At 40.9% G+C, this 60,948-nt stretch overlaps 2 protein-coding genes across 3 annotated transcripts in view; both read right to left on the bottom strand.

Annotated features, from left to right (window-relative positions):
• Window positions 1-950: 950 nt before the first annotated feature.
• si:dkey-33c9.6 (active breakpoint cluster region-related protein) lies at window positions 951-35,501 on the bottom strand. 2 transcript variants are annotated; one of them, XM_061709535.1, is made up of 22 exons: window positions 35,365-35,501; window positions 35,174-35,265; window positions 33,644-33,748; window positions 29,032-29,265; window positions 24,581-24,688; window positions 23,465-23,519; window positions 23,335-23,387; window positions 23,094-23,231; window positions 21,133-21,248; window positions 20,800-20,956; window positions 20,603-20,722; window positions 20,435-20,510; window positions 16,869-16,964; window positions 16,555-16,629; window positions 16,357-16,454; window positions 12,905-13,006; window positions 11,585-11,748; window positions 9,730-9,869; window positions 8,259-8,393; window positions 4,188-4,293; window positions 3,925-4,066; window positions 951-2,422 (listed from the first exon to the last, which is right to left on the bottom strand). In XM_061709535.1, the coding sequence occupies exons 1-22, from the start codon at window positions 35,438-35,440 to the stop codon at window positions 2,297-2,299; spliced, it is 2,514 nt and encodes an 837-aa protein (XP_061565519.1). In that variant the 5' UTR covers window positions 35,441-35,501; the 3' UTR covers window positions 951-2,296. The 2 variants fall into 2 exon arrangements, with proteins under 2 accessions (XP_061565519.1, XP_061565520.1); XM_061709536.1 differs by having other exon boundaries at window positions 35,389-35,495.
• A 6,008-nt stretch (window positions 35,502-41,509) lies between these two features.
• ponzr1 (plac8 onzin related protein 1) overlaps window positions 41,510-60,948 on the bottom strand; it is a 25,456-nt gene continuing 6,017 nt past the window's right edge. The window contains exons 2-4 of the mRNA XM_061709569.1: window positions 59,942-60,073; window positions 53,503-53,648; window positions 41,510-42,002 (exon numbers count right to left, since the gene is read on the bottom strand). Of these exons, the coding sequence (XP_061565553.1) occupies window positions 41,865-42,002; window positions 53,503-53,648; window positions 59,942-60,053 (396 nt within the window). The 5' untranslated portion in view covers window positions 60,054-60,073 and the 3' untranslated portion in view covers window positions 41,510-41,864. The remainder of the gene's footprint in view (window positions 42,003-53,502; window positions 53,649-59,941; window positions 60,074-60,948) is intronic.

Genomic DNA, 60,948 nt, shown 5'->3' with positions numbered 1-60,948 from the left:
CTGGGGAAGATATAACACAGCTGTTGAATGTGGATAAAAAAGAATTTAAAAGAATAAAAACATGGTTTGAGGTAAATAAATTATCACTGAATCTTGAAAAAACAAACTTCATGATATTTAGTAACAGAAAGAGAGAAACGGACACTTCAATTAATATAGATGGTATTGAAATTAACAGAGTAAGGGAAACCAAGTTTTTGGGTGTCATGCTGGATGAGAATTTGAATTGGAAATCACATATACATTATACAAAGATAAAAATATCAAAAACAATTGCTCTGTTACACAAAGTAAAGGATTCATTGGACAACAAAGCATTGTACATTTTATATAACACTCTGATTGTTCCATATCTGACCTACTGTGTTGAAGTTTGGGGAAATGCCTGTAAAACATATATTCAATCAATTTTCATTCTGCAAAAAAGAGCCATAAGAATAATCAGTAGAAAAATTTAGAAAAATTTCATGAACTAGTAGACTATAGTTGTGGCAGGGTGGAGGAGCTGCAGCCACTCAGGCTGACGGGACACAGGTGTGGCCCGTCAGCCTCTCCACCCTGCCTGCCTTATAAGGGAGAGACTGAAGCTGAAGCTGAGGGGCTGTGGGAGAAGGTGCTTGTGCACGTGTGTCTGGTAAATAAAGGGTTCTGCACAAAACTCTGTGTCCTCTCTATCCTGTCGGTCGGGCCCCCGTAGCACTCGCCCTGCTACAATAGTATACTGCAAATTATGTTTAAAGCTCATAAAAAAACTTTACCAATCAACATTCAGAAAAGATTTGAAAAAAGAGAAATCAAGTATAACTTAAAAGGAACAGAGATTTTAAAAAACCAAGATTTAGGACTAAATTGACGGAACGTTGTGTTTCTGTGAAAGGAATCAGTTTATGGAACAATCTGAATAAAGAAACCAAAGAATCCAAATCAAACATTTGTATTTGTATTGAATTGTTTTATTTTTTGAATGAAATAAAGAATAACATGAAATGAAATGATATTCAAACTGCCATAGATTTTTATTCACAGAACTTTTAATGTATACGTAACAGTATACGTAACTAGGGTTAACACAAGAACGATACAACTTCAAAAATATGAGGTATTAATCACGCGAGGTGGAAAAAACAGCTGTTTCTGCGAAGAGAAGAAAATCATTGATCAGAGCTGAAGTCGTGAGGTTAGTCTGTGTCTATCAAACCATTCTCCTCCAGATGACTCCAACTTGAGTGAATAAGCGTTTCCATGTGCATTTGCCACTGTGTAATCACTCTCCGTGATCCTGAACTTGCTGTCTCGTGGTCACGGCTTTACTTCTCCCATTAAAAAGGTTTCTCAGCTCTCCCAGGTGTGGACCATTCGTCTGATGTCGCATTAGGTCACAAACGTCTGTGCCTTCCTCAGCTCCGTCCTCTTTGTAGTCTGCAACGGGAACCTGCTTTTGACTTTGCAGTCGTCAAAGCCGGAGCCTTAATCTGGCAGCCACCGTGTTAGAGGAGACGCGTGATTTATGCTGCAGGGGGCAATCGGGTGATCTCACCATTTGTTTCTCCTTTTCTAGGGGAGGGAGGCTCGTTCTGGATGTTGTTATGGCATCCGCACACACCCTCCTGTCTATTAGTACTCCGAGAGCTGGATTCTGGGTCCAGGATTAGCGATCAAAAGACCAACGGGGGGTTTTTTGGGGGTAAAATGAAACACTAGCTCGGTCTGCCCAGGTGGTGCGGCAGAAAAAGAGTCTCCCATATGTGGCGCGGACAGGGTCGACCGCGGGCTGGGTGTGTGTGTGTGCGTATGTGTGTGTGACATTTATGGGGCGTACAATCCGCGGTGAACTCTGTCTAGTTGTATTTGAACTGTGACCGATTGGATTTCAGGCTCGGAGAGGCGACCTGTGACCTCCTGACAACATGTGCTCCCATGATTTCTCCTCAACCGCATTTTCAACTTTACAGTACTTCATGCGTCACCCAGGACAAGAAGAAGTCCGGTAAAGATGATTCTGTTCTACACCCTGCTTGAGAAATGGAATTAATTTGTAGTTAAATGAGGGTTTATGAAAAATATGAGGTCATAGTGCAATTACAAGTGCTGTAACATACATAGACAAGCTGTTGGACCCTAAAAAAAAACAGACAAATCTCAAGGATTTCCTTCAAATGTTGCAAAAACATACAAGTCCACATTTGATTTCTTTTTTTTGTTTTTTTTTTATGAGCACTTTTATTGTCTGAGAGTCCCCACTCAGATGTCGCCTCACTCTCTTCAGGTCTCCTGCCAGCCTGCAGCGGCGGCGGCCTCACATGTGGGTGGTCTGTTCCTCGGCCTCGGCCTCGGCGTCTGCGTCTGCGTGTGCGTCATGAGGCAGGAAGGTCAGCGCTGCAGGGAGGTGGCTGCACTGCAGGTAGCAGAAAACCACCTGGACCTGAGACCAAAACCAGAGACATGTTCACGCTCAAAGTCGCTGTGTAACATTTACCTTTCTGTACCTTTATGCCCTAAGCTGTGCATTTTAGGCATCTATGCTGATAACTGTGGTCTATCTGGTAAAGAAAGAAAAATGGTTGACCTATGTTTACTACAGGCCAAATGGTGTATTGCATTATGCTGGAAAAATGTTGGTTGCCCCTCTTTTACTCTTTGGCTAAATACAGTGGCGTCGATTCAGTCAAAGCTAAGCTTTGGCAAGGTTACGAGTCACAGAACTTAACTACAGTATCAATCAACACGTCCAGCAAATACTCATCACAGAAGTCTGCTATGTAGCTAATCTGTGTGGTCAAGAAAATCTGAACTTTTTCAAATCCAGTCTCACTCACATCTTGCTAACGTAACTACGAACTCTAGACTTTAACAACGTGTTGATCAATTCAGTCAATGCGCCTTTACGCAATATGCATCCGTAAGTGTTGGGAAAGATAACACTAGGGAAATCGATCATGTTGTTCTGATTTGCATTTGTAGTTATTCTATATGTATTAGGTAATAGAATAATCAATACAAAGAGACAGAGTAATTCCATAAATGTATTTAAAAAACAAACATTTACATTTTCCCCTGAAGCCAAAGTGTGGCGGCTGCCGTACCTTTATACCCAATTGACGCCCCTGGCTAAATAACTTAACTTCAGCCCTTGCACTTGAGAAATGGACGTATATTATCAGAAAGAAGGCTTCTGAATTTTATAAAATTTGCTGTTTATTTATTTTCATTTTTTTTCCTTTATTATTATTAATGTAGAACAATTTGTCTGGCTACATAAATCTTTATCTTTAATATCTCCATGGTACATCCACATCAGACAGTACTCTGTTTAATATTTATGTGTTTTTTTTCTTTTTTCCCCACTTCTGAATTAATTAATTAATTAATTAATTATTAATTTGATACAAATGTGTAGACATTTATTTATTTATTTTACATACTGCCATTTGTTTTGATGTTATAAGTGTTGTTGAATGTTACTATACAGGACTTATTTTAGAAAATTAGAATATTGTGATAAAGTTCTTTATTTTCTGTAATGCAATTAAAAAAAACAAAAAAATATTGCTGATCATGGTTTACAGTTTAAGATTAAGATTCCCAGAATATTCTAATTTTTTGAGATAGGATATTTGAGTTTTCTTAAGCTGTAAGCCATGATCAGCAATATTAAAATAATAAAAGGCTTGCAATATTTCAGTTGATTTGTAATGAATCCAGAATGTATGACATTTTTGTTTTTGTAATTGCATTACAGAAAATCACAATATTCTAATTTTTCTGAGACAGTCCTGTATTACAAAAATCAATAAATATATGTTCAAAAATAAAAGTAACTACATTTGATTTCATATTAACACATTTGTGTGTGTGCCTTTTTATGATTGTTTGAATTGATTCCTTGACTAAAACCCTCAGGAATAAGGCGCTACTTTACTCCACCTGCACCACCACCTCCTGAGAGATGTCCACAGAGGGGCCGTCGTGTCCGTGTTCTGCCACCGGGGGGCGTAAGAGGCTCGGGCCGAACACTGTGGCCAGGTTCAGCAGTGACATCTTGTTAACCTCTTGCCTCCCTGCGACTCTGGAGAAAGTTGATTAAAAACAAGCACGAGAGGCAGATGAGTGGAAGCTGGAACACTGGTCCTGATAAGTTTGTGAGTGAATGACAGCAGAACAGAGTTGTGTGTTGTGGAGATCCAGACCGTTGGAGGTGATGGAGGAGGTAGAGGACGGTGTGGCGGTTAGTGTCAGGACACGACTGCAGCAGAGACAACATGGAGACGAGCCGGGAGTCCGAGTCCTGGATGTCTACAAGGAGATACACCAACATTCAGGAAGGGTCAGGGAGGGTCCTTGGAGATTTTTGAACCTTTATCAGAATCAGAATCATCTTTATTGGCCAAGTTTGAACATTGTCCAACAGGGAATTTCACTCCGGTTGTTCCGGTCGCTGTACCCAGATTTAAAAATAGCAAACAGTAAAGTAAATAAACAAATGTAGGCACTTATTAACATATATACAATTAGAGAACTGAAAGGTGCAGCAGTATGAGGTAGAGAAATGACGGCTCTAAATAAAATAACATATGTATAATTTTTTTTTAAAGTGAAAGGTGCAGCAGAATGAAGCAGACATGATTGTTGCTGGAAGGTGCATTGTTACGGACTGTGATAGTTATTATAATTACTGCTATAATTGTTATTGTACGGTGATTGGTTTCTCTGAGACTCTATTAGTTGTGAGAGTTCATCAGAGCAACAGCTCTCTCTCTCCATATTGTCATCCATGCAGATAACAAATGCAATACATGTTTTTTAAGGACCATTGGAATCAAAATAGACACTGGAGGTGTAAAAATAAACATAACTGATAAGAGCAACATAGTTTAAAGTTGTGATGTGGCGATACAGAACGATTTTGCTTTGAAAAATACACAGGACTTGTTGTAAAGCCATTCTGTGTAGCAATACCAAAGAGCTGGCACGTCTTGTAAACATTTCTCTTTACTCGCCCTGCTACTATTATATCACAGACAACTCCAGACATTCTTCTCCACCTTCTCCACCCTGCCTGTACTCTCTTCTTGACCTTTTTTCCACACTCCTGATTGCTCTACAATTTAAACTTCTGTGCCTTCTTCACCTCTACGTCTTGTATCTTCAACATTTCACTTGTTTCCCATTCATTTGCTCACATGTATTCTTTCTTTCCAGTGCAATATTCCCCCGTTCACCCACCTGCTCCCAACTCTGGACATCACAGAGTCATCTGGAAACATCAGCATGCATTGGATACCATGTTTCAACTTTTCCATCTCCAAAGAAAACAAAGATGCCTCTTGGGCGTGCTGCAGTCCCACCTCCACCTGCAACCACTCTGTCACTCCTACTAGCACCTCACGCTGTCCTGTTGCTCTCATTCATGTCCCGCACCACTTTAACAAACCTTTCTTCCACTCCAAACTCCTTCACCACACCACAACTGCCATCTCAGAACTCTATTCTTTCTATAAATCTATATGTACTTATCCTTCAGCTTGCTCTGTTCCCTGCAAACATTACTTCTGACTTCTCCATCTCACTTTTAGAGTTCTCATTTCCACCCACACATTTTCAGTTTCAGTCCTTTCATTGCAGTCCTTCTGTTTTCCCACCTAAACTTTTTTATTTAGCCATAGAAAACCTTTTAAGCTCTGATCTGCAAAATCTTATATGCATGTTTGAAAAAGTTGGAAACATTGGAACATGGAAGAAAGCTTGTCTGACTGAGGGAGGGTCTTTTGTTGCTCCAAACCCCCTGTCTCTCTCTAAAGGACGTACAGCTTTTAGGTGGGACTGACTAAGTGCTGCTCTAATTTATGGCTGATTGTTAAGGTGGACTATAACCAAGCTTCTTTAGATATTCTCAATCTGAGAGGCAGGAAAGAGTTCAAGTCCTTCCCCCTTTGGCAGTAGTGGAAATGGCAGTTCGTGTGATGACCAACAGGGGCTGGATTCAATAGCCAAATTGAGTTTCCATTGAATGAAAAGTTAAAATGTCCAGCTTTACAGCAGGTTTTGGTCTTCATATGACTTCAATATGGGGGGGTTAAATACCTCATGAATTAAAATGATTATAAGCAAAGCCTTATTATGGTTTCATAAGTGACGGCTACGTCGCCGTCTATGCATTAAACTGTCATCACTTAAAGGTATAGTCTGTAATTGTATTCAAAAACATTTATTGTTATACTGGGTGAAATGGTCCTTCCATCCTGAGAGTAGCCAGTGAATAATGTGTTCAGACAAAGGAAAGAAAAAAATCCGACCTCTCTGACAGCTTTAATCCTGTAAAAACTCTGACCAATCTGTTTTTTGTGCACCGAATGGCACGGATTGGTCAGAGGACCAGAGGATTGGCAGGGGGGAAAGAACCAATCAGATGCCTTCATTTTAAGTCCCGCTCAGGCCCCCCTCTGTCCCATGCGCGCTCTCGTCTCGTCTCTTAGCCCCCGTGTCCACTTCCCACGGGTCCTCCTCGGCTCAGAGTGTTCCAGTGTAACCCCCCCCGCGCTCGTCCAGACCGACTGGCAACCGCGGCCTGACATCGGAGCCCCCGCCGCTCCCGGCTTCACCGCCGGCTCGCGCTCGGGCGGTCACGTCGAATGTAATGGCTCGCCCTGCTAAAAAGCTAACAAAAGAAAGTAGTAGTAGTAGTAGTAAACCTTTATTTTACCAGGCAAGAATTGCTAAGAATACATTCTTATTTAAGGCAATGGCCTGGTAGGAGGTGAAAGACCTCCTAAGGGGAAGGGAGAAGGGTAGTAACATTAAGATATAGACAATAAAAGCACAAACAACAACAGTGACACAAAAGAAAAAGGAATAAAGACATAATGCAGTGACACACCACAGAATGACAATTAGTTTGACGTACAGTGACATACAACAAGTTAAGTAAGGACAGAGAGACTAAAAGTAAAAACAGTGGTACTAGACAACCATAAATGAGACAGTAAAAAAAAACAACAGCAGTAACAGTGAGGTTAGTGAGGTGACAGGATCAGAGAGAGCTTTGGCTGGGACAGCTGCAGGTATACTTTATGGATTTAGTTATGACATGTTTGAAGGAGTTGACAGAGGTAAGAGTTTGTAACTGTAAGGATTTTTGGAGTTGATTCCAGCTGTTGGCGGCAGCAACCTGGAAGGAGGAACGGCCCAGGGAAGAGTGCGTCAGTGGGGCATTTAACAGGATGAGAGGGGCAGAACGGGTGTTGTGTATAGGGGGAGGGCGCAGATGCAGAAGCTGTGTTAGGTAGGGAGGAGTAAGACCTAGGAGGGTTTTGAATACCAGCATCAGCCAGTGCATGTTGCGCCTGGTTTCCAGGGGGGGCCAGTTTGCCAGGGTGTAGAGGTCACAGTGATGGGTCCTGTATGGGGCGTTGGTAGCTAATCGAATGGCGGAGTGATATAGAACGTTGAGCCGTTCAAGTGCTCTTTTGCAGGCAGATCTATATATGACGTCACCGTAATCAAAAAGTGGAAGCACAGTGAGCTGGACCAAGGAGCGTTTGGCAGTGGCAGTGAACGAGGAGCGGTTACGGTAAAGAAAGCTGAGCCTGGCCTTCACTTTTGACTGCAGAGAGGATAAGTGCTCAGTGAATGACAGGCTGCTATCTATCCAGACTCCCAGATATTTATAAGAGGATACCAGAAAGCCAAAGTGCGATTCTGCGGCGCAGGTTGTCCGCTACTGGGGGACCCCCATACTGGGGGTCCGTGTAGCGGAGCGCCGGTGTGCCGGTGCGCCGGTGCGCCGGTGCGGAGCGCCGGTGCGGTATGCGTTCATTGTTGTGTCTAAAAATGATGCACAGTGCCCACCCAATCAGAAACGGTACAGATATTCTGTGATATTTTTTTATATTTATAAAAAAATAAAATTATAAAAAAATTAAGGATCCCCATAACTTTGATTGGGTGGGCAGGACGCACCTTTGGGTGGGCACAGCCCACCCCTGCCCCCCCCCTAAAACCGGCCTCGCTTACAGGTGAATGAGACATGGGGTAGCGTGGCTTTGGACGGAGCGCTGACGGGAGGGGGAGGAGGGGGCGGGGAATCAAATCTTGCTAGCTCTCCAAAATCAGGGACTATACCTTTAAGCTTCCAGCTCAGTACAAATGATCATAAATGATGTCACAGCGGGTTTGTCCGGCTCTTTTCATACAGTGCAGTTACATGGTTTCAACATGGCCACCAGGGTGAGTGTATGGGCTGTGATGTGTGTTGCTCTTACCCAGAGCTCTGGTCAGGCTCTGAAACAGCTCAGAGGGGATGAGAGGCTCAGGCAGCTCTCGGAAGTACAGTTTGAGGACACCAGAGACAGCGTTCACCTCGGCCCTTCTTATTTTGGTTACCGCTTCCCGCAGATCTGAGAACGACCAACATTGATTATGATCACCACTGCAAGTCATGCATTTCCTCTTTTAAGAGCACAAGAAACTGTATGAACATGCAATGCACTCTAGTTGTAGACCAGTAGTTGTGAGGTTATGAGTCTTAATGTGAATGACTTTCTCTTGCAGGATAAGAATGCATCATTTTGAGCTTCCGTTTAAACCGTTCATAACACAGTAGTTAGAAAGTTACACTTTTGGGAGGGAACATGAGCAAAAATGTTCACGTTAATGAGACATTTCTAGAACAGCTTCCAGCTTCTGAGCTGCGAATAAAGACATGCAGAGTAGAATCCTTCTTATTTTAAGGATAATGGGGCATTTTGTGCCTTTATTGACCAAACGGGAGTTTTTGCAGCTTTCACAATGGGTTGCGTAACAGCTGTCAGCTAAAAAAAGGAGAAAGAGTGTGCAGCCCCTGTGGGAAAAACCTCTAAAACCAGAGTATTTTGATGTGCCGGCTTTAAGTACTGTCTTAAACTTTCACCTAGGCAGAAGTGACGTAATTGTCACCGCTTCTCAACAACAACCATTCATATACAGGACTGTCTCCGAAAATTAGAATAATGTGATAAAGTCCTTTATTTTCTGTAATGCAAAAATGTCATACATTCTGGATTCATTACAAATCAACTGAAATATTACAAGCCTTTTATTATTTTAATATTGTTGATCATGGCTTACAGCTTAAGAAAACTCAAATATCCTATCTAAAGAAATTAGAATATTCTGGGAATCTTAATCTTAAACTGTAAGCCATAATCAGAAATATTAAAATAATAAAAGGCTTGCAATATTTCAGTTGATTTGTAATGAATCCAGAATGTATGACATTTTTGTTTTTTTAATTGCATTACAGAAAATAAAGGACTTTATCACAATATTCTAATTTTCTGAGACAGCCCTGTATGTAGGATTTGCTACAGTGATAAACATGAAGACATCAGAGAAGTGATCTCACTCTCATCTGGTGCTGAATCTCGTATGATGTGACAGAAAAGAGCTGGAGATTCGTGTTAGCAGTGAGTGATGTGCAACTAAAAAGGATATAAAAGGATGTAGACACACTCGTCCAGCAGTTCAGGCTCCTTAGATGAAGACATCTGAGTTCTTACACTGACTGGAGGGTTAAACTTCAATGATGGATTTAAACCTTAAATAAAGTCTACCTATGAAAACTATGAGAAGAACCGAAACTACGATTTCTTCCACATCAAAAAGAAGAAAATCTTTCAAACATGAAACTCGCAAGCTGAAAGTGTCCGTGCTTTAAAGTCGACTCAAACAGTCGACTGTTTTGTGTTTTCTTACTGCTGTCGAACGCAGCTTTGAGGATCCTGACGTCACTGGTGGTCCCTGAAACCCTGTAGATCCCCACCTCGTCCATGCCTCTCCGCTCCACCTCCGTCACGCAGCATTGCACCAGATGAGGAACCAGCACGCCCTCCTGCCTGAGGAGGATTAGAGAGTCGTTATACTTTTTATTTTTGTCTCCTACTTGCCTGACTTCTGCTTCATTTCACCACAAAACCAACTGCTTCTCCTCTGAAAGCCAAGCTGCACAGAAACATGCCCCTCGCTTTCCCTTTTCAAGACACGTGAGAGCCCCGAGTCGGCCCAGACGGGGTCAGCTGTCAGCTTTTCACTGGGACAGGGACTTAGGGCCAGTCCCAATCTCCCCACTAGTCCTACTTTTCAGCACTACCCCTACATTTTGTGCGTTCCCATGAGGGTAGTGGTGTCCCAATTCCTCTTTGCATCTAGGGCTAGTGGACATAACGAGGGCTGGTGTGTATGAATCTAGCCCAGGATTCAGCAACCCAAAATGTTGAAAGAGCCATACCAAAAACACAAAAAACAAATGTGTCTGGAGCAACAAAAAATGAAAAGTCTTGTATAAGCCTTAGAATGAAGGCAACACATGCTGCATGTTTCTATATTAGTAATAACTGGGGGAAGATTTTTTTTTTCATTATGCACTTCGCGAAAAAAGTCGAAATGTCGAGAAAAAAGTAAAAATGTTGAAAAAAAAGTCAAAATTTCGAGAAAAAAGTCGAAATGTCGAGAAAAAAGTCAAAATTTCGAGAAAAAAGTCAAAATTTCGAGAAAAAAGTCGAAATGTCGAGATTAAAAAGGAAAAGAAAAAGAGAGAAAAAAAAGGAAAAAAGAAGAAAAAAAAAGAAAAAAAGAAGAAAAAGAAAGAAAAAAAGAAGAAAAAAAGGAAAAAAAAGAAGAAAAAAAGAAGAAAAAGAAAGAAAAAAAGAAGAAAAAAAGGAAAAAAAAGAAGAAAAAAAGGAAAAAAAAATTCAAACATTTTTGAAAAAGCTCCATGGAGCCACCAGGGCGGCGCTAAAGAGCCGCGGGTTGCCGACCCCTGATCTAGCCCTTCAGAGCATGGGATTTCAGATGCTGACTTCGCGACCGAGGGCTAGAGAAATTTCCCAGAATGCTTTACGTCATCATTTGCAGACTGAATCAAACAAAAAAACATGGTGGACATTTCTAATTTTTAGTGAATAAAATCAATATTTTGAGTTAGTTTCTGCATGAAAATGCGTTTTGATTACATTTCTAGCGAGAAATATATATTTTACTTTCATAATATTCACTCAGTGAATGTATATAATCACTCGCTTGCCCGTTGTTGCAAAGTCTTTTCAGATCTCGGCAGAATAAAGGCTGATTTATGGTTCCGCGTTACACCAACGCAGAGCCTACGGCGCACCGTATGGCGCGCGTCGCCGCGTAACCTACGCCGTAGGCTCGGCGTCGATTTAACGCGGAACCATAAATCACCGGCAGCTCTTCTCATCCCCCAAAAACATCGGAGCAAATTTCTTAACAGGCGTTATTTGGATAAACTGAGCCCAGGTTGGGGATCTTAACGGTTACTTTTACGCCTGAAAAAATATTAAAACTTAATAAAGTGGCATATTAACAGCGCTACAGCAGAAATTAAAACAGCTTCTAGCTCTGGGCTTCCTGATATGGTGTGACGTATGTGCAAACGTAACTACGCAGTCGCTTACGTACCCGAACGTAAACCACGCAGTGACGTAGCAAGTGGTGTCCCAATCCCTAGGGAACATTACAAGGGCCCTACGCCGTGGCTTCATTTTTAGGGCTAGTGGTAGAAAGTAGGGGGGGTATTGGGATTGGCCCTTACTGTGCCACCGTTTCTATGGAGACGGAGAAGACGGGGGACTGTTGGGCTGGGGAGCTGGGCGGCTCCAGCTGATGAGGAGAGAACTTCAGGGACAGCGTCACCTCCACCTGGCCCAGCTGAAGCGTCTGTCGTCTCCATCGCTCACTCAGAGTTGTACACTCCAGCTGAAAAACACACCAAGTAAAATGTCACAAAGCATAAAATCTTACATATGAAATAATTGGATGTTAGAGGGATGAAATGATTAATTCAATATTTGCTAAAAGCTCCACGACAGTCGGTACGACCACATAGCACTGATGTATATTAAACTCAAACCATGGAGTAAGTTTAGAGGAACTTAATAAACTGCATGTTTCACCAAATAAACTGTAGCAGAGGAACCGCTTCTGTTTTATGCTGCTCTATGTTTATGACATATATAAGGTCAAATGTATAATTTATATGCAAATACTGACCGAGACTGTTTTGATTTGTCTAGAAATCTGTGGCTGATCTGATTTCTGTTAACATTTCTGTTTGTATTTCTAGTTTTAAACCCTTAAATGTTATATTATTTATAATCAAATATGAACTAATATGCAGAAAATGCCTTTTCATTTCAAGCATTTATTACATACTGGGCTTAAAAACAACCCAAATGTTGTCATAAACTGTTTCTAACTAATACATTTTTGTATGCTATTATGGATTTCAAATACATTGGGTAATTTTTTATATCACTGTATTTATTCCTTTTTTTATTATTATTTTCTAAATTGAATTTAACTTAATTTAATCTAATTTGATTTAATTTAATTTAACTTTAGTGTGGGTTGTACAGAGGCCCCAGAAGTCTTCATGCACCTCTCTGTTTTCAACAGTAAAACCTCTCTAAATGCACCATTGTGTATTTTAACATAATTTTTCTACCACTCCATTCATATTATTATCATATTTAGCCCTTTTTCCAGGCAAAATTGTGTTTTTTATTCTAAAACTTGCAGATATATTATGCCAGCAGTGAAATGCCGCTCCAGGCCACCGGCTGCAAACCCGAGCTCCAACCATAATCAACCTGTGGTCAACAGTTGTCAGTTTTGACTTCATCAGCCCATCGGATGGAAATTTGTGGTGAGAATGTAATAAATCTCCCAGAAGGCCTTAGGTTTTGGTTTGTCTTTCTACAACTCCCCCACAAAGTTTTCTGGGTCATCAAAGCCTGAAGTTGACCTTCTTTCTTTATGTTTTGTTTCAATGACATTAAAAACTGAAGAAACAAACCCAAACATCAGCCTTTGGATGATTAATGACAGCTCAAACTTTTCTGTATTTTTCTACCTTTACTGTAGTTTTTCCCAGAACAGTATCCTCGTGTTCATCCGACCGATTCACACATAACACCATCATCTTCTCTGCACCATCCACCTGGAAAGACAGTTCCTGTTTGAAAGAAAACATCAAAATCAACACTAAATTCCTCCCAAATCAGCATCAAGAGGGATTCATGTCTCATTTAAAGGGGACCTATTATGAACAACAGGTTTTCTCTTGCTTTAACATATATAAAGTGGTCTCCCCTCAGCCTGAGAAGGAGGAAAGCAACCAAATTCTGCAGTGTCTGTACAGCCGCCCGGATGAGCCGTCTAGTGTGATGTGGCTTCTACCAGCCACTCAGATTCTGCGTATTTTCGTTACGTAACCAAAATGCAAACCACGCCCACAACTATAAAACCATGTAACTGCATGTAATCATCCGACTATTGTAGCACTGCGTGACATTGGACGCTCTCTGTCCATCTCCCTCCAGCAGCTGCCACTTTATTGAGGTTTTTGTAGTGAAATGAGGAGGAATCATAGAGATAACTTCTCATTTCAACTAACTGGATCAGCCGTTCCTCATCCGTGACTGTTTCCTACAGCGCTTTCAACCGGCTTTCAACAGTGTTGGGGGTAACGCGTTACCCCCAACGCAATTACAGTAATGTATTACTATTTGCTGTAACGCAGTAATATAACGCATTACTAATAAATTTTCGGTAATATTTTACTCGTTACAATCTAAGTAACGCGCGTTACAACGCATTTTAACCCGTTTAGCTGTTGTTTTTTAAAGAATTCACCAACACCGCGTCCGCGAGACATCCCGACAACAGAAAAAAGCGTTGGGAACGCGGCGCGGCGGAACGTAGCGCCGCTGGACACTGTTTGTGTGGGGACTGTTTAGCCAGTGAGCAGAGCCGGCAGGGAAAAGTCAACAGTGCGGCGTGTCCGCGTGTAACTTAAATCTACCATGGTCTCAGCGTTAGAGCTCGGCCAAGTGAGGCTTTATTAATATATGGGCTTTATACATTTATTAAATATATATGAGCGCGGAGTCGGCGAGGAGCTGCGCCCGGCGAGGAGCCCGAGCCGGGCTCACAGTCAGTCGCGCTGTGAGAGCGGATTTATGGTTCCGCGTTAAATCGACGCAGAGCTTTCGCCGTAGGGTACGCAGTAGTTCGCGTAACCCACGGCGTATGGCCTGCGTTGGTGTAACGCGGAACCATAAATCAGCCTTAAACCACACCTGCAGCCCATCAGGAGGAGAGGTTAAAACAGCTGCGAGTTGTTGATTGCTGGTACGTTTTGTTAACTCTGAGAGAAATATTGGTTTGTTTGTTAGCTTGCTGGTGTTTTTTTTCTCTCTGGGAGTTATTTATGAAGAAGTTCTGAGTTCCGTGTGAGCAGTATTCGAGTTAAGGGGGGATGAGGGGTGTGGTGATGGCACCCCCCCTGAAATTAAAACGGTCCAAATCACCCCCCCCCCCCCCCCCTGAAATAAAAACAGTCCAAATCATCCCCCCTGAAATAAAAACAGTCCAAATCATCCCCCCTGAAATAAAAACAGTCCAAATCATCCCCCCTGAAATAAAAACGGTCCAAATCATCCCCCCTGAAATAAAAACGGTCCAAATCATCCCCCCTGAAATAAAAACAGTCCAAATCATCCCCCCTGAAATAAAAACGGTCCAAATCATCCCCCCTGAAATAAAAATGGTCCAAATCATCCCCCCCCTGAAATAAAAACGGTCCAAATCATCCCCCCCTGAAATAAAAACGGTCCAAATCATCCCCCCTGTAAAACTGCCATCCCTCCTTTCCATCCCTTATGTCATTTCATCAATGAATGTGGTTTTACTGCTATTTCAACATTTAGAGTCATCACCAGAAAAATAACACCAGAAAAATAACTTATTTGACAATTTTCACCTGTTTCAAGTAAATTTTCACTTGAAATAAGTAGAAAAATCTGCCAGTGGGACAAGATTTATCTTTGTTTGCTAATTTGTTGAAAGTAACTCAAAAGTAATACACAAGTAGTGTAACGCATTACAATTCAGATATAGTAATATTGTAATGTAACTAATTACTTTCAAATGACAGTAACTAGTAATATATAATGTATTATATTTTGGATGTAACTTGCCCAACACTGGCTTTCAATGCGAGCAACAGGAAGAAAATAGAAGCAGGACGTCCGGCAAATGTTCAGCTCAAAACGCTGCATCGCTGCGGCCAGTTAGGACAGTCCAATAGAAAATAAAGCAATGGAATTGATTTTGTCGCTGATGCTCACTCGCATCGCATGCAGTTAGGACACGGTAACTCCGCCGGCCGGAGCTTCCGCCATTTTTTGTATCGCGTCATTCGCGTCATTCAGGCAGCCAATCAGCACAGTGCCTCATTATCATAGCCCCGCCCACTCAGAATCCTGCATACAGGGCCGCCACAAGGGGTGTGCGAACCGTGCGACCGCACGGGGCCTCGCGCCCCAAGGGGCCACGGCTATGGGCCGTTTTTATTTTTTATTTTTTTTATTTTCTAGTTTTTTCCCTTATAAATATCAACAGTCACGTTCCATTACAGACCTAAATGTGTACTAGTCTGTGCATATCAATAAATATATGTGCAATGATGCGCGTGTCTGTTGTTCAATACAACTGATCAGACCAAGTGCAGACACAAGGTGCTCTGATCCAGACGGTGGAGTTGGAACAAACTGTCACACAATGTCGAGAGAACGAGACAGATTCAGGAAATTTAATCAGGGGATGAAAAAAGAAAAAAACTAAAGAAAATGGAAGAGTTTAATGCCTCTCTGAAAGGCTCGTTTGATAAATTTGTTACAAAAATCACCGATCCGACCGGGTCTCAAGCAGCCGCGGGGCCCCGCGTCGAGGCAAGAAATGATGATGAGGCAGGGGAAGGTATCCAGTATTTTGCTAATTGGAGAGTTTAAATTGCGCATATAGACACCCGATCCGACCCGAAAAACCCAAAAAAATTTCGCGAGGGGCCCCCCCCAGCCATTCCGCACAGGGCCTCGCAAATCTCCCAGGCGGCTCTGCCTGCATAGATAATGAGGTTAGAGAATGGGAAGATAAAGACATGGTTTAGAGGCTGAATTTCTAATTTATTTAGCGAAAAACAATCAAAAGCTTGTTTTTAAGACATTCAAGGCCTGTTTTAAAATAGGTATTAGATGCCATAATAGGTCCCCTTTAAGTCTTTCTGCCCTGGCTGCCAGTCGGCTTTAGTCTGAATTTTACTTCCACTGGTGATGTCTAAAGCATAGCGTGACCATGCAGCAGTGCAGACTGCTTTAATCATCTGGGTTGGAGCAACGCCTGACAGCGTGTCAGGATGCCGTCTAGACACGCAGAGGGCCTTCCCTGCCCAGAACTAGCTGGCTAATCACACATTGCACTTGTGTTTTTCTTCTTTTGATTGGTTTGGAGATGTATACACACCTGGTCCCAGTGTGGGTTGAGGCTGTGGAGCAACGAGTGCGTCTGGGCCTGCTTATCATAAAACTCAAACCCGTCCACTTCCACACACACATACACACCTGAGAGAGAGGAAATTCCAAGCAACTCAGTGATGCAAATGAATATTTCTACGTTTCTTACTGTTAAATGTGATCAACGAGTACAAATGAAGACACGTACAAGCTGGTTGCTGTAGGCCAGAAGCTGAATGGATCACGACACTCAAAGTCCCACATAACGACGCCTCGTCGTCTCCTGGTGGGAAAAAAATGTAGGAAATGAAAAAAAATGTCATTTGTAACGTGGTACAGGTGTAAAGAAAAGCATGTGGGAATCATATTTTGAAAAAGGATAGAGTGCAACATGAAAAGATCAAAACCTCACGCAGTGGGTGTAGCTTATATTTCAGACACAGGATGTCACCCTGTGGTGTAAAAAAAAAAAAGAAAGAAAATGAGAGGGGAGCAGAAAACAGGCCGAGGTGACGGTAGTACCGGGCTTAGAGCTGTGGAGAGGCGGCTGCTGGGTCATTCTCAGTTTCACACATGCACTGGTGAGAGTGAGCAAGTCTGGAGGGACGGTTTCGATGTCTGAGAAACAAAACACGACAAATACAGGCACATTTAATCATTTTTCAGCCACTGAAAAAAAAAAAGACTCCAGGGACACAGAGGATTGGGGAAGTTAGTTTCTAACTGTACAACACATGTTGAGCTGCTGCTGACATGTATTGGAAGATTTGAAGTAAAAAAAACAATAAAATAGTCTCTGTAGTGCAAAAGACGAGTATCTCCTACTCCCTGGGGAAATGTCCTGCTGCGGAAATGCATCTCATATGTAACAACTGTGTATTATTCGAGGCGTCCCCAAATGATTTAAAAGGTAAAATCAAAACATATTTTACTTATGAAAGAATCTTCACGATATAAGTGTTGTAATGTAAAAATAAAACAACCTGATCTCACAAAAATCCGTGAAATGCCCACGACCTCTCACCACTATTTTCCGTGGTATATACACGGAAAATTGTATAATTCCGTGTGAGCACCACGGATATTGTACCATGCAAAGTCAATGGGATCCGTTGTCGTGATATATACACGGATTATGACATTATTATTATTTATATATTATTCTTTGTTATAGTGGCTAAATTATGAGTTTTTGTCGCGCAAGGTACTGTTTGTTACTGTCAGTTTGTAAAAGCATGTTTTTAACGCTGTTTTAGCAGTGTTTTATTGAGGTTTTAGTGGGAACACCACGGATATAGTACTATGCGAAGTCAATGGGATCCGTGGTCGTGATATATACACGAATTTACTGTTTTAGCAGTGTTTTATTGAGGTTTTAATGTTGAAATAGGTTGAAATAAAAAAGACTCCAGGGAGTAAATCAAAGAGACAACAAAGATGTTTTTTCTCTAGAATATCAGTTTCACTTTACTTTGAAGGCTTTTTTTCTGAGTTAACATCATGTAGTTCTTGTGCTCTCCCATGCCTACTGTTAGAAACCAGCCGGAGTAAGTTTGTACTCTCTCCCTGGATGACTCTCGCGACAGGCGGGTATCACTTTACAGCAGTATGTCAGGCATGAACGATGGCCGATGACAGCAGGAAGATGAAGTGGACGTGCAGTGGAAGAGGAAACAAGAGAGCAGCAGAGCATAAAAATCAAACAAGAGTAACTCTAGGACCGTGATGTAAAAACAGATTAACCATCATGCCTATGGGGGGGGGCACTCACAACTAAAAATTGCAATAGATCAATTGCATGGCTTTGACAGTTACTAAACTTCATTGGGGGTTTTTGAAACCGTGTACCCCGTACTGCACTTAATGTAGTACACAGTATATACTGCATTCTGGTGGTCTGGTGATTGTTGTCAGCTTATACATGTAGTATACCATCGTAAAAACAACTATGCTGCTGCACAAATGGAAGGTAACACGACCTCCAATCAGCTCTCGCAGTCGTGGAACATTGCATTATGGGATATGTTACATGAGGTAGAAAACTGCTTCATACTGCAGATTGTCTAGTTGTTTGCATACTGCATACTATTTACTACACGGTGGCAAACTCTGTTGTATTCAAAAATGTGCAGTGTTTCTGTTCTGTTGGTATTGCTTTTGGTGAATTGGTTGATCAAAGTTTCTTGAATAAAGTTTGTTGTGGTAGCATCATCATGACTACCAATTAAAAACCAGTAGCTTCTCTTATGAAAGTTTGTCATTCAAATTGTTTCAATGTTTTGTGATGTCACTTTCACTGCTTCTGGTCAGTCCGCTGGTGATCCCACGTGTAATAATGAGTTCATTATTTAATCCCAAATAACAGTTTTGCTGTTTTAATTTGTATTTTTGTTTCATTTAACGGCTTGTTCCTCTGTATTTATTATTTCTAACAACAAAGCCTAAAGAAATGTGCATCTTTTTCATTTATTTATTTTTGTGTGAGTAAATGTGCATTGATGGGTAATGATTTCAATACATCAATACAAGTACTCTGCTATCTGGAATGGGTACAATGCACCTAAAAAAGCAAGATGGGTGGACATGAAACATTACTGCTAAAAGTCAGTTAAAATAAATGACCTATTCACAATGTTGAGCCTGATAGTGATCTAGTTCATTTAGAGCATTGACTGTACAATTACTGGACAAACCCTCTGTGGTGTCAGTTGTGTTATTTTTAAATAAATAAAGGAATACAAATGAATTAACCAATCTCAAAAAACAAAAAAAGCAAAAGTGATTGTTGATGAGGAAGTGATTATAGCTTGCAAGGCACTAGCCCTACAGTTAATCAAAAGTAAAAGCCTCTAATTATACTTAAGTACACAGCTTTATAAAATGAAACTGTTTTTTTAACCAGGCAGGAAATAAGTTTACTCCTTTTGTAAAGTTGGATGTTTTAAGATGGAAGTCGGTGGAGATTGAGTTGCTTTTGAAGTCCAAGTGGTCAAGGAACTGCAACTCTTGTATTTTTTGTTTCACAAAGGCTTCAACCCACAAGTTGGAACGTTGACGCCTGGTTTATATCTCATTCTCATTCAGTGTCACTTCTGTTTGCAAAAACATAAAAATAAGAGGAAGAAAAGCCCAAAGTAATAGCCAAAGCGAAACCTCTTGCTTCCCGGGACTGAAGAGTGACATCACTGTGGCCCCTTCTTCCAAAATCAGCTAAATTCAGTCATTTCCCCTCAGATGGTAAAGTAGTTGCGTTTTTCTGTCACAGACTAACAAGGCAATTTGATCAATTTTACATGTGCTTAAAGTGTCTGAGAAGTACAATATAAACATAGCAGGCACGTTCTTCCTTATCTCTTCTCGTAAAGGCAGCTAAACGTTATTTCCAGTACTAGTCATGTGCAGATGTGTGGCTCCTCAGAGCCGTCTGCTTGCAGACTTTGGCGGCTGGATGCAAGATTAAAATTTGCATTTGAGCCTTTAGGGGAAGCACTCAAAGAGCCATATTTAGGTGTTTTATGAGTGTGTGTGTGTGTGTGTATGTTTTGATATCATAATGGGGACCAAAGTCTGACATGACACTAATCTATGAGGACTTCCTGTACAAGCGTGCTCCAAATTGTGGTTCCAACCAGTTCATTTATTTTAAGGGTTGAGACATTGTTTAAAGGTTTGAATAACGTAGGCAGGGGTGGCACGGTGGAGCATATGTCCTTTTACACACTGAACACTCTTCTGACTATTGCTATGGACACATAAACAGAGTATAGTCATTTAGTACATGAAAAATGTGATAGTAGATATAAATGGATTTTTTTTTTTTTTAAATCGTAAATCGAATGAGACAGGTACGCTTGAATGACAGCATTGTACTTTTCTTCAGGTTAGTTTGAAATAAACAATTCTTATTACATTAAGAAAGTAGTAAAACTTTGTTTTTTTTAGTCACTGGTGATTACATTTTAGATACAGTTTCATGATAAATAACATGCTTCTCAGCTTTAACTGTGTTTATACACCTAAAACTATCATACCAGATTAAAAGTAGCTCTACTTAAGGCCTCCAGGATATTTCAGCGCTGTAAACTCACTGTCTTTGGTAAGTTTGTGGATGGCTTCTCTCCATTCCTCTAATTCGTACAGAGAGGAGAAGAGCAGCGTTTGACTCTACGGGGAAACAAGCAGAGCAGGAAATTATTCAAGACAGGTAATGCGATGCTAAACATGTCGGGGTGTGCAGCTTGTGTGCTTTTGCATGCCTTTCCGCTGGGGCTGTGCAGCTCAAGCCTGTGAACAGGGGAGTGTGTGAGCAGCATCAGCTCCATCTGTTCCAGTTTCTTCCTGTTGCGTCCCGCTAACGTCTGGCTCCTGGGTCCCTTCTTCATACAGAGAAGTGTTTACACTCACTCATCAGTTTTAGTTCATCACACTGTTCATCGGTTTGTACAACACGCACCATGTTTTGTTGCAGCTGCTTCCGTAGCAGGTGCATCTTGGTTCTTATCGACTGTAAGCGGACGTGTATGTCAGGCGGTCGTTGCTGGTACAGAACACAGTGAAGTCTGAGGCCAGCGAGAGGGAGATACCAGCAGAACCTGTACTGGCTCTGCTTCCTTGAAGAAACACAAAAACAACCTTGCATGATTTATTTCTTTACACAGGTTTAAACAAACAAAGCGTGTTCTTTGTATGTTCTGAATGAGAACAAAGCTGAGTATTGTGGGTGCTGGTTTACTACTGTTACACATTAACAGGACCCGGACCACGACGGCCCCCAGCCTGCACTCACCCCCAGGCTGCATGTTTGAATCTGGTGCACAGAAGAAGGTCGGTGTAGAGGAAGAGGTGTCGTAGTTCACCTTCGCTCGCATCCACCACGAAGCTATCACGCATCAGCTGGCGCCTCTGGGAGAACACACAAACACACACTAGCAGCTTTCCCACTATCACGCCAAAGCAGAGTGTACTGAAGCCGAGCCGGGACAGTTCCTGTCCCCAGTACTCGAGTTGTAAAAGAAAATCAGGGGGGATGGTGGATTTTATCCTATGGGGACAGATAATTTGTGCTGATTACAAATAATATAATATATTACAAATAATAGCGCTGACCAAAACACCTGCAGAAATACTGCGGGAATGACATAGCAGCAGTTAAATGCAGCCTTCTGTAAGCTTTAAATATCCACTGGGCTTACATCAAATACATCAACACACAACAATAAAAAACACTTTTCTGAACTTATCAATATGACTCTGTCCTTCACAGGATAAGTAAAATGGATCACTGCAAAAACTCAAAATCTTAACAAGAATATTTGTCTTATTTCTAGTTAAAATGTCTCATTTTAGTAAAAGAAATCTCATTACATTTAAAACAAGACTCATCACTGGAAAAAACAACAATTTTCACCTGTTTCAAGTAGATTTTCACTTGAAATAAGTAGAAAAATCTGCCAGTGGAACAAGATTTTTTTGCTTATAATAAGAAGATAAATCTTGTCCCACAGGCAGATTTTCCTACTTATTTCAAGGTAAAATTTACTTGAAACAGGTGAAAATTGTCAAATAAGTTATTTTTCTGGTGTTATTTTTCTGGTGATGACTCTAAATGTTGAAATAGCAGTAAAACCACATTCATTGATTAAATGACATAAGGGATGGAAAGGGGGGATGGCAGTTTTACAGGGGAGATGATTTTAACCATTTTTATTTCAGAGGGGATGTCATCCCCCCTCATGCCCCCTCATCTCCAGTACTGCCTGTCCCGTTGTTACTTCCAGTGCTTAACAGAGCTGAAACAGGCCAACCAGGGCCTCACTTTGGGTCTAATAAGCAGGCCGTAGGGGCTGTAGGCTTCTCTCTGGTTTATCTAATGATAAAAAACAGGGTTTATGACACGCTTACTTAGGTGCGGCAGATAAAGTTTTAGATTAAGTCCCATTTTCTTTTGCATCATCTCTCTGCTGCCTGTGCATGTGTATCCCTGTCATGCAATGCTTATATTTGCTTTATGAAACTGACTCTTCGTGCTTTCCCAGTTTTGCGTTTTCTTCTGCTGCTGACCTTCTTCAACTGAACCCCGACGGTATCAGATTCAGCTCATGATTCTCGGCTTCTGCCACTTTGACAAACTCTGTTTTTGTTACAAATCTTTAGATTATAGGCGGTTGCTGAATATTTGATAGCTATGCTGGTTTTAAATTACTTTAAAACCATCTTTTAAATGGTACATTGTTCACCATTGCCCTTGGAGTTGTTGAGCCGGATTCTGTTTTTCTTTTAAGCAGCAGACTGGTATGCTCAGACTACGCTGTTTTAGTATGTCTATTAAATAAAGCACTGATCCTGATGAAGCTGCAGCAACAGTTCTTTACTACCTTGCGTTATGAGCCAGCCTAACAATTCAGGGAACTAGACGGGGTCTGTTTGTTTTGTGACTTCCCAACTGTTATCATCTTCCCTGAAGTCCTTTCCTCCAACTACATTAGCTGTTTGCTTGGTGAAAATGGTGATACTGATTCACCAAAGTCCTTTGTTCATGGAGAAATAATCCCATTTGTTCAGTCTCGACTGTTTCGGCAAGCGATTCAGCTCATAATAAACTCTGGTGTGGGTTCTGCTCCACACGCCTGCAGCTCTGCATCATCAAGATTCTGAGTTAACCATGCAGGAAGGAAAGGAGCCCATGCAGTGTATCGAATGTTTCTCCCGGCCCATTTCACCTGCGTTTTCACTCGACAGCACACTCACCATGCCATGACTGAGCGTCACCTCTCGTTTACACTGTGAACTCTCGTTGACTCCAGACAGAAAGCTGCGAGACAGCCTGAGAGCTTCCTGTAGAGCTACAAAATCTCTGTGTTCCTCTGGTGTCGACTTCAGAAGTTCCTACGAGACAACAGAGACGGGTTACATCATCACATGAACAGAAACTGCTGCACCGGGCTGTATATATGTTGGGTATGAGGGTGATAAATGTTTGCTCCCTCACCTGCAGGGCTAATATTGTCTTGGTAACTCTGTCCAAAGGTTTGTACAGTAGAGCTGGAAAGGGAAAAACAGCCGTCAGACCCTGACGGACAAAACCATGTCCTGCAAAAACATTCACCTACAATACATACCTTCAAACGTGTATTTAGTCCGGGCTTTGTCTGCACCGTTGTTGGCCATCATTCTCTGGAACGACAACAGATTAAAGCCCTGTGTCAGTTCCAGAGCTGGGTAGAGGAGCCAAAAATTACACTCAAGTAAAAGTACTGTTACTTCAGAATAATATGACTCTAGAAGTAAAAAGTATTCATCCAAATAATTACTTGAATAAAAGTAAAAAAGTACTTGGTGAAAAAACTACTCAAGTACTGAGTAACTGTTGAGTAACGTCTGATTTATTTTTTTAACACAACCATTCAAACAGACAAAAGTATAAATAATAATCTTCAGGGAAATTAAATCAATAAAATAATAAAATAAAATAAATAAAAAATAAAAAATAGCTTAAATTAAAATAATCTTAAAGTAAATTCAAGTACTTTAATAAATAATAAAATAAATAAAATAATAACAGAATAAAAAAATAAATTAAGCACAAGTAGCACAAAATGTCAAACCTTTGTACTTTTCTTTTTTAACCAGGCAGAACTAGAACAAGCATGAACTCATAGAAACTCTGTGTGTGTTTGAGTCTGTGTAAATGTGACAAAACATGCAAAAACAAAAATCTTTCCCAAAGAATCACCCAGTGATGTCATGAGATTGACGCGTACGTGGATAAAAGGGATAAAAGAAAAGTAACAGCTCAACGTAGCCTAATGTAACGGAGTAAGAGGAACAGTTTCTTCTTCACAAATCTACTCAAGTAAAAGTAAAAAGTATAGTGATCCAAAACTACTCCTAAAAGTACAACATTTCCCAAAACTTACTCAAGTAAATGTAACGGAGTAAATGTAACTCGTTACTACCAGCTCTGGTCAGTTCCTCCTCTTAGTCCTACCAGCTGGATTTACGTGGCAGAAATATGCTGGGACGCTGTGCCTTTTCTTTTTTATTAATTAAAGAGTCTTTTAACGACTACTGCTTTATTACAAATGAAAATAGGCAACATAATCCACCCAGCAGGATGTTAAACTGAGGGGTAGGGCCAAGTAGGGTACATTAGATTACACCAAGCTGTCATGAATAAAGCATTTTAGATGTGTAGTCATCTTTGCATCCATGCAAACATGAAGGTGTTTTTGTACCTCTGCAAGAGTTCGAAAGCGAGGATCGGACTGCGTGCACTTCCTGACGATGTCAACAGCTTTCTCGTAGTTTTCAATGAAGCCTCCGTACAGGCCAATCTGGTTCACCTGCAAAAACGACAGAAAGGGGGTTTTGAAGGACAAATTTACAGTGTCTTTAAACCTCACACTTCTCCTCTGCACTCGCTGACCATACAACAACTCGCCCTATAAAATATGACGGGTACATACAATGTGTTTACAGCAGCTCCATGTTGCATTTCAAAAGGAGTGAGAGAAGAAACCCTGAGTGCGTGAAAAGGCCTGTTGGATAACCATGACCAACGGGCTCCGATAAAGAATCCCTCGACCCTAATCTTAATATATCCAACTTTACAACGGAAATAGATTTCACATCCATCAGCTAGGGATGCAAATTATCGATTATTTCATTAATTGATAGTTGATAACCTTATCGATCGATCATCGATTAGTTGATAAGCGGCGTTTTTCCCCCATCTGAGATACAAACATAATTTTTTTTGCTTATATAAAATACAAAGGACATTTTAATGTATTCCTTAATCAAATATTTATTTGATACAAAAGTAACAAAAAGACATTTTTGTACCACAAGGAATATAATATAAAGTGCACTTCAAGGCTATTAGTAGTAGCAGAAGCCATAATAGTGTCATTTGTGTCAAGCAAATTTTAAGTTATAGTTACGTTTTAAGTTAGAGTTTTGGCAGTGTTCAAAATAAAATTATGAGACCTGCTGTATTGGAGCACATTTTCTTTTAGTTAAAACTGTAGCGGGGACAGATGTTTAGAGGAACCTATGTATGTACCGGGTGAAGGCTGATTTATGGTTCCGCGTTACAACAACGCAGAGCCAAGAAGGTCCTGGGTTCGATTCCCGCCGGGGACGCTGTCGGCGCTGAAGTGCGTGTTAGTTCCCCCATGACTTCAGCACCCACACCCTGGGTGGGGTTGGCGAAAGGATCTTTCTGTGTGGAGTTTGCATGTTCTCCCCGTGTTCCCCTGGGTAGCTAATGGGAGCTACCCTCACAAAAACATGCACACAGTCCTGGGCTACACATGCCCCCTTTGGCCAACCGGGGCGCCAGATGGGGTGGGGAGGATCCGGCCGGAATAACGTGATCCTTCCACGCGCTACGTTCGGCCGGAGAAGCCCCACCCTGTCTGGTGAAAAGATGCGGCCTGCTCACTTCTCAGGTTAAGGATTCAATTCAATTCAATTCAATTCAATTTTATTTATATAGCGTCTAATACAACAGAGTTGTCTCTAGACGCTTTACAGAGACCCATACCCAGAACATGACCCCCGAGCAGTTATTACATAAACAATGGCAGGTAAAAACTCCCCTAGTGGGAGAAAAACCTTAAGCCAAACAGCGGCAAGGAAAAACTCCCCTTTAGGAGGGAAGAAACCTTGAGCAGGACCAGGCTCATAAGGGGGGACCCTCCTGCCGAGGGCCAGACTGGTGGGTCAGGGACGGCAACAGCACAGCAGGCAGGTGGAATCAGCAACGGGATGACCAGGGGTGGGGACCGCAGGCCAGCACGCAGCTCCCGAAGCTCCGGCCCAATCAGCAAGTCCCAGGTTGGGGTGCAGGGTCAGGGAAAGACTTGTGCTCCGTAATGCAAGCTACAAGCCACCCACGACCACCTGCAGGTTCCGGTGTCCGGCAAAGGATGCTGCAACATGGACAAAAGAGAGAAAAGGGAGGAGAAGGGGGGGCCAGCACAAGAAACTACAGGAGCGACTCTGACACACTAAAGTTTACACTACCTAGAGATTTACCAACGCCAGCTAGAGGTTTACTAACTATAGGCTTTACTAAACAGAAATGTTTTAAGTTTAGTTTTAAAGGTGGAGGTGGTGTCAGCCTCCTTAACCCAGATTGGAAGTTGGTTCCATAGTAGTGGTGCCTGATAGCAGAACGCCCGCCCTCCAAATCTACATTTAGATACTCTAGGAACTACGAGTAAACCTGCACTCTGAGAACGGAGAGCTCTGACAGGAACATAAGGCACTATCAGGTCTTGCAAATAATGCGGAGCTAAGCCGTTTTGGGCTTTATACGCAAGTAATAGAATTTTAAACTGGATTCTGAATTTTACGGGTAACCAATGGAGCGACGCTAACACTGGAGAGACGTGGTCTCTCCTGCTAATTCCTGTCAGTACTCGTGCTGCTGCATTTTGGATCAGCTGGAGCCTATTCAGCAAATTACTTGGACATCCTGCTAACAACACATTACAGTAATCTAGTCTAGAAGATACAAACGCATGAACTAGTTTTTCTGCATCACTCTGCGAGAGGATTTTCCTAATCTTTGCAATATTACGGAGATGGAAAAAGGAGGAGACCTGAGCTCAGTGCAGGGCCCTCCCAGGGTTGGTAGAGGATGGCAATGCACAGGACTGTTAGGTAGGAGCACTGGGTGATAAAATGGGGACAAAACCGGGATAAAAAAAAAAAAAAAAAAAGATTAATTGTAATCGTTAATTTTAATCGGGTAATTTCATAACGGCAATTAATCGAAAATCGATTAATTATTAACATCCCTAGTAATCAGCACAAATTATCTGTCCCCATATGATAAAATCCACCACTCCCCCTGATTTCTTTTTACAACTCGAGTACTGGATGTAGCTGATCTGGCTATTATCCCCCACTTGGCTGTGGGAGCTCAGGTAGAAAACTCCCTGCTCGTCAGCGTCAGAGCTGCTCTCCAACCGTGTCTGGTGCAGGCCGCTCCAGCTGAGCCCCCTGGTGGGACTGCAGCTAGGCCAGCCAGCTGCTGGATGGCTGTAGTAGCTCCAGCAGGACTCAGTCAACGCTCCAGCAGTCCTTGTTTCAGTAGCGGCATCTGTTGTAAGTATGAGTGGACAGATTCCATCATTTGTCCATTTTCTGGATTAACTGAAGCTTGGTAATGTGACTTTCCCAGAACTTAGACAAGTGGTCTTTAAACCCATTCTTCGGAAACCTTACAGGTGACATCACCGAGAGTTTAGTCCAGTCTGCTTTCACACATTCCAGTGAAAAAGATGCAAGTTAGCCTCATTAAGGACCATTCTGGTTGAGCGTGCAGACTGGTCACAGACAAAAAGTGCCAACAGTCAGCGAAGTACTCAATCATTATATGTGAACAAGTCAAAGGTCCTTGCCAACAAGCCATCTGTGACTGCTGATTGGTATCTACGCACAACAAATATCTGTAGTCATTTGAGGAATCCCCAGTCGAGTTGCAGCCAAGAGAGTAAGGAAAGGTTAATGTACCCATAAGGACGATTGTCCCACAAAGCAAAGAGGAAACGTTGTAATCATTCAACCTAACACAACTCACCATTTTATTATTAGGGCCGAGCAGTTACAGTGCAAAGGCCCTATTGTATCTGTAGGAATTTTTATTCTTTCCTTTTATTCTTTCTTTCTTTCTTCCGACGAAATGAGGGCCTTTTTGCACCCTTAAACGTGCCCAAAAAGTCACCAAATTTTGCACCAAGCCAGGCCTGGTGAAAAATTTGATATTTAATGGTTTGCATTAATGGGCGTGGCCTAACGGCTCAACAGCGCCCCCTAGAAAACTTTGTGCCTCAAGCCCCACAATACGGTTTGACGTACATGCACGAAAATCGCTACACACCTGTATCATGTCGCAACTTAAAGAAAAGTCTCTTGGTGCCATGGCCAAAACCCAACAGGAAGTCGGCCATTTTGAATTAATCGTGTAATTTTGGCACAATTTATGCCATTTCTTTGGCAGTTAATACGGCCCAAACCGTAATGTGCACCCAGGTGTGTTATACATCAAAATGTGCGTCTCCGTCCTGCGACGATGGGCATTACTTTTCTCAGTCAAAAGCGTTGCCGTGGCGAGGCTAGACGCCAAAAAGTGCGCCCACCCTTCATCTGATTGGTCGATATGTGATACTTCCGATTTTCTGCAATAACTTTTGAATGGTTTGACATAGAGAGTCGTGGGTGGTGTCATTTCTGATATGCTTATGATGATAAGTTGAGTTTTATGTAGACAGCAAAGGCACTTTTTATAGTATTATTGACCTAGGAACCCGGGGGGGGGAGGGGGGGGGTGGCCATGAGTGCGAGGGCCCGTTCATCTCTGCTTTCAGCTTTAATTTTGAGTTTGAATTTCTCTTTCTTACATAGGACTTTTTAACTCTCACTATATATATATACATACATATATATATCTATTTTGTTTTATTCTTTTTAACATATGTCTGTCTTTAATTCTGCTTTTAAACTATTTGACTTTATAATGCATTTTTTACAATTTATGTAAAACACTTTGAATTGCGTTGTACATGAAATGTCCGATACAAATGAACTGGGCGGCCCTTCTGTACACCTTAAATTGTCAGAGCATTGTCATGCATGCAGACTGAAAACCTGTGCAAAATAAAAGCAAACTTACCACCTTCAGGAAAAGGTCTCCCACCTCCAAATGGAAGTGTGTGAGCCTCGTCCCTGTTCCTTCCTCACCGCTGAGCTCCGTCTGGCAGGGAGCACTCAGACGGGTCTTCAGGCTTGAGAAGAAGTTCTGGTGAACCTCTCTGAGCTCAGGAACCTGGTAGAAAACAGTCTGGATCTGTTGACTGGACAGCACTGGCTGGGAAGTCCCAGCAGACGCCCGCAGAGCCTTCATGGGCTACAGAGATAGACATATATTTAAAAAAAACATAATTAGGAAGTTCAAGCTGAAATTTAGGCCAAAAATAGATGGAAAAACATGTAGAATGCAGAAGATAAAAAAGAGAAATGGTCTGTGGTGAATGTGTACAAAAATAATGACGCATGGGGACAGTAACACGTGTGCAAAGTTTCCCTCGTGCACATTCAGAAGTATCTCTACTTTGACTAACAAGCCCATGCATTCATTTCCCTACATCAACAAACACAACAAGCGTTCCCCCATCAACACAGAAAATGCACTGGCTTTAATTTCTTAACTTTTTCCTTTATATTCTATTAAATGAGTGCATGGGAAGAATGGAGGTGTTGCAGTAACTGGACCATGAATTTATTGTGGTACTCCTCATTGCACCATCATTTCCTGCTGCTAAGAGGAAATCTGGGATCTGACAGACACCACTTGACAAAGCATACAGTTTTACCTTCAGCACAATTCTCAGTGCACTATAGTATTTAAATAACTTTGACCACAATGATGAAGGACTTCACAATACAAAAAGTTAGGAATATCTCACATTTTATGATGTCATGGTTATCATGATGTTGTCTAGTGCAGGGGTCCTCTTTTTTTCTCTTTTTTTTCTTTTTCTTTTTTTCTCTTTTTTTCTCTTTTTTTTCTCTTTTTTCTCTCTTTTTTCTTTTTCTTTTCCTTTTTAATCTCAAAATTTCAACTTTTTTTCTCAAAATTTTGACTTTTTTCTCGATATTTCGCCTTTTTCTTGGGATTGTACTTCAACATTAATCTCGACATTCTGACTTTTTTCTCAAAATTTTGACTTTTTTCTTGACATTTCGACTTTTTTCTCAACATTTCGACTTTTTTCTCAAGATTGTACTTCAACATTAATCTCGACATTTCGCCTTTTTTCTCGACATTTCGACTTTTTTCTTGAAGTGCATAATGAAAAAAAAAAATCTTCCCCCAGTTATAACTAATATAGAAACATGCAGCATGTGTTGTCTAAGGCTTATACAAGACTTTTCATTTTTTGCGGCTCCAGACATATTTGTTTTTTGTGTTTTTGGTCCAATAGGGCTCTTTCAACATTTTGGGTTGAGTGCAAACATGCTTAACACATATCATGGAAGATGAGTGTGAATAGTCATATTGTGCAGCTGCAGGAGGTAACAGTCAGAAATGAAGTGGGAGTGGGTGTGAAACATACAGCCCAGTGGCAAATGGTGAAGCAGTTTTTACACTGTAGACAGATATTTAATTATTATTAGATTCTGTTCTGTGGCCAAGCGACGTTTCACTGCTTCCTTGCCTGGTGCATGCAAACAGAAACACTTTAGTTGAGGTCTTTATACATGAAAATACATCATTTAAAGATGGACAATGTGTGTGTGTTATTGCACTACTGTTCAGTAGTTTTTAAGTAAAAAAAAAGTGTATAAAGCGCAGTGCAGCATCGCAAGGTGATCCCAAACCCGACTATCTAAAGCCCCACACACTTCATTCAGCTCCGTGGCAGCTTTATCTCAGCTCACTGTGCTGTGTGAATCGTTTGGAGGCAGAACCGCAGCATTTTTTGTTACGCCTCTGTTCAGCTTTATGAGGTTGTAGCGGGTTAATTCAGGGCTAAATGAGTGTTGTGTGAATGCAAAATGTCTGCAAACTTCATAGACCAAGCCAAAACAACTAGCCATGTCACAGGCAGGCAAAAAAAACCCCACTTTTTGTTAAAAATACCAGCAGGTTTTCAATAAAAGTGACTAGAAGTCACGTTTCCTTTACCACGAGAATTGCACAAAACCTTAATATAGCAAAGAAAATTCCGTCATGCAAACATCTCAAATTTAAAATATACAAATTCAAATATGCAAAAAACTTTTTATGCTTTTGCAAGGGGGTTTTCAGACGTGTCGATAGTCCAGTTTATCATAGAAGTGTAACGTAAATACTTCTTCGCTGTTGCATGTCTCCAGTAGCGCTGGATGTGACATAGCAATCGATCTAAAGCAGGGTTGTCAAATGTGCGGTCCGAGAGAGGTTTTCATGCGGCCCGCGAGAAGTTTCCAACGCAAAAAAACGAAATGTTAATTTACTAAAAAGGAAGGCAAAAATAATTGCCATGAATCGCAGCATATCCGATAATATATTTCTTCTACAAATCCATCGTTATTCCACAAAGAGAGCAGTTTTCGCCATTTTTTTAGTTTTCTAGAATGCATTTGCCGATTTTATTTCTTTGTAGACGGTCGTTTATTTTTATTAACTGACTACTATTATATATTTTCGCTGGAAAAATATCACTGCTAAAAAAGATGATAGAAGATATTTATTCTGAGAATTTCCGTTTTGAATACGAGGATAGTGACAAAGTAAAACAGTTAAAAAAGAAGTGCTGACTTTTTCGGCACACTGGCGTAAATATCCGCGCCAATTTTTAAAAATAAATACACTTAATTGTACTGGAAAAATCTCTAAATCACAAAGAAACACTCTCGGATGTAATAAGAAAGATTTAGCTTTTAATTAAATTTCCTATAAAAAAGCGAAATATAAAAATAATCATACTTGTTTCTGTTTATCTTTGTAGAATGATATTAAAAGTATCTTACATAATTTGAAAAAAAACGTGAAATTTCAAGAAAAGATCCTGAAGAAATATATTTTACAGTGTAAACAAAGTGCATATTTCCTTTAAAATTAACTAAACTGATATTGGATTAGATAACAATAGTAAAAAAATAGAATTAGAGAAAACATTTTCCGCACCGTTTTTGTTATTTTGAGTGTGCGGCCCGCGAGAAAAAAATTGGTCAAATCCGGCCCGCCAAGCAAAATGAGTTTGACACCCCTGATCTAAAGTCATCAAACTCTAGTTTCCAGTTGTTATTAGCCTCATTAATACGATGTAGTTGAGCTATAACCCTTCTTAATCACTATGCATAGCTGCATTACGTGAGGGCTTTGCCTCTGAACAATGATTGGAATGATCAACCTTTTTCTTCTGTTCACAACTTCCACAAGCGGCAGTTGCAATAATTTGTCCAAAACCAAACGTTACGGAGTGATAACGGAGAGCTCTGCTCATAAAAAGAATGGAAACACCGACCCCAGCAGTGGTATCTTTTTTAGCTATTTCAGAATTGTTGCTTTAGTTTTGTGAAAAACCTGATAAAAGATCCACCTACAGAGACAGAAACCAGCTCCAGGATGATTCCCAAAGCTGCAGAAACTGTTTCTCTATTCATGAAGAATGTTGCACAACCTTTGTAAACTAGAGAAGGTTTTCTAAACTAAATTATTAGAATAGTCTACAGTTCTTTTGAAACCATAAATATATATAATCATTTTTATTTTTGAAACACAATCCCAGAAAACTGCAGGTTATTGAAACTCAAATTCAATCAAGGTTTCCCACAATTCCACACGCTGGAACATGAATTTTGTGCATTTATCCGTACTCTACTGTACGTCTCTAGTTTTCAGTGATCTTCTTTTGCATCTTGCTGTATGCTTTATATGCAAAGCCCTTTGAACTGCCTTGTACATGAAATGTGCTCCACTAATACACCTGCTTTGCCTTTGAAGATGACGGCTACATACAGTATAACCAGTACTGGAGTTGAGGGGGGACGAGGGGGGATGGCATCCCCCCCTGAAATAAAAACGGTCCAAATCATCCCCCCTGTAAAACTGCCATCCCTCCTTTCCATCCCTTATGTCATTTCATCAATGAATGCAGTTTTACTGCTATTTCAACATTTAGAGTCATCACCAGAAAAATAACACCAGAAAAATAACTTATTTGACAATTTTCACCTGTTTCAAGTAAATTTCCACTTGAAATAAGTAGAAAAATCTGCCAGTGGGACAAGATTACAAGCAAAGAAATCTTGTTCCACTGGCAGATTTTTCTACTTATTTTAAGTGAAAATCTACTTGAAACAGGTGGAAATTGTTGTTTTTTCCAGTGATGAGTCTTGTTTTAAGTGTAATGAGATTTTTTTACTAAAATTAGATATTTTAACTAGAAATAAGACAAATATTCTTGTTAAGATTGTGAGTTTTTGCAATGATCCATGTTACTTATCCTGTGAAGGACAGAGTCATATTGATAAGTTCAGAAAAGTGTTTTTTATTGTTGTGTTTTGATGTATTTGATGTAAGCCCAGTGGATATTTAAAGCTTACAGAAGGCTGCATTTAACTGCTGCTATGTCATTCCTGCAGTATTTCTGCAGCTGTTTTGGTCAGTGCTATTATTTGTAATATATTATATTATTTGTAATCAGCACAAATTATCTGTCCCCATATGATAAAATCCCCCATCCCCCCTGATATTTTTTACAACTGGAGTACTGCATATAATGTGTGAGTGTTACCATCAGCAGGGCATCCAGCTCCATGAGATAAACCTCCTCGCTCGCCAGGATTCCCTTCAGGACCACAAGCCTCGTCTCCAACATTTCCTCCGGGGTGCACGGTGTCTGACAAATGCAGATTGAACAAAATGTTACAGTACATCGCAGTTATTTGCAGATCTTATTCAATTTCTGTCTGAAACTTCATGACCACATTAATCCATTCAGGTATTATCGATACCGTCTTCTCCCTTTTCAGAAGGGGTCTGTGTGTGTGTGTGTGTGTGTGTGTGTGAACGTGTTCATTAATTTGTTTCATTACTATCTCAAGAGAAATGAAAGAAAAAGTAGGAAGTTCTGCAATAATCCCAGCATGAACTGAAAGCACTGAGGCTAACTCTTCCGGTCCTATTGTCATCAATGTAAAAAATAAATGTCTTTTAATACCTTGACATTTCTGCCACCACCAGTGTGGTTTGAGGTTTGTGCTATGTAAGATAAAATGCTGATTTTAGTCTTTAACTTAATAAAGCATTGTTATCAAAGAGGGACTGCACTAAAGGCAGAGGTGGTAGTAACGAGTTACATTTACTCTTTTACATTTACTTGAGTAAGTTTTGGGAAATGTTGTACTTTTAGGAGTAGTTTTGGATCACTATACTTTTTACTTTTACTTGAGTAGATTTGGGAAGAAGAAACTGTTCCTCTTACTCCGTTACATTAGGCTACGTTGAGCTGTTACTTTTCTTTTATCCCTTTTATCCACGTACGCGTCAATCTCATGACATCACTGGGTGATTCTTTGGTAAAAATGTTTGTTTTTGCATGTTTTGTCACATTTACACAGACTCAAACACACACAGAGTTTCTATGAGTTCATGTTTGTTCTAGTTCTGCCTGGTTAAAAAAGAAAAGTACAAAGGCTTGAAATTTTGTGCTACTTTTGCTTAATTTATTTTTTTTCATTCTGTTATTTTATTTATTTTATCATTTATTAAAGTTCTTGAATTTACTTTAAGCTTATATTAATTTCAGCTATTTTTTATCAATTTTAATTAATTTTATTATTTTATTGATTTAATTTGCCTGAAGATGATTATTTTGTACTTTTGTCTGTTTGAATGGTTGTGTTAAAAAATATATCAGACGTTACTCAACAGTTACTCAGTACTTGAGTAGTTTTTTCACCAAGTACTTTTTTATTTTTACTCAATTATTTGGATGACTACTTTTTACTTCTACTTGAGTCATATTATTCTGAAGTAACAGTACTTTTACTTGAGTGTAATTTTTGAGTTATTAGAAGATTATATGTTGCTCTTAATTGTAGGGTATTATTGCTCACAGCATTAAAAGCAAAAAGTCCCTTTGGTGCCTCTCATACCCCCATCTGGCCTTGGATCCTTCTCAGTTTTCCTCCTGGTGTTATGAAAATTAAATGAGAGAGAGACTGAACGCCCCACTAGAGCAAAAACAAGAAACCTTAGAAGGTCCGGGTGAGTGATGGGAAACACTTGTGGATGTGGATGAAACAAACGCGCACTCACTCACCGGGATGTCTGGGAAGTCGACGCTCTCGGCGTTGAGCGGAGAAACCGCCTCCTCCTGGAAAACGTCCTCCTCCATCACCTCTCTTTCTTCCACTGGAACAAACGCAAACAATTAAGCTCCCCACGACTTCAAATACTACAACTCCCGTGATGAAAGGCTGCTGAAAAAGCACAAATATGTAGTTATTATACCGGGAGGGAGAGCGATGGACGCACCTGGGACTTGGTGCGCGTGCAGGTACCGCCGCGCCTCCAGGTACAGGTCCATGCCGGCCAGGGAGACGCCGAGCTGGAGCACAAAAAAACTTCCTCTTTTCTGTCAATGAGCTCAAAACAGGAAAATGCAGCTTCCTTGTCCGCGTGAAACCTCGTTAAAGTCGGATTTATGGTTCCGCGTTAAATCGACGCAGAGCCTACGGCGTAGGGTAGGCCTACGCCGTAGACTTCTGTATCGGTGTGACGCGGAACCATAAATCATGCTGCGTTCCATTTACCTCGGATATCGAAACTCGGAACTGGGAATGACGTCACAGCCGAGTTATCAGCGTTCCAGTTACAAAGTAGGTAAAAAAGTTTGTAGTTCGCATATACCACATGAAACATGTAAATTACACTATAGCAGCATATATATGCCGAACAATACTTGTATACGACTGATTTAGTGTGACCAAAACTAGAATGAAGTGCTACGAATTTTTACAGAGCTCTCATCTACTGTTTACAACCGGGGCAGCCATCTTGGAATGGTAACTCGGGGGTGGTGAAGACTCTCCCACTTTCCCAGTGGGAAATCCCACTTTGAGGGGCGTTCCAGTTGAAAAATCCAACTGGGAACTGGGAAATCCCCACTTCCGAGGACAAATGGAACGCGGCATAAAAGTTTGAAAGGGACCTGGCTTTTTTTTTCTTTCTCCATTACACAGTTGCATTTAACTTCCTGTAATTTAACGGTTTAATTGATTTCAACATACTGCTATTCAACAACCGCCGCAGTGAATGCTCTGACGTTGAAAAATGTGTTTACTTTACAAATGACTTCTGTTTAAAATACATCTTTCATTTCATTGCTTATGCTTTTATTGCTTGTTTTTTTTACATTTTTATTAATCCCCTAACCTTTTCCACATGAGCTCCGTCTCGTGCATTTAGTTGTACAAGGACTATCAAGCCAAAATAAATAGTTTGGTGTTTTATTCCCGTTTCCGTCAAACGTGACCGGTTCATTCTTTATTGTAATTCATAAATTATTCAGCAATGCTGCCCCCTACAGTCAAACAACTGTCAGTGCAGTTATAAAAACTACAGGACTGTCTCAGAAAATTCGAATATTGTGATAAAGTTCTTTATTTTCTGTAATGCAATTAAAAAAACAAAAAATTCATACATTTTGGATTCATTACAAATCAACTGAAATATTGCAAGCCTTTTATTATTTTAATATTGCTGATTATGGCTTACAGTTTAAGATTAAGATTCCCAGAATATTCTAATTTTTTTAGATAGGATATTTGAGTTTTCTTAAGCTGTAAGCCATGATCAGAAATATTAAAATAATAAAAGGCTTGTAATATTTCAGTTGATTTGTAATGAATCCAGAATGTATGACATTTTTGTTTTTGTAATTGCATTACAGAAAATCACAATATTCTAATTTTCTGAGACAGTCCTGTAGAGAGAAACTGCCTATTGTTAGATTTTGTAAATGATTTGAAGTAAATTCAAAACTTCCGACCTGTGATTTTCAGATTTTCCTCCAGCACAGTTAATACATTTGACGAGACTTACCGTTTGTCTTTAGCAGCTCCAGCAGTTGTACTGTTTTTTTTTTTATTGTTCTCGTAAAAAAGTAAAATAATCAATTATGTTATTGAGACCAAAGTTAAAATAAAATTCTCAAATCAGGGAATTAAAAGTTGACCAGTAATCTATGTGCATGCTGTGTGTGTGTGTGTGTGTGTGTGTGTGTGTGTGTGTGTGTGTGTGTGTGTGTGTGTGTGTGTGTGTGTGTGTGTGTGTGTGTGTGTGTGTGTGTGTGTGTGTGTGTGTGTGTGTGTGTGTGCTTGTTTTAGTTACATAAAAAGGTTGCAAGTATTTTCCTGGGACGCTTGAGGGCAGCAGAGTTACTCATGTGGTTTTGGAGGATTAGTCACTTCCTTTACTAGTGAGAATCTTTGGAAGGGACAAAAAACAACAAACAAACATAATCAAGGCTTAATGTTTGCCCAAGTTTTTTCTCATTTTCCCTGTCTTCACTAAACCCTCTATAATTGAATTATAAACACCACATTTCATTTGCTTGAAGAAACATTTTGTGCTGCATGCCTGCCGTGTTGGTTATATGCTGCTGAGGACCATGTTATTTTGCCATTTTTTGAAAGGAAAGTCTCTCTTTCAGCTTCAGAGTTTTCTTCTTATTCTGAAGATGATTGATCAGAGACCAATTCAACTGGAAACAACCGATCTGGAATACAACTTTGCGAAAAGTAGGTGCATTTCTGTCAGTGGTGTGAGGTTATGGAATGCATTCATGGAATAATTGTGTTGAAAAAAAATGTGTTGAATTTTAAAAAAACGTATAAAGACATGATGATGGATAAGTACAGACTTGTTCCCGGGTAATGTAATGATGTCATAAAGAAAGGAAACAAAAGGATGGGTACATTGAGTATTATTTTATAATCATTTAAATAATCCTTTTTTTAACATATGTGTGTACAAATACATGCATGTATGTAAGTGTAAGCATGTGTAGTGTACATATGTATGTGGATATGTAATGTGCTTGTATATATGTATGTACATGTATGGATATGTGTGTAGGTACGTCATAAGTAGATAGGTATGCATGTATATGTGCATAGCCTATGTTTTTTGTTGTTGTTAGCTATTATTCATTTGTTATATTTATTACGGTACAAGGAAAATGTATCAAAAGAGTCAGACAAAAGATATTTTGAAATGTAAGAAGGGGGGGCATTCACAAGCCGAGGCTTCAGCCCTGACCCTTTGGTCGTGACCTAAGTGTACATGCTTGGTGGTGACCAATACATTTTTTTTCATTCATTCATTCATTCATTCATTCATTCATTCATTCATTCATTCATTCATTCATTCATTCATTCATTCATTCATTCATTCATTCATTCATTCATTCATCATGCATCAGGTTATATTCCTCCTCATCTTCTTCTTCTGAGACATCCTCCATTTCCTCTTCCGAATCAGAGTTGTCTTGTTGGACATCTGCAAAAATCAGCTCTAGAGCCTCTTCAGCATTATAATGCACACTCATGGCGTCAGCACAGAGAGAATTCGGGGTCCTGTCATCTGCAGCACCTTTATAACCCCTTGAAATTCACAAAAAAGAGCTCTGCAGGCTGCGAGAACGCCACCTGTCTTGTGTTGTTTATGTCTGCTACTGTCTTGTTCAAGTTTACTACTAATTGATCTGAGACTGATCAAAGGCACAGCAATCTGCGAGAAGACCACCTGATTTGTCTTGTTCTGCTACTTCTGCTACTGACTGATCTGAGACACAACTAAAACATTGTAACATTCTGTGTTGTGGAAATAACTCTGTGACCTTGATTTCAACTCTATTTGCCTTACGGATCATTTTGACCCGAAGACCACCTTTGTACTTTTTTTTGTACAGCTTACATGGAAATGTACGGAAGAGTATTAGGGCCAGGCAGGTACAATTTTGAGAAAAAAGGCGAAATTTCGACTTTTTTCTCGAATTTTCTCTGTATTTCAACATTATTCTCGACATTTCGTCTTTTTTCTGGAAACTGTATTTCAACTTTAATCTCAACATTTCGACTTTTTTCTCGACGTTTCGACTTTTTTCTCGAAATTGTATTTCAACATTATTCTCGACATTTCAACTTTTTTCTCGAAGTGCACAATAAAAAAAAATCTTCCCCTCTCAAATATTTTTTCTCCTGCACGGCCCTAATACTCTTCTGTAGAAATGTCACTAAAAACAACATTTCATTTTTTCTACTGTTGGGGCCAATCTAGGAAAAGTCATAACATTTAAAGATAAAAAAATATCGTTTAGGGGATTTTTTGGGGGTTTTTAACACAGTGGCAGGTCATTTTGACCCGAGGACAACAGGAGGGTTAAGTCTTTCTGTGAACACATTTAAATAAACTATAAATAAACCCTCCATGTCTGACAATAAGGTTTTTAAACTTTTTGTTTTGTATTGTGTCAGAAAATCAAGAGATTTTTTATTACTCTATTACTCTTTTTTTTTAGAAAATGTATTCTTTACTTACACTAAGGCCCCGTTTACACGTAGCGAAAACGGTGGCGTTTTCATGCGTTTTGGCCGTTCGTTTACATGAAAACGAAGCTCAAAGTCACCAAAAACCATCATTTCTGAAAACTCCGGCCAAAGTGGAGATTTTCAAAAACTCTGTTTTCACGTTTGCTTGTAAACGGGGGGAAACGGACATTTAGGCTTCAGAACGTCACATTATGCAACAGAAACGTCACCAGCATCACTTGTGATGTCACTTGTGCGACCTGTGCTTACAATTTGTTTGGCCACCGTCAATATTTTCTTGTATTTAACCTGTTTTATATTCTAAAGTCACACTTAAAAGTAACTCCACTTCTCTGTAACTCCAAACGAAAGACTCTCGTTCCGTCTTGGAAGTAACTGGCAGTCAAGGCTGATTTATGGTTCCGCGTTACACCAACGCAGAGCCTACGGCGTAGGGTACGCGGCGACGCGCACCGTACGTAGGCTACGCCGTCGATTTAACGCAGAACCATATTATTCAGGCTTCACACGTGTCATTTGTTGATGTTTTTTCCAGGATTCCGATTGGCTAGCATGACTTTATCTTCTCGTTACACTGCCCCCTGCAGGGTTGGATGCTCATAGCACCTTAACAGCTATTTATGCAGGTTCGTGTAAACGAGGGTATTTTTCAAAACGTAGAGGGGGAAATATCAGTTTTTGTAAATACCCGGCTATGTGGAAACGTGGCCTTAGTTTTGTATGTTTTGATGTTTGAAGTTTCTGATGTGTAACTGACTCCGTTTGTGTTTGAGCGCCTCCAAACACAAGCAGCTCTGGTGTGTAGAGACATCAGGAAATGCCATCTCCACATCTCCCTCATTCATCTTCTTAAACACACAACTGAGAATATCATGATCTCATGGCAGCCAGACTCACAACAGCTTCTGTGTCCCCGAAATAAACACTCTTTGGTTGGACATGTTCCAATGAACCGTAGAACAAAATACGTTGTTATTTAAAAAAAGGAGAAATGGGGTGAATCAGAAGCAGAATCAGAAAAAGGTTTTTTGCCAAGTTTGTTAAACACACACAAGGAATTTGTTGTGGTGATTGGTGCAATACAATACAAGAGCAAATATATAATGAAAAAAGAGAAAATGTACAAGCAAAAATGTACAACATGTACAAAGCTCGGCGGTGCACATAGGATCCAAGAACTTTAATATTTTCAAGATGTAATCGCTTGTGATCAGACTAAAAGCAGCGGAGGCAGCATCAGGTTGTGGGGCTGCGTTGGAGGGACTGGACTGGTGCACTTCCCTAGACAAACAGCCTCTTTTATTACACTTTGTTCAGATGGTTTCACGCTCACACCCTTCTTGGCACAGATCACACATATGATCACACATCTGGCCAGCAGTGCAGTCAGAGTTTCTGTTCTGTGGAATTGAAACTTACTGAAAGGGATGTCAAGAAATCTTTTTGTCTCTTTTTTATTTGCCTTATCGACAACACAATAAAATGTGGCTTGGGTAATAACTGTAAAGTGTGATACTGCCAGACTGTACATCTCTCTAGTTACATCTATGACGCTCTGCTTCACCTTTAAACACAATCAGAAGTGACTATTCTGTAATATGTTTCATTGATGACATCAAAGAGGATTACAACGGAGACAGCTTTTATTGTCTTGTCCCAGATTGCAGCGACAAAAAAACCTTTAATGGTACCGGTAACTGGAATCACAGTCATCTCAATTAAACAATAGCTCAAGTAACAGTTTAAAGTCTAAAGCTAGAAACTTGGCCTAGTTGGGCAGCCACACCTCGCCTTCCTGTTGCTCATCACATCTACGTCTTGTTTCCTGTGTTGTTGAGATGTTATATGATAATTGTCAAGCAGTTCTCGTTTGCTGCTGAAAGCGTCCTCCGATTAAATGTAATCTCCGAAACTGTTTGTTTTAGTTTATGCAGTGGCTTTTTAGCATTTAGATTTTATTGCGATACAAATGTTTCCGCCTTCTCTCGGACCAAGCTCATTTAAAACAGGCAAAAGGAGAAGATGAAACAACACTGATCTCGTAACTTGGAACAAAAATACTTTATTCCCAGAGCAGTTCAGGCAACACAGCCTACAAGTTAAACATCCAGCATGTAAAAATGATTAAAAAAAACTCCAGATATGTAGCTTTCACAATGGGAGTAAAGCTCTAAACAAAGTTCATTTTACAAAGCTGCTATTGTTTACTTACACTGCTAACATTTTAAGATGCTCACTGCACACATGAAACCAAATGTCTTTGCTCACCTGATAGAAACAATAATGCTAGAAGAAATGACATAACACGTTCTAATGATTATTGAAGCAAAACATGCAAATCATTGAACATTATTTGCAAAACATGTCATATCCTCTTAACACAGCCTCACTTTGCCGTTACATCCTGCCAACCTGCGTAGTGACCACTGAGTGGGAGTGCGGCATGTTGCCCCTGAGCTTCAGCTCGCGATGCATCTGACACCAGGTACACACGTAGCACCAGCTTAACTTGCAGCAGTCATCGCAGCACGAGCCCTGCAGGACAAGGAGACAGAAAAGTCAAGAGAGTCAACAATGTGATCTGGTTTTTATAAATCCTGTAGTGGATACATCAGTATTTCCATGATCCTGGACTAGGATGCATTATAGAGATGACAAATGAGTTCAAAGGAAACCCTTGAACGAGGACAATAGTGTACAAGCTCAATGAACTAACATGTAAAGACAAGATTTTCTGATAAAGAAAAATTATATTATTTGATCAAATCTGATGTTAAAGGGGATCTATTATGGCATCTAATGCCTATTTTAAACAGGCCTTGAATGTCTTAAAAACAAGCTTTTGATTGTTTTTGCTAAATAAATTAGAAATTCAGCCTCTGAGCCATGTCTTTATCTTCCCATTCTCTAACCTCATTATCTATGCGGGATTCTGAGTGGGCGGGGCTATGATAATGAGGCTCTGTGCTGATTGGCTGCCTGAATGACACGACACACCGCTACGAAAAAATGGCGGAAGCTCCGGTTGTGGGCTTGGTTTCACGCATCGGAGGCCAACCTATGTAAATCGCATTTTGGTTACGTAACAACGGGAGCAGAATCTGAACGGCTCGTTGATCCACATCACACTGGACGGCTCATCCGGGCGGCTGTACAGACACTGCAGAATTTGGTAGCTTTCCTCCTTCTCTGAGTTGGCAGGCTGAAGGGGAGACCACTTTATATATGTTAAAGCAAGAAAAAACATGTTTTTCATAATAGGTCCCCTTTAAGATTAACAAAAGTGCATCAATGAAAGCGCACAGCTTGGAGGAGGAAAGACTGGAGGGTATTTTCATGTTTCCTCCTCTACACTTATCCCTATTTAGCATCTCTGGGATCTGCTGGAGCGTATCGTGGCTCTCTTAATAGACGGGTCCCCCGTCCATCACAGGGCCACACACCACCAAACACTCACTCCTATGGGTATACAGTCCCCAATTAACTTGACATATATCAGTGATTCTTAACCATAGGGCCGCGGCCCACACTTGGGCCGCGAGCGCCATCTAGTGGGCCGCCAAAAAAAATTCAGTTTTGTACGTGTGGGCCGCGAGGGCCGCGGGACTGCATAGCAACTCCCAACCAAATGAGGAGAAGACACTCAGCTAGCTGTACGTGTAATAGTAAGAGAAATGGTGTGTCTTTACAGAGAAAATCCTTCATTTTGCACAGAGTAGGTTTAGATCCGCCAGGATTAGGGATCGATTAATTGGGTCTGCGCCCAGAGCAAGCGAGCGCGGCATGATCATTTATCCCGGCGCGTCCCCGCGGCCGGGGAGGTCGGCTGAGGCTGCCGCTCGGGCGATGGGCTCCGTCGTTACTGCTGAAGGATGGTAGATGTAGATGCGTGGGCTGTCGTGTCTGCTGGACTGGACTGTTCGGGCTTTCTAAAAAGCATCGGAAAGTAACTGCTGCAGCGCGACCAGAGAGCTGCGGTGCGGGCTGTGCCCGTCGCAGCTGATCAGGCTCGGATGAACCCGACACACTGAGTCCTGACAACTTATTAATGTAAATAACTTAAAGTAAAATCAAACTAAGTTTTGTCCTCGCTGTATTTTTAAATATGCAACCCGGAATGGACACATTCATCCTGTTCAGTCTTCCCACTGGGACAAAACCAGTGTCTCATACGTTCAGAGACCGTGGCGTTCAAAGTGCGAAAGTGAAACGCCACTGAAACAAAACACAAAGTTTTTCATCAAACATATCCACTCAAGTCTGAACTGAAGTCACAGAAAAATAAACTGACCATCTTAAAACATCCTGCCCATGTTTGGGTCCAGATACAGCTGTGAAGCAGCTTTCTCCACAGTGAACATAATTAAAACTAAATATCGTTCCAGGCTCATCAATGAGCACCTCCACATGCATATGAGAACCTGACACCATCCAGCCCAGATTTAAAGTCCTGACAGGAGAAGTTAGAGCTCAGTTCTCTCACTGAACAACAGAAAGTGGGGGAATAAGATTATAAGAGGGGAAGAAAGAAAAACTGCAAAACTGTTAAATTGTTAAGATGTGTTTATATTAATTTAGTATAAAAATGTGTTGAGACAATTAACAAAGGGGAAATTCAAACTGCTGGTAGAGAAATAAAATAAGATAGCATTTGAAAAATAAAATAAACAAAGTATATATATATATTTTAAAATAAAAATATATATAATGATGTTCTGGACCTTCGCTTGAGTAAATTTTCTCTAAATGGACCTCTTAAAGTTTTAGTTGAATACCCCTGCTATACAGTGTTTATATTTAATGGGCCCCAGGCCACTCTGTACTGAAAAAATTGGGCCCCAAGGTCAGAAAGGTTAAGAACCCCTGACATATATGTTTTAGGACCCTGGGAGGAAGGCAGAGCACCCGACACGGAAAAGTTGAGATCCTAGCAGTGAGGCACCATGCTGCCCATGCATAATATTAAGTGATTTAATATTAAGCTTCTGGAGGAATTTCAGTGTGGAAACGGCAGCTGTGATCTCAGACAGGACTGCATCAACAGGTAGAGTTCCTCACTGTCTGATTAAAGCATATGAGCAAGAGATTACTGTAGAAAACCCTAGTCAAACACAACAATACTCAGTTACATTCACAAATGGCACTTACATTTTGTGCAAAAAAGAGGCCAGGGATGCCCCGATACCGATACCGATACTGGTATCGGGGCCGATACTGCCCTCATATACTCGTACTCGCAAAAATTCTCCGATACCACGCACCGATACTTCATTGTTGTTGTAGTTACTGGTTAGCGCCACTAGGGGGAGACGTTGAGCCGCCCCGCGGCTCCCCGGGTCAGTCTGCAGCCTGGCTGAGCAGCAGCAGCAGAGCTGCAGCTTTGTGGCTGTAGCCAGATGTTCCATGTTTCAGTAAATTCTATCTTCCTTAATTATACAGCCCAGCCGGCCAAGTTTTGTTTAAAATTGAATTTCTGTTGCAAATAAAACCTGTCTTCCATTTTTCATTGCATTTTTAGCCTAGTTATTTTTGTGGTAGAAGTATCGGATCGGTACTCGGTATCGGTGAGTACACAAATTAAAATACTCGTACTCGTACTCGGTGTGAAAAAAATGGTATCGGGACATCCCTAGCCTTATGGTCTTGACCCCGAGGCGGCGCTAACATTTCTGCCCTCAGGAGCATCAGGGATGGACCACCAGAGAGGAGAAACCTGTGCTGTGGTCAAAATCAATTAGTATTTCAGACCTTTATCTGAAGAAATGGCACCAGGTGCTCTGGACCACAAATCAAAAGGACTATCAAACTGTTATCAGCATCCAGTCAGTAATCTAGGAGTCACTGCCAGCACTTGGATGGTGGCAGCCATGGCATTGGCTTCTGTCAGAGCTCTTGGCAAATGTAATTTATACATCTGAGGCGGCGCCATTAACGCAGAAAGGTGCATAGAGATTTTAGATCAACATATGCTGCCTTTCATTTCAAAGACGTGGCCAAGGAAGAGGATCTGCAGGTACATGCTTCAACCCCATGTTCTGCAGGAAATGTGGAAATAAACATCGTGACCTAGACACTAGAAGATGAGTTTGCAAGAAAGATGGAACAACATGACTGAAATGCTTCATCTTTTGATTTCCTCAATTATAGTTCAGTTTTTGAGTGTTTAAATTGGATAAATGACAAATTGGTAAACGCATTACAGAACCTGGGAGATGCTCTACTGGTGGTCCGCCGCAGCAGCGCTACAACTGTCAGTTTGGTTATTTAGTTCCTGTTTTATTTTGAAACCTGTCTCTGTTTCAGTTCTGTCTTGACTTCCCTGGTTCCCATCTGCCCTGATCATCTGCACCTGTGTCAGGTTTTTGGTAAGCTCTTGTGGTTTTGGTAAACTCTGCAGCGCTTTTACTGGGCACTTGGAGATTAAATGTCCCTCTACCCCATAGTACAAACACAGGTTCAGCCTGCGACTGCGCTGGTGCTCCACAGGGTTGTCCAAGTGATTTGCGTGGGTTCCGGGTCGGAGAGATGATGCCTGTAGTGGCCTACAGCCAGGGCCGCCGCAAGGGGTGTGCGAACCGTGCAAACCCAAGGGCCTCGCGCTATGGGCCGTTTTTTTTTCTCCCCCTTATAAATATCAACAGTCACGTTCCATAACAGACCTAAATGTGTACTAGTCTGTGCATATCAATAAATATATGTGCAATGATGCGCATGTCTGTTGTTCAATAAAACTGATCAGACCAAGCGCAGACACAAGCTAGTCTGATCCAGACGGGTGGAGTTGGAACAAACTGTCACACAATGTCGAGAGAACGAGACAGATTCAGGAAATTTAATCAGGGAATGAAAAAAGAAAAAAACTAAAGAAAATGGAAGAGTTTAATGCCTCTCTGAAAGGCTTTGTTACAAAAATCACAGATCCGACCGGGTCTCAAGCAGCTGCAGGACCCTACTCGCAAATCTCCCAGACGGCTCTGCCTGCCCACAAAGAATCAGGACAGACAGGGGAAGCCAACAGGTTGATCTAATATTAGGTGGAAGTGTAGGAACAGCCACTTGATACTAAGTGATTAATATCTAAATATGATTTCTATTGAAAAATTGCATAAGCAAGATGTGCAATTTATTCAAAGGTATTAAAAATGCTTGTTGCACAAAAACCTAAATGCCCAGTATGGTTTGAATTTCTGCTGACCAAACTGTGTCCTTTATCATGAAAAGGAACCCGAGAGGAACTTTAGGTGGATGGTTTTTAATATCATTGACCCAGTTCTGCAAGAGTTGTCTGACAGGTTTTCCAATCTTCAGCTTGTGTCTGAGGAATTTAAATTCATCACTAAAATGGAGCACATAACAAAAGCTGAGCTGGAGGAATCAGTTACCAGATATGCCTTGACTACCTGTGATGTTTCCAGAGATAGTATTCTAGAGATAAACCCAGCAAGCCGTCTACTGAAGGGTTACAAGGTTCTTGAGAAGTTACATTTCCTCATACAGGAGAATCTTGATTTGGTGTTTCCAAATCTGACAGTAGCCCTCAGAATATTCCTGACCGGCCTCTGACGGTTGCATCTGCCGAGAGATCCTTCAGTAAGCTGAAGCTTATCAAAACATACCTTCATTCGAGTATGAGCAATGATCGCTTGACCCAGTTAGCAGTGATCTCTATTGAAAAGTGTGGAACGATCTATTTCATTTGATGACATTCTTGACAAATGGGCGAGTGCAAAGTCACGACATGTTACAATTTATTGATAACATTGTTACATAGGGTACAAACTGTTGTTCCGATGTCATAATTTCTTTTTAGTTTCTGATTGAGCTGATCATTCTGCAGTTATATGTACGTATGTAACTTGAAATAACAGACTGGAATGCAAATCCATGAATGAATAAGATTTATATATGGAAACAAAACAAAAAATCAGGCTGGCAGGCTGGGGGGGGGCGCGCCTGTAACGTTTTTGCATACCCCTCAAAAAGTAGCTAGTTGCACCCCTGTGTGTATGTATTTGTGGCGATTAGTGGATTCACTTGTCATGTAGGTTAACTCTCCAATGAGCAGTGTTGAATCACAAAGCCCTCCCACGCTTTGCCACTGCTAAGGCCCAGGCCCAATCCCCCCCATAGTCCTACTTTTCAGCTCTACCCCTAAATTTTGCGCGTTCCCGTGAGGGTAGTGGTGTCCCAATTCATCTTTGCATTTGGGCTAGTGGACATAACGAGGGTTAGGGGGTATGAATCTAGCCCTTCAGAGCGAGGGATTTCAGATGCTGACTCACCGACGGAGGGCTAGAAAAAATTTCCCAGAATGCTTTACGTCATCATTTGCAGACTGAATAAAAAAAAAAAAAACATGGCGGACATTTCTTATTTTTTTGTGAATAAAATCAATATTTTGAGTTAGTTTCTGCATAAAAATGCGTTTTGATTCTGTTTCTAGCGAGAAATATATATTTTACTTTCATAATATTCACTCAGTGGATTATATAATCACTCGTTTGCCCAATGTTCGCGAAGATCTCGCCAGAATAAAGGCTGATTTATGGTTCCGCGTTACACCAACGCAGAGCCTACGGCGTAGGTTACGCGGCGACGCGCGCCGTAGGCTCTGCATTGATTTAACGCAGAACCATAAATCAGCTCCCGAGCCGGCGGCTCTTCTCATCCCCCGAAAACATCGGAGCAAATTTCTTAACAGGCGTTATTTGGATAAACTGAGCCCAGGTTGGGGATCTTAACGGTTACTTTTACGCCTGAAAAATATTAAAACTTAATAAAGTGGCATATTAACAGCGCTACATCGGAAATTAAAACAGCTTTTAGCTCTGGGCTTCCTGATATGGTGTGACGTATGTGCAAACGTAACTACGCAGTCGCTTACGTACCCGAACGTAAACCACGCAGTGACGTAGCAAGTGGTTCCCAATCCCTAGGGAACATTACAAGGGCCCTACTCATTTTTAGGGCTAGTGGTAGAAAGTAGGGGGTGTATTGGGATTGGCCCTAAGTAGTAGTGTTGTCAGCTCTGCATTTCTGTTGCTATATTTAACGACTTTTCAGACCCCGCTAGCGACTCTTTTTCAAAAAAGCGACTAGCGAAAATTCAAGCTACTTTATCTGGTGTCATTGGAAACTTTTGGAGACTCTGACATGAAAGTGTTAAGCCCCGTTGCCGGGAAAAAGATGAAAGTAAAAAAAGACGCGAGCGCAACATGTTGCAGCCAGTGTGTATTGTTCATCCGTTCACCATCACGTTACACTGATTCTCATCCAACACGTCAAACAGGCATTTTCAATCAATGACCAAGCAGCTGTTACTGTTACTGTACGGCCAGGCAAAGCAGTTGAACCCAGAACCCATGATCAATCATCGTTTTAACCTTTTTAACTCCTTTTAAAACATTAATATTATTCATTATTAATCTCTTTTTTTTAACTGTCTCATTTCAATACATGAAATTACAAATTTCTTTTTTAACTCCATTATAACTATTACACACGCACAGAGCAAAGTAGCATGAGCCTGCAAAATGAAATTGTGGTTGCAAGACCAATGTTAATGGATAAACTGCCAACTGATGTGAACCTCTCTGAAGCTTGCAAATGCATTCAGCAGTACAAACATACATTTCCCATCTTGCACAGACTGTATGTCCTTGCACTAATCATTGGTGTGTCTTCAGCTGCATGTGAAAGCTCTTTTTCAACACTAACCCGCATTCCCACTCCTCTCGGCAGAACAATGTTGCATTTACGGAAGAGAGATCTAGTCATCTTGGCCCATGAGAAAGAGATTACAAGGAATCTTGACATGAACAGATTTGCCAAGAGCAGCCGCAGACTTGTCCTCTAGATGGTATCTGGGATAATAAGGATATACCCTGTAACCTAACCTGTTGCTTTATTACCTGCACATCTCATTGTGTTCTGAGTTCTACCTTTGTGTCGTTACCTCCTTTATCACATTAGAAAAAAGCAAAATAAGAAAAATGTTGTCGCCTGCATGTTCATATGTTCAGTTATGGATTTAATTGAGAGAGGAGAAAAAAAAAACATGTTTTAAGGTGCAGTAGGCCTACGCTGGATTTTGCACTAGTTGAGCATTGCAACTTTTTTTTTTGCCCCCCCCCGTGTAAGACTAATGCCCCCCACACCTGGCATCCTGGTAACACCACTGCTGGAAAGACTTGCATAACAGCCTGTCCTAACTGCACGCGAGCGTCCGACTATCGCGTCGCACTGCATGGCACTGGACGCTCTCTGTCCACACTGAAAGCGTTATGGGCCCCCATGTTATTTTGATTGACAGCTGAAACTCGCTTTTTAAAAGGCTGATTTATGGTTCCGCGTTACACCAACGCAGACCCCACGGCGTCGATTTTACGCAGAACCATAAATCAGCCTTTATTCACCGCACTACCCGCCAAAAGAAACTCCTAAAATAACTCCTAAAAGAGTAAAGAGACAAGTAAAAGATGGGTGAGTACTTGTAATCTTCCTACGGTTTTACTTTCTAAACAGAAAACAAGCTTGATATTGTGATATTTAAATGTTCTTCTATTCTCTTCCTGCCGCTCGCGTTGAAAGCCGGTTGAAAGCGCTGTAGGAAACAGTCATGGATGAGGAACGGCTGATCCAGTTAGTTGAAATGAGAAGTTATCTCTATGATTCCTCCTCATTTCACTACAAAAACCTCAATAAAGTGGCAGAAAGAAATATTATCTTATTATTATATTATTATTATATATTATCTTATTATTATATCTTATTTTATCAGAACCTTCCAGCTCCCTGGCGTTCTCCCTCCAGCAGCTGCCACTTTAGGTTCTTGTATTGAAATGACTGTTTCCTACAGCGCTTTCATCCCCCCCTGAAATAAAAACAGTCAAAATCATCCCCCCTGTAAAACTGCCATCCCCCCTTTCCATCCCTTATGTCATTTCATCAATGAATGTGGTTTTACTGCTATTTCAACATTTAGAGTCATCACCAGAAAAATAACACCAGAAAAATTACTTATTTGACAATTTTCACCTGTTTCAAGTAAATTTTAAATAAGTAGAAAAATCTGCCAGTGGAACAAGATTTATCTTCTTATTACAAGCAAAAAAATTAGTGAAAGTCTACTTGAAACAGGTGAAAATTGCTGTTTTTTTCCAATGATGAGTCTTGTGTAATGCAAGTGTAATGAGATTTTTTTTACTAAAATGAGACATTTTAACTAGAAATAAGACAAATATTCTTGTTAAGATTTTGAGTTTTTGCAGTGATCCATGTTACTTATCCTGTGAAGGACAGAATCATATTGATAAGTTCAGAAAAGTGTTTTTTATTGTTGTGTTTTGATGTATTTGATGTAAGTCCAGTGGATATTTAAAGCTTACAGAAGGCTGCATTTAACTGCTGCTATGTCATTCCTGCAGTATTTCTGCAGGTGTTTTGGTCACTGCTATTATTTGTAATATATTATATTATTTGTAATCAGCACAAATTATCTGTCCCCATATGATCAAATCCACCATCCCCCCTGATTTTCTTTTACAACTCGAGTACTGCATAGGAGGGTCCAGCTGGATCAGTGCTGGTCAGACTACTTTCTTTGCATCATCTTACGCTGTGCTGCTGACTAGATTGATGCTACTAATTCTAGTTATGAGTAACCATGGCAACTGGAAGGTTCGTTACATATAGGAGCAGCTGATTAAACTTTTCATCACAGGTAGCGTCCTGAGCAAGACCCCGAATCGGAAAAAAGCAGAAGTGGCATAGAGGAAGTACAACAGGAGCAAAACAACGTAACAGTGAAAGTTTTCCTGATAGATCACAGAGGATATTTGAAAACATTTCCTTTTCCTCCTCTGGTATTTTGTATAATATTTTACTAGCAAATCTGAAGTGTGGTTCACTGTAACATACAGTAGGGAAACCTGGCAACGGTGAATTCATAGTATTTAAAAACCTTTTAAAGTAGTTTTTTAGTCTTGTGTTTCTGAAAAAATATTAGTTACTCATTACCTGCTATCAAACTATAAACCGGTAAGATTTGAAGGGGGAAAAAAAAATATTTGTTACTCATTAACTGCTATCAAACTATAAACCGGTAAGAGTAATAAATGGTAAGCCTTGTGGATCAAAACTGTCTGCTGTTTAACTGAAATCTGTTGTAAACTTCTTCCTTTGTTGTGGTCAAATAAAACCAACAGGAATTCCAACTATTTGTCCGACCCGTTATTGCCGCGCAGCACTGGAAGGTCTGCTTAAAGGTTTTCTGATTTATTTTCCCGTGGACTGTGGTATCTTTATATTTGCCATCACTTTGGGTTAACAGAGTAAAGTAACTATTGTAGGCAAATTGCATTCTTGACACTAATTAAGGAAAACTGAGTAAATGTTGCAGTCCAATTTAAGATTATAATGAAAAAAAAAAAAAACAGACAACACGGAAGTGAAAGTCAAAATGTTTGTACGTTATAGTAGAAAAGAGGAACTTCTGCTTGTGGCGTGTGTATGTGTGTAGTGGTGATGGGAGTGTTTTGAAGTCGTGTCGGTTTCAAAGCTCAAATGTTGTGGCATCAATTTGAAAATAAAACAGTTTAACATTTGCTGCAAAGGATTAGGTTTTTTTTTTGTTTTTTTTTAGACTTAACATTTTTTTTTATCCTGCAATTGTTCATTTGATTCAAACTGAGTCCATTCTGCTTTTACATATACAAGGTATACTTGTACTTGTCTTAGCCATCCATGTTTGGTTTTCAGTCTCTTAAGTTACAAACAGAAGATACCTTTAATACTGGAGGTCGATTCAGCTAAGCAATTAATGAGTTGGTCAATTATTGGTCCTTTTTAATCAGTTTCAGGCACAGAAAAACCTACATCAGTCTAAAAGTGCACATAAATCGGCACAGATTACTTTTGTAATACAGTATTTGACCCGGTCATTGTACGTTTTGACCGTATAGAAACATAATTCTCGTCAGTTGTGTGAAATAAGACCTGGAAACAGGCATTGTGGCATAGAATTGTTAAATTGGTTTAATTCACCGTACAAATTGTTACAGATTCATTTTGTAATACTGTATTTGACCCGGTCTTTGTACGTTTTGACTGTATAGAAACGTAATTCTTGGCATTTTAAGAATGTGATGTATCTGCTGTACTCTACTGCCCTTACCTTTTAACAACTTTTGCTTCTTATTATTTTACGTTTTTTCTTATCGTTTTATTTCGTTTTAGTTGTTATTTACCGTTTGTGTCTTGCCGCTTTTAACGTCGATGTAAAGCACTTTGAATTACCTTGTGTTGAACTGTGCTGTACAATTAAAAAAAGTAAAACCCCTCAATCTTCAGAACAAAAGTCAGTTTGTATTGCGACCTGCCTGCAAACCGAGCACAGATTTACTGTAACTTTAAGAGTCTGCTGTCCCTTACAGATGTTTCTGTTTACATCTTAAATAAATCAGAACGTAAATATGGATGTCATTACACTTTCATTTAAAAAAGAAGCGTGCCTAAGACTTTCACAAAGGAGGTTCTGCTTAGAAAACATTTTCCATCCAGCGGGATTTCTCAATTCAACTTACTGGATGGATTGTGAAACACTTCCAAGAACCAGGAAATGTGATGATGATTCAAGCATTTAAGAATTCACATGATCTGAGTCTACTTTATTTGAAAAAGTTGAAGAATTGTGCCGCATTTAAAAAAGAGCTAAATAAAATAACAAAAAAAAGGTATAATATATAGGAACTTCCCATCACACAGCTCCCCTTCCTTTCAACACTGGTGTTGGATCAATACAAGTGTGTATCGTGCTATATAAGACAGTCCCTCACTTGTAGATAAGACAAGATAAAATGGAAACAATATATATTTGGAACCATAATGATACTGAAATCCGTATTACTGTATTTGCATTTATTTCAAACAGCAATCTTGGGAGATTTTTAGGATGTTTGCCAAAAAAAAATCAAAAAATCAAGGTTAAATAATGTAGCGCGTATGGAAGCAGCGTCCACCACCCTCCCAGACTTACAGGAATGTTGTAGCGCTCCCTAAGGTTTGAGCGCAGGATGCAGGACACCACGCAGCAGCAGTCCAGCATGGGCATGAGGCAGCACCAGCCGTAGTTGCTGGCCGTCTTACACTGCAGGCAAGGGAAACAGAAGAGAGCACAGCAACCTGTCGGGCAGAAGGAAGATGTTTCAGCGTGGAGGTTCAATATTAAATGGCTGTCATTAATATTTTGACAGAAATGCATCGGGAGGAAGATAAGAAAGGAGAGAAGGACGCAGTTTTCATGTTCAAATAAAAGTGTCTACTCTGTAAAATAGTCTTTGCCCATTTCAGCCTAATGTCTGGACTGATGTCCACGTGTGATCTGCTCTATTGAAGTTACGGCTTTCAGTGTTGGTCAGTATCAAGTTGTGTGGGTTATAAAATGCCAAGAACTTTGTGTGGAGGGGTAGATCAGTCACCGGGACCTTAAGGCCCTGACAAACCAAGCCGATTGACGGCCGTCGATGAGCGTCGGTGCGTCTGTCGGCATAGTTTCCCCGGTGTGTCCCGCCCGTCGCCACAGATCGGCCTCCCGTCGGCAGCTTTTCAGCCGATTCGACATGTCGAATCGGCGTCGGGGATGTCGGTCAAACAGCTCACTCTGTGATTGGCTGTTCCCAGAATTTCCCAGAATGCTTTTCGTGGTCATTTGTGGACTGAATCCAAAAAAAAACATGGCGGACATTTCTTATTTTTTAGTGAATAAAATCAATATTTTGAGTTAGTTTCTGCATAAAAATGTGTTTTGATTACATTTCTAGCGAGAAATATATATTTTACTTTCATAATATTCACTCAGTGAATGTATATAATCACTCGCTTTCCCGTTGTTGCGAAGTCTTTTTCCAACCTCGCCAGAATAAAGGCTGATTTATGGTTCTGCGTTACACCAACGCAGAGCCTACGGCGTAGGTTACGCGGTGACGTGCGCCGTACGCCGTACCCTACGCCGTAGGCTCTGCGTCGATTTAACGCGATTTAAAGCTCCCAAGCCGGCAGGCAGAAAATCACGAAATTTTCGGAGCAAATTTCTTAACAGGCGTAGCTACAACTGTTAGATTTCATCTATTAAACCAACATTTATCTTCCTAAATGATTTATTTCAGCCAGCTGTAATTCTCCACAGAGCTGCAGGTGGTTTTCGTATTGCACTTGTGTTTTCTCAATAAAGCTTTGAAAAAAAAAAGCACTGTCCTCCTCCTTGAGCCCCTGAATACAGACTACCGCTGCCTGCTGGTATGGAGGGGAATTACCTCTCACGCATGCGCAGAACGTACGTGCTAGTTCGCCGTCGGGTGTCGTATTTGCGGTGTGTCTAGTGCTTCTTTTTGAGCCCGACCCAGCCCGACACAGGCGACGTGAGGCGACACAGCAGTCGGCCGACAGCGGGCTAGGTCGGGTTGGTGTGTCCTGGGCTTTACACTGCTGGGAGAACTGCTGACCTGCCCATGTGAGACGTGCTAAGTGAGCAGTTACAGTATGCGTGTTATTGTCAAAGGAAAGAGGTTCCTCAAACTCTGGAGTCCAAGACAATGGGTGGGAAAGTTTTAATGCGTTCAGTTCAATATCTTATCGACAGTTCCTGATCCACAATGCTCACAGACAATGCTCTGTGACAGCACCAGTGGGATTGATTTAATGGTATTTAATGATCTGTCTGACCGGTAACATTTTCATCTTCCCGTTGTGCAGCTAAAGTGTTAAACAGATTTTGTGTCTGAGAGCAGTTGGAATGTAATGTTTATACTAGCTTGTGTAATATAAACTGATAATAACTGATAAATAAACAGGCCAGATAGAGACTGCAACAGACAGGAAGATCTGCCGGGAAATATAATTTCCTCCGTCCAGTACGTGTACTGGTCCAGTGATAGGAAACAGGCAAAGAACATTTCTGCAGACCTTTGACACCCTGCACACAAACGTTTCTAACTTCTCCCGCCTGGTAGACACTACAGAGCAACCTAAACGTCCCGTCTCAGAGACAGTTCCTCCCCCAGGCCCTCGCTCTGCTGGACTTTCAGGGGTCACAGAGGGTTAAATATTTGCGCAAAATCTTCATGACTGAAAATATTGGTTCTTTTTTGTATATAGCGTACATACTTTTTGGTTGCTGAGGCTTTTCTTAATCTTTATTTACTTATTCTTATTGTATTTCTTTTATTGAACCTTGACAGACAAAGTATGCAGAATCAAATTCCTAGTTTGCACAAACTTGGTGAATAAAGTTGATTGTGATCTAAAGATGATGATACACATATAGCCCTCGTAGTTTGAGGTTTGAGTCCCGGCCTGTCACTCTATACTGCAATGCCCCCCCCTTCTCTACCCATTTCCTGTCTACCTACTTTCTCAAGAAAGGGCACTAGTGTCACAAAAACCTTTTGAAATAAGACGTATTAGTCCACTACAAAACCAAACCAATCTTAGTGCCCAAGCCAGTTTCACTGTGTGTTGGCGATTCTAAGATTTGTAATGTAAAGTTAATTTCTAGCTGTTTTTTCCCCATTAATATTGTAGCAGTTGAAGTTTTTATGTAATTATACTTGTTAGGATTCTGTTATGAGTTTTGTGCAGAAACTTTACTTATACTTTGACCATTGCATGGCAAAAAAGACTTCAAACAATGCATATTTTTTTTTTTTTTTTAAGATGTGACATGTGATACCCATTTTGACCCACCCATTGGCCCACCAATCAATCTCTAAAAAAAACTAAAAATCTGTATGTGACTGTCAAAACGCTAACAGTCACATACAGACTGTTATGTAAGGCTGGTGTAGAGTTAAGCCTTACCTTATTAAATTAAACCTTTTTGGGGTCGTGAGTAGGATAAACACGGGGACAACTTCGCTTTTTTTATCATTGCTTTTTAACTTCATGGATTTAAAAAGGAACATAGTTCTCTTATAATGAAACTAATGAGGCAATTATGTACCAATAACTGCTATGTCTAGCCAAATTTCCCAACATAATGGGGCCTAAAATAAGGAAACAATATAAAAAAAAAATGCAAGAACACAAGATAAAACCTATGAATGTGCAACTTAAACAGATTTGAAAAACACATGCAAATGCCCCATTCAAAGAAAACCCGTCTGATCATAAAATCATCCTCCAATACATTCAGGGGAGGAATACTGGATTTGTGAGCAGCAAACTTGTGTAACTAAGGAAACTGATTCATATACTACTATAGTAGTGTTTTGCAACATTGTGTCGAAAAGAAGTGAAGAAGGATTCTTTTGGTCACACTGAGTTCCACAATCACACATTTCATTTCATACCACAAAGGATACAAGTTTGAATGTTTCTGCTTTGGTTTTAAACACCTGTTTCCCCTTTTTGAGCGGCACCAGTGTGTTTTTAAACCTAGTTTAAACCTTGTTCAGGTCCTATCTCGAGGACAGGAGGTACTTTATTGGAACTGGTAACTGTGTCTCAGACCAAATGACTAACACCTGCATGGTTCCCCAGGGAGATCCTAAAAATCAGGTGGTATCACGTAATCACGCTTGCGTAAGCAGAGGGGGCGGAGTTATTAAGACCAACAGCAATAGCAAGACTGCGAGACGGCGACATTTTCAAATTAGTGACGAATGAATATGGATGCAGCAAAGCAGCAGTGGCCTGAGAAGGAGACAATCTGTCTTTTAGCGATTTGGTCCACGGAGGGTGCTACGCGTACCAAGTCCGTATTAGAGCAAATACCTTGTTGTTGCTTCAATTTTCGCGCCAATGCAAACGCAGCGACCTAACTGACGTTTGCAGTGACGTAACGACGAGGCTCCCCGAGCTATGAAAAAACAAACCACTTCTCAGTTGGTTCGCAAGTTGAACGAGTTGTGAACCAGCACCAACACTTGACCAGCCTTGTAACCGGTTTGGTGAAAAATGGGTAAGAGAGGGTGATATGGACACTTTCAGGCTAGTTAGTAGAGCTGGGTATCATCACTGACCTCCCGATACGATACGATTCCGATACACTAGGTCCCAAGACGATACGATTTCCGATACGATACTATTCGATACAATATCGATATTCTGGTTACAATAAGGGAATAACATGATCCTTCCACGCGCCACGTCCGGCCAGAGAAGCCCCACCCTGCCTGGTGAAAAGAAGCAGCCTGCTCACTCCTCAAGTAAGGAGGAGAGTTGAGCTCAGTGCAGCGCCTCCCGGGGTTGGTAGATGGAGCAATGCCCAGGACTGACTTAGGTAGGAGCACTGGGTGATAAAATGGGGGAAAAAAATCGGGATTAAAAAAAAAATATATATATATATATATATATTATTATTTTTTTTTTTTTTTGAAATCGATACTTGGATTTATGTATCGATAATCGTTCCTACACATGCATATCGATAAAATATCGATATATCGATATTTTTAACCCACCCCTACTAGTTAGACAGGACCTCAAGAGGGCCAGTCAAATCGCTAAAAGGGACTACAGTATATGTTAGACTGGAGTGTGATTAAGGCTGCTTTAACACCTGTGGCCCATTTATTTGTTCTGATTCAGGGGCTAAATCGATACAGTTCTCGTTTGTGGCGTTTGTGTTCACAAGGCAAACATCTGTACCGTTTCAAAGCTGATAACAAATGCCATGCGCGAACCAGCTGCTCTCTGATTGGTCAAATGAACGCGGAAGGGAGTTTCCTCTTCTTCCGCACACCGGGATAAACAACAAGCCCCTTTCACAGAGAGGGTGCAAAGCACAGACCGCCGCCGGCTTTAAACTGATTTATGGTTCCGCGTTACACCAACGCAGAACCTGAGTCGTCCCTACGGCGTAGGCTCTGCGCTCTGCGTCGATTTAACGCAGAACCATAATTCAGGCTTTACCCATTAATTTATGTGTGCTCGGCGCAGAGCGGAGCTCTGCGACTGGCGAGAAGCTGCCTGCCGCAGGGTTTGCGCTGCGCAATACAATTTTTAATTTCACCGTGCCGCGCTGGGACGACATCTCGGCAAGTCCAATAGGAGAGAAGGTGGTGGAGGCTGCGCCGATTCCTCTCCTTGCGCCGCGGTCGCATATACACATGAATGGAGTTGTGTCGGTTGCTGTGTCGATTATGTTCTCACTACAGATAAAAAAAATTAACCGCTTCAGGTCTGGAATGGAATCGGGCCGAGACCACCTCTCCGAGGCGATCTCGGCTAGCTTGTTTTGTGCCGTTTCCGAGCGCGATTGCTGTGTTCACATATACCAAAACGTTCCGATCTTTAGGGGGAAACGCTCCCTGTTCCGGAACAACTGCTCTAAATGGGACAGGTGTGAAAGCACTCTAAGGCTATGTACACACGTAGCCGGGTATTTTTAAAACCGAATATTTTCCCCCTCCGTTTATAAAATAATTTGTATCCACATTACATCGTTTTTAAAAAAAAAAACCTTCCACCCTCCCAATCTTCACTTTGCCCGGAGTTTTTTTAAACATTCGTTTATTTGTGTTTTCATGTGGATGACAGGTCCAGTCGTAGGAAAATATCTTCGGGACCATCACTAACTACAAAGGTAAAGCTCTTTTGTCATCCCCTCCACCGGACTGGCTGACAATGTCAACATCTTTTACATCAGGTTTAAGAGATCCCCTGCCAGGTCCACCCCCCTCACCCACTCCCTCCTGTCTCACGGTCACCAAGAGCTCTGGTGAGTTCTTGGCCCTCCAAGCCTTAGCCCTCCTTAGCCCTCCAAAACTCTCCCACCACCACCACCCATCCTTCACACACCGTCTTCCCACCCCTCTCACCTTCAAAGTGAGGGACGTCACCAAGGTCTTCACACGACTGAAGCTCAGGTAAGCCCCAGGACCTGATGCCGTTTCCCTAGCAACACTGAAAGCACTGTGCCATCCAGCTGTCACCAGTGTTTCCACACATCTTCAACCAGTCCATCTCTGAATGTCATGTACCATCCTGTTTTAAAGCAAACAGCATCATCCCAGTTCCAAAGAAGGACAGGACAACGTGCCTGAATGACTAAAGACCTGTCGCTCTGTCATCTGTGGCCATCAAGAGGTTCGAAAGACCCATCCTGTCCTTCCTCAAACCAATCACCGACCCCCTCCATTCAGTCATTAATCTCCTCAATGCATTTGCCAAAAGCCTATAAGCCCATAATTTCAAGTATTTTAAAGCAACTTCACATCTTTTGTGTTGTTATTAATTTGTTGGATGGAACGGCAAATGTAAATGTAGTGACATAAGTGACGTTGCTTCAATCAAACTATATGTTTAACATTTAAACTGGATTATGAAGGGAATACTTTCAATCCAATTTGTGTAAAGGCCTTCCTTGGAATATTGTCTCAACAAGAGTGAAGTTAAAAGTCAGATTACTGTTGTTCATGTAAACATAGTCAGTGACACAGACATTATAGTTGAACCAGTTGGTTTGGTTGACTTACAGGTTTCCATGTCGGAGCAGCAGTCGCAGATGTCGGTGCTCCATCCTCCAGGGCCGTGATTGGTGGTGGTGGTGACTGACACCACGGAGGCCGGCTGCTGGTAAATGGCCATATCTGGAGCGATGCCTGGTTCTACGTGGTAGACACAAGGACAATGGGAAAATAAATACCAGATCTTTTTATACAGTCTAATAAATGAACTCCTATGTTAAAGTTGGACCCAAAGTGAGTAGAATCCCTTGATATTGCTAGAATATCAAGGGACTACTTGACTATTTGACCATCCATCCATTTGATATACCCACTTAATCTAAAGCAGGGTGATGACGGTCTGCTGCAGCCTATCCAAGCTGTTAGTGGATGAAAGACACCCTGGACGGGTCATCTCTGCATCACAGCCTCACAGAGACAAACCACACTCTCACTCACCCCGTTTAGAGTCATGCCAACATAAATGAACCTGCAGAAAGTTGTTCAAACATGAACTTCGCCTGGTGAAAGACAAACACTGAGGATATGAAGTGCACCCTAATCAAATAGAAGTGAAGTTAATTTTAAAAACAAATTCTCCTAACTTAGCTACTTTTAAGAGTATTTGACATTTTGTTCCTTTCTGAGTAAATTTAACTCGTAATACTTTATTAACTTCTATGAGTTGTCTGTTTAAGTATGTAGCACTTGAAAGCGTCTGTTTATTTCTGTTGTTCCAAGAGGCCCGGAGGCACGGAGTCAAACTAGGTGGTGTTTTTGTTAACACAAGCCAAGACATAATGTTTTTATGCACTCATTGCTGCATACATATATCCATACACCACACCCTGTTTGACGTTTAGACATCTGCCTTATTGCTTTGGTGGCTCTGTAATTACACCACCAATCACTAAGTAAGAGTTCAGAGTCTTTCTGCAGCATTGTGGCTCCCGGGGCCGAGTTTCCCTCCGTTTACTGTACATCCTGTATGTAGGTCCAACATAGCAACAGAGGAAATAATGTATATTCCATGTGAG

The sequence above is a fragment of the Cololabis saira genome, chromosome 20 (assembly GCF_033807715.1).
Source record: "Cololabis saira isolate AMF1-May2022 chromosome 20, fColSai1.1, whole genome shotgun sequence".
NCBI lineage: Eukaryota > Metazoa > Chordata > Actinopteri > Beloniformes > Belonidae > Cololabis > Cololabis saira.
Note: the sequence above shows the minus strand (reverse complement) of the source record. Positions and strands in the feature narration are given on the sequence as shown.

Excerpts from the sequence above, each read along its gene's own strand:
- si:dkey-33c9.6 (XM_061709535.1), bottom strand. The coding sequence starts at position 35,440 with ATGGACCTGTACCTGGAGGCGCGGCGGTACCTGCACGCGCACCAAGTC. Across the intron at positions 29,266-33,643 it reads AGCTGGATGCCCTGCTGATG|CCCATGAAGGCTCTGCGGGC; the intron begins GTAACACTCACA and ends CTATCTCTGTAG. Across the intron at positions 16,455-16,554 it reads TGGCCTACAGCAACCAGCTT|GTGTGTATGTGTGTGTGGAA; the intron begins GTACGTGTCTTC and ends CCTCTCTCTCAG.